The following is a 63385-nucleotide window of genomic DNA, read 5'->3' as shown; positions in this document are numbered from 1 at the left end:
TATCCAATTTGTATCTATATTTTGTAATCAGAAAAAACTTGAACTCAAATGTTAATCTAGTCAAAGTGGATTTTTTCTGTCAAATTCGGAGCTGATTCGACTGAATCCTCTATGAATACGAGATACAATATCATGCCTCAAAAACATCGACATATTGATTGAAGTGTGATTTTTTTATAAATAAATTAGACTTAATACATGTTTTAGTCCCTTAACTTGATTTAATGTTCCGCTTTAGTCCTTTAACTAAAAAACATTTTAAATTAGTCCCTTAACTTCACTTATGTTACTCTATTTCGCCCCTCCCATCAATTTCTGGCAAACAAAACATTAAATTCTACTACTGTGGATATACAACAAGATTTAAGGTTTAAATGTGACTCAGCATTTATACCTTAACGTAGGATTTCCACTTAATGTATCCTTATTGTGATCATATTTATGACAGACACATACTTAAGTGAAAATGTTACTTTATAGTACAAATACGTAGTCACATTTGGACTTTGAGCTTTGTTGCACATCCACTTCGCTAGAACTTAAGGTTTCTTTGCTAGAAATTGACGAAATAGACCAAATAAAATAATCGAAGTGAAGTTAAATGACTAACTTATAACATGTTTTTAGTTAAGAGACTAAAATAGAACATTAAATTAAATTATAAGATTTAGAGACTAAATATGTCAATAAACTGATCGCCTCAAACCATGTTATTGAAACATTGAGGATTTGTTAATTGAGTTATCCATTAAGATTTGATTAAATTTTTTATTTAAAAAAGTTTAATACTTCTATTTAATTTTGTCTTTTCAAAACATGAAGTTTAAATTTTATTTTATTTTTGTTAGATAATGAGCTTCTTTTGTTGAAATCTCCCTGCTAAAATAGTAGAACATAAAGGGTTAAAGGTATAGTGTGCTAAAAAAAAGAGATTAAAGGTATTAATATAAAAGAAAATGTAAGATAAGAACACGTACATCTCATCACCTTCACTCAATACTATTCCTTATCCATTCACCAAAAACATCTTTTTGCTTGTGTCTTTGGTCCTATTACATCAGCATATTCTTCAACATTCATAAACCAATTGCGCATGTTGCACATTTTGTTTGTCTTCTTTGGATCCTATAGTGACTCCTTTTTATTGCACCTTTCCCTTCGTTGAATTAGCTTTCCTATTAAGGCTATTTTACAGCTAAACCAACTTTTTGTGTCTGTTTTGTCCAAAAGAAGTAAATTACAAGATTATGGTATCTTATACTCCTTATCCACAAATATATATTCGAAATCCAAAGTTTTTTTTCTTTCTAGCAAACTAATATAGATATTTCGAAGAGAATAAGTAAATTGGTTTTGAAGAAATTACAAGTTAGTTTTAAAAGAAGATGTATTAAACAAAAAAAAAGTAGTTTGAAAAAACAATCTTCTTTAATTTAGTTTTAATGATCACACAATGTAAGAAATTTTTTTATCATTTAATATTTGCTACTTGTTTAGAAAGTTTTTAAATAGATTAAAAGCAATATATTATGTAGAAAGAGTAAAAAGTTCTATTGATCTTAAGATAAATCTGAAAGATATCATCAGGCACACCGATCATTAAGTATATAAGTATCGCATTTGTTAAAACATTCTCTTGGCGCGCATCATAAAGACTTTGCTCTCGTATTTTCCGGTACATGTCATCAACATTATTATCTAGTCATGACTACTCAAAATATCATCAGTTTTCTCTAGTCAACTTAAAGCTTAAAGTTAACGGTTTGATCCTCTGTTAAAAGATCAAGTTGTCATCCTCTATGAATTTGCTCCTCTGATGACCATAAATAACGTTTATTTTTCGGAAGAATAACTTAGTTGTTTTCCCTTTCGACTTTATTATATCAAATTTAAGAGAAAGCTAAGCAATAGTATATGGACTAAGATAATTTAATGGGCATAAAATAGAGAGTGGCCATTAATGGAACTAAGGGACGAACACCTCAAAGAAGCTTGATCTCCTAAAGCGCATAAAGTTAGGTGGGTGCCTAAAGAAATTTGCGGGCTCCTCAGTTAGGCTTAAACCCAAAAGACAATAGTCTTTCTTTGATATTACACGTGATTTCTGAGGTGGCTTCCGAGAAACATTTGCATGTCAGTGGAGGGGAAGATAATTGTTTATCCCACGATTGAAGGAAAATTAGGCTATCTCCGTCCCCACATTCTTGAGAGAGGGATGATGGAATTGTTTTTTGGCCTTTTAGCCCATACCATGAGGATCTTATATAAAGGTCTCAATCCCATGATCGAGAAATGAGGACGATTTTCCCTAGAAACGCATAGAGATATCTCTCACAATCCTGTGAGCAGACTCCCCGCAATTTCATTTAGTCTAAGTACGTCAAATTCCGTCAAGAGTAGGGTGGTGGGCCCCAGTAAAACTAACCTAGGTAACACGTATTTTTAACTCAATGCATCCTCTGTCATCTTCTGCACATGGTGATAGGGGAGCATTGTGACATCCACCAAAGAGGCCACGTTTGTTCACACTATAGCAAGGGGATTTACTCAAGGCAGAGAATCCAAGTCCTTTTATGGAAGATACACTCGACAAGTCTTGTCGTTGGATGGCTTGCCCGCCATGCCTACACCAAGTTCAAGAAAGACATCAGAGCCTAAAATCATTTTCTCTAGAAATGGTTGTTGGTGTAATCCCTTGAGATCAATTGTTTTATCAGAACTTGGTACTTGTATCAAATTATTGATTAACAATTAAAAGGCATTTTTTTATTATGTTGTTTTTCCAAAAATAATAAAGTCCCTAAAATAGCTAGTCTATTTAATGATACACTAAGTGTGACTTAATCATGAGATCCCATTAAACATAAGTAATATATTCTTAAAGTATCTATAGCCGAGCTTTATTTAGAAGTAGGATAACATTAAAGCATTGAGACTATTATATGGATAGACTGATGATTATATCTCATGGATCATGGATAAAGAGTTATCAAGTCTTCACATAGTATGAATATTAGGAGTAATATTGTTAATCGGTTGACCCGCTATGAGAATGCTACATAAAATGTTATGCAAAGTGTCATAAGTTATTCCCATGGTGATAGTGGTGTATACCACTCATCAACCTGAAACCACGATGAACCCTATATGTGGAGTCGAGTACTTTATTGTTGATCAAACGTTAAGCATAATTGGATGACCATAAAGACAGTTAATGGGTACTCCATAAATCATGTTGATGAACATGAGTGACCTAGATAGAATTTGCACATCCTGCATAACAAGATAAATGTTTAAGGGTCCAATATTGAATTGGACAAGGTGACACGATCTATGCCTTGTGTTCAATATAGACATAAGGGTAAAAGGAAAATTGTACATACAAGCATTATCACGGAAAGATTTTGTCAAATCACATGATATTTTCTTGACTTGGGGTAGCAGTGATATGTTGCTAGATACTGCTCACTGTTTGTTATATTAAATATGTAATTTAATATAATTGTTAACGTCACGAAAATCTACAGGACCACAAACATAAACAATTATTGGTGAGAGATAGAATAAATAAGAGAATTACTGAACACCGTAAGGTGTAGTGCATTTAAAAGAATATTTAGAACACTTTTATGAAACATCTCTATATTTTTATAATAATTCATTTAAAAAAATTATTATTAATGTTATTAAATTTTTATTTATTTTATATTTAATTCATTTTATTTCAAATTTTTATAGATAAACTTTTTATAATTTTTCAAATACACTTTCAAAAAGTAAAATATATTTAAGTTAATTACCAAGAATAAAATTATTTGCAAATAATTTTATTGAAATTAAAAAGTAAACAAAAATTGCGAGATCAAAAAACAAAATTTATAAATTTTATAAAAATGAAAACATACTTAATTTATATTCCTATTTAATATTATATTTCAATACATTAGATAAGAAACTATTAAAATTTTATTAATTATGTAGAACCAAATAATAATGTGTTATTGAATTTTTTATAATTTTTTAAAAGTTGAACATATATATATAGGGCATATCATATGAGAATGACATATTTATATGAGAATGTGAGAATGAATCTGAACCATTGGATTTTAAAAATAAATGGTGGAGATTATAAGTGAATCTTTTTTTCTCTCTCCTACTTCATTTATTTCAAGATGCATGAGAGAGAAAAAAAAGATTTATATATAATCTCCACCATTTATTTTAAAATCCAATGGTTCAGATTCATTCTCACATTCTCATATAAATATGTCATTCTCATATGATATGCCCTATATATATATATATATATATATATATATATATATATATATATATATATATATATATATATATATATATATATATATATATATATATATATATATATATATATATATATATATATATATATATATATATGAGGAGGGTTATATTGACTCCAAGAGTAAGTGTTCAACACTTACTCCTAATCATAACCATTGATTTTCATTAATCTAACCGTTTTAATTGATCATTTAATCTAGCTAATTATTTTTGGAAATATTTTTTTATCTAAAACTTTAATTAAAACCGTTGGATTAATGAAAATCAATGGTTATGATTTGGAGTAAGTGTTGAACACTTACTCTTGGAGTCAATATAACCCTCCTATATATATATATATATATATATATATATATATATATATATATATATATATATATATATATATATATATATATATATATATATATATATATATATATATATATATATATATATATATATATATATATAATTATATACGAATTTAATAACTTTATTCTTTTTGTAATATATCAAAATGCAGAGAAGTGGATAATTGGGCTCCATCTTTTTAAACATTCATGTAACATTTAATATTTGAGCTATATTTAAGAAATTGTATTGTTTCTATTGGTTAGATACTATGAATATATTTATGCATCAAGTTGTTCAGGGTTTGGATGAAGTGATGCATAAAATAAAACTCAGTTCCGACGTGGCTCGAATTTTTCATGAAGACTGCCATTGTCAAGTCAAGAAAAATAATTCAGTTCCGACGGCAGGTGACTATGAAGATTGTCTGCTAAGCTTACACGCTTCTTTGCCGCCAACCTATACCTGTCTCTTTTTAATAAACAACTTGTAATATGGAAAAATCTCGCATCAAATAATCCTAGCTTTTTTATTATGATATATGCTATTTTAAGTGGGAACGGTCCGCGACTGCGAAAACGGCCGCGATAAAACGGTTTTGGTAGATGTCGATATCAATATTATCATCACCGTTTTTTATCTTGAAGAATAAATTGTGGTTAATTCACACCGCGACGACCGCAGTCAATGTTGTGGCACCGGTACCGACGAAAATCGCGAAAACTTTTACACGATTGTAACGCGGCCGCGACCGTTTTTTACTTCATTTAATTGGAATTCTTATAACTTAAAATTTTAAAAAATCTCTTAATTCTAAAGTATTTTGGATAATTTTTCATGAAAATTCTTTTTAAATTTTTTTTTTTTTAAATTATGTGATTTTATTTATATTTGAATGTTCAATAACGAATATTTATATTACTAAATATCAAAATTAGTCTTTTGATTTATAAAAATGAGTTGAAAATAATTTTTATTGTTTTAAAAAAAATTATAAAAGTTATTATTAAAAACAGAGACAAAATAATTTTTTAAAAATGATTCCTTATGATAAAGAAAGCAAATCTCATCAATAGAAAATAATCGAATTATGAGGCGATATCCGAGAATAGTATATCATACTCTAATGATAACATATATTGGCTTAACCAATCAATATTCAGAAAATGTTGAACATGTGATGCTTTTAAACACTAAAAATTGCTTTCTATCTTTAAGACTTTTTTTAAAAGTAAACATCATTTCATTAAGTGAAAAATTAGTAGACATTACAAACATTAAGAGACATATGACATAGGTCTAGTAGTGGAGGTTTGGGTCTTGAGAGTGTGCCCCTCTCAAAGTTTTGAGTTTGAATCCAGTTAGGTGCTAACAATCCTTGTGTTGGGGCAGTCCATACAGAATTTTGTTCTGTCTTTAAATGGAGCCTTCGCTAGTGGACGGCGAGATTGGTCACAAACTACGAAGACACAACCAAAACATAAACAACCACATATCATTCATCCACCCATTTTTAAGAACAACATTATTGGCAATATAGGAATATGAATTTGTAGTCTTTTTTTCAAATTCAATTAAGGATGATTTCTTTGACTTGTATTTTTGCATTTCGATTAACTTTGGTCTCTAGATTATCCACTTTTCTCGAATGTTCAAAAATTAATTGATGGCTAGAGATAGTGTTGCTCAAAGACACAAAACTCTTTTGAGGCTTTTTATCAAACATCAAAAGTGAGAACCTAGACCCTAAAAGACAAAAGCACAAAATAGACAACTCAAAAATATAAATAGATAGATCTAATAAAGGAATGAATTGCAACAAGTAGAAAATCCATGGTTATTTTGGGGATAGCTGAAACATTACCAACATCAAAGGTGTGGGAGCAGATATAGGGAAGAGAGGTGCACACACCATTGTGAAGTTTGAGATTCTAAGAACAAACTTAACAAGCTTTCCATCTTAGTGGTGATGACTCCGGCAGCAGACGTATCAACAAAGAGGGAAAGGCGACTTGGTAGTGAAGATAAAGGGTATTTGATGAGTGACTTAGTTTCGATAGAAGTATGAGACTAAGGTTGAATGAATGAGGTATTGCCATTCAGAGATAAGGAGATGACCACCATATATGTGATAGATGAAATCCATAATGAAGGTGTGAGGCGACCACCATCAAACCCTAAAGGTTTGGGGAACAGAGAGTATCTCTCTCTAAAAAGTTATTATGCTTGAGTTAATTATTCATGTCTTTAACACTTTTACTAAAAGTGAAATTGCTAAAAAGTGTATTGGAATTTTTGAGTTGTTGTTCTTATAAGTAAAATTGTCAAGGTTAAAATCTAGAGATTTGTCATTAAGACCATCCCAAGCTATATAAAAATTAATGTTCACATCCACATACACTAATATTTTTTATCAATATATGATCTTGTAACACCTAAGACTGGATCTTGGAAGTCCCAATAGTATTCGAGGTAACCTCTAGTGTCAAGCACAAATCCAATGCCTCAACCCTAATAGGTAAAGAAGTCACCCTTCATTGAAAGTTCTCAATGAAAGAAATTATACCAACCATATTGTCTTCAACTCCTCGTTGCAGCTCTTTATCAAACAAAATAGATGTCTCATCCATTTGAATCGGTTAACACGTCCTTAGGCCAAAAAAATAGCATGGTGATACTCATGCAAGATCGATGTATAAGAAGTTCACTTTGTGGATCCCTTAATCGTGGAAGAAAATACATTAACATAACATCCCTAACAACTCTCTCCATGAATAACACGTCGATAAAACCATATCTCGAATAACATCCCCTCAACAATTTCACCCTTAACACTATTCTCCAAAATGCCTGATGGGAATAACCTGCCACAATGTTTATTGCTTTCATACAAAAGTAAAAAAAAATCGCATTCTTACAAATATTACATTCAAGACTCAATCCCGGAACCGTTTCCCAAATAATGTCAACGAATGTCATCTCTTCTAAATATCCCTTACAATGGTATCATCATCAAGACAACAAGTATGAAAAATAAGCTTCTAGTTGTCTATGATCTTATGAGTGAGAAGGTATACCACATGAAAAAAGGAGTGGTCTCAATTGGTCACCTTGTTGCTCTCCAAAGGCTAGCATAATATGTTCAACTTCAAGGTACAACCTCGTCGCTTTAACATAAAAACATTAACCCTCAATGATATAGATGGGCATCTCACCCTTACCTCACAGAATAGTTCTGATTTCTCTACACTGTCGAAAACACTCAACAAATATACTATGATCATAGTAAAAAAAACTACTTTTCATGTCTCTTACTTTATTGACATTATGTAAAATGATCGTAGCATTTGAGAAATATACTTATATTGAATATAAATTAGACAAAAATACACATGCAATATTTTAAATTCAATCATTTTTTTTGGATTAATCAATTAAGTTTTTTTAAAAATTGTCTTGAAGTTACTATTACAAGCAAAAAATTGAATTTGTTAAAGATAAATGAAGTCAATATTTTCATGAAAATTTGACAAGTTGACAAATCATAAATCTACTGAAACACATAAGAATTCATCAAAAATCAGAAGTTTAATGTAAAAATTTATAACATAAGCAAAATTATCAGATATCTCAAGCAATAACATATTTTTCCTAAAAACACAAATTGAAAACATGAACATTCAGCACATGGTGTATTAAAATACCAATTCGACATAATATTAGCCAGCAAAGACAATTTTAAGGATGTATATTTGATATTAGCGTGATCAGAAAGAGTTTGATCTGCAATGTCCGTAGGCTTGATGGAATCAACGGAGGAAGGGGTGTACTTGCAGACACTCTGATGCTTAAGTAAGTACGGGTGAGGAGGCAGTAAGTAAGGTGTGAGAGTAGAATTAGAATATTTAACCCTCCTACATAGGAGAAAATTTATAGTGAGCCCCCAGCATTGGGCCAATGGTCTTCACTATGGGCTGAAATGTCCAAGCTCATGAAGAATAACTGGGATTTCCACGTGAAAGTGGGGATGAACAACACGTGCTCATCATCCCTGGTCAACTGCTCCGTCATTCACTGATTGTGGCTGACTTGCCTGTTACGAAGGGCAAGACCGTTTCACCAGTCACGCGAAACATGGGGATGCAGTTGGCGACGTGTCCTCGGCTGAGGAACACGTGAGAAACGTGCTCTTTACTAGCCCCAACAAATTGAACCTGCATTTTAGGCTGTCCTTGACGTGGACAACTCTGGGTTGTGCTCGACGTTGTATCAGCCACAGGTCCAGTCGAAAACAAGAGTGTATATTAACTTCAAGCGCTTCTATTAAGAATATTTCAACAAGATAATTATCATGATCGTAATTTTTCATTGAAATGATGATTATTTAATTTCTTTTCTCTATAAATAGTAGGTCTCCTAAGAAAATAAATAGGTGGATATTAAAAATGTTAACCCTATTTCTAGCTTAAAAACAAACTCAAGCTTTCCAAAATACTCGATATATCTTAACCATAAGTTTTTTAGTTATTGTAATATAAATTTAAAGCCCTTTGAAAATAGACCCCACGTGATAGAATCGATTGAAATTTTACTCAATGAGTAATAAACATTAAAGAAACTTATCTTATAATTTTGTCTATAAATCCTCACATTAAAATACAATTGTACATATTTGAAAAATTTGTATTTTTTCTCTCCTCTCATTATTTTATCTAACACCCGTAACTTCAACCATATATTTGGCGCCATATTTCTTAACATTTCTGCATCTATCACTTTTCATAAAAATTTGTTTGCCATTATTCAAATCTGACCACACTAGTATATGAAATTCAATTACAATAATATCCTGACGTGTCTCTCCTCCAATATTTGACCGACTACAATTCTTCTTCACTTTTGATAGTGACTTAGTGAAGGGTATTTACATAAATAAACATAAAATAAATTCAAGGTTGGTGAGTGGAATTGGATTGTAATTTGCAAAAGACTAAAGTCACAACATGTACTTTACATTATTATAAATATAACACCAAACAAACCATTTATTAACACATTACTTACTTCTTAGGCAAACTATATCAACTCTCATTTTTCTCTTTCTCTCCCTCCAAATTTCAAACACCAAAATTAAGAGTATTGTCACAAATAAAATGTTGTCATTGATTCTTCTCGCATTTTTTCTCTCTTTAGGTTTGTTTGTTCGGCTTATTCGCTATCCATCTTAATATTATTGTCTTCTGAATATTTTTTTTTATCTAACTAACTTCATTATTGAAATCACAGATAGTGGAATTTTTGTTGCATCATTTGGAATCAATTATGGACAAGTGGCCAACAATTTGCCACCACCAACCAAAGTCCTTGAGCTTCTCAGCAATTTAAAGATCACAAAAACAAGAATCTACGACACGAATCCGGAGATTCTGAAAGCCTTTGCGAATTCGAATGTGGAAGTCATTGTGACAGTTGAGAATCAAATACTAAACCAGTTGAATGATCCACAACAAGCACTTCAATGGGTGAATACTAATATCAAACCATATGTGCCTGACACAAAGATAACTGGAATTCAAGTAGGAAATGAAGTTTTCACCGAAATCGACTCGAGCCTAATTCAGTATCTTGTTCCAGCAATGATCAACATTCATAATGGTTTAGTTCAATTAGGTTTAGACACAAACATTCATGTGTCAACACCTAGTTCATTAGAAGTTCTTGAAGAATCTTACCCTCCTTCAGCTGGTAGTTTCAGAAGTGAAATCTCAGGAATCATGTATGAATTATTGAACTTTTTGTCGAAAACGAAATCGCCCTTTTGGATCAATGCTTATCCTTATTTTGCTTATAAGAATGACCCTAATCAAATATCATTAGATTATGTATTATTTAATACTAATCAAGGAATGGTTGATCCTAATACAAATCTACATTATGATAACATGCTATATGCTATGGTAGATGCAGTTACATTTGCAATATCTAAATTAGGGTTTAATGGGATAGAAGTTAGGGTTTCTGAGACAGGTTGGCCATCTAAAGGTGACTCAGATGAAATTGGTGCATCATTGAAAAATGCTGAGATTTATAACAAGAATTTGTTGAAAAGACAAATGGCAAATGAAGGAACACCTTTGAGGCCTAGAATGAGATTGGAATCATACTTGTTTGCATTGTTTAATGAAAATCTCAAGAACGGACCGACATCGGAAAGAAATTATGGATTGTTTGAGCCTGATGAATCTATGACATACAATGTTGGATTGTCTTCTTTTGCTAAATCATCAAATCCATCTACTTCAATTTCTCTTACCTCCTCTGCCACTAGAACAAAGGTAAACAAATACTTTCAAAATAATATTGTCCTTTTTCTTTTCAATAATGCTTAAGTTATTTAGTTTATAGTATAGTTTTTGAAATTGATTTCATGCATTCGGAGTACTGATGACTGTTTAATCATATGATCAGACGGCATACAGAAAATATATTTTTAAATTTGATGGACAGGTCCACATTGTACCGAATGCGTGAATGCGTGAAATCTTATAGTATAATTTTTATGAATGTAAATCAAAATGTAATGTTAATTTGATAAACATCAATCTAATTATTATTTTTAAATCAAAATTTACTTTGAACCAGGCGGCACAAAAGGAAAACCAAAGCATGTTCTACTGGATGTTTGTCTATTTGCTGATTTCATCACTTTGTGCCTTTGTTTAAGAAGACTATTATAACACTGTGGAGTGATTCATGTGTACATACATATATTTTGAAAAAGTGTGGCTTTTTTATATCTTGCAAAATGGAGACCCTTTAAAGTATATTATCAACCATATGATATATATTATTAAAAGGTAACCCTATTTTGCAGAATCAGCCGATATGTGGTATAAGGCGGTACGAGAAACAGACGCAACAATTCAATCAAGACTAATATTTATTATCTTTATTAATACATGTTTGGTATCACGTTGAATTTATCAGAATCACAATAAGACACATGTCTTTTGATTTAGATAAATTCACTGTAATACCAAACATGCAGTTACTTCAACAGCAAGTCACTTTACCCCTACCATTAGTCACAATCCAGCAAGAAGCATGTGGTGGTGACGTTAGATTGTGCTTATTTTAGGGTAGATAAGGACCAAATGACACCTCATTCTTTTATTAGAACATGTTGTAGAAGAATGTTTCATTTTCAAATTAATTTATTGTCCAAAAGGGAATGTGTTGTTTTGTATATTGTTGATTTTGTTGTAGAATAAATTAATTAATCTCATAGTAAAAATAAAAAAAGTTGTTGGCTATGGATAAAGTATAAGGCTAGGCTTGTTTACCATATGCATCATGTAATTGGATGTAATGAAAAGCCCCTCTTTTATAGGACGTGGAATCCATTCATTATTATTTGTGTGTTTATAATATGTATTACTCTTCCTTTTCTACTTGACTATATTTTAATTTTAGTAGAAAAGTTCAATGAAAAATGTGTATATAATGAAAAATGTAATAAACCAAAGTGCATAAAGTTAAAATAAAGTTAACTCAAAAGTACTTAGATCAGATGGAGTCTCTATCAGTTTAATTAGAGGTCATGAGTTTGAATCTAATCCTAAACTTACAATTTACAGCAGTATTAAATCTTTTAGGAAGAGATTGCAGTCTATTATAATTCTACACGATTCGAAAGATGAGTTTCTGCAATTACGTGTAGAGGATACCCGATTTATAATTTATTTATTTTTGCCTAAAGTTAAGACTTTGTTTGATACTTTGTATTATCCTTAAGGAGACAATAGGACGATCTTGCTTTATTTTGTGGCCAAATAACCGTCAGCAAAGGGTCATAGCACACCCTTTCCCAAAGGTGGTGGTGCCTTTATCAATTTTTATTCAACAAAATTTCTATTTTTCTTCTGTTTTTAAGGGGACAATCACACATCAGCCTTATTAGAGCATGATGTGGACTGGCTTAACATGGTGGTGCACATGAGACCCTCAAATTCTAAAGCTGAGACCCCTCTTGAAAAATTAGTAATATAAGGGTCTTAAAATAATTATAAAGGCAATTTGCAGGCGTATCTCACCAAGAATTTGTGTCAGCAATTAGTATCTCTTAAGGAACTGAAACTTCTGATTTGAAATTGTTAATCATTTTTTATAAGTTTAATGATAATTTATTAGAGCAAATGTGTATTTTGTATTAATCAAACATTCAAGTAGAATGAGGTGTGTCCCGTTAAATTAATAATTGTTTAGGCACATTAGATGCAGGGACGTAAATTCAAACCTGCGACATCTCACTTATATGATTGAATTCCTACATTTTGACAGTTATCAATAGAAGCATACAAGACATTAAACATCATCTGAGATGTGTTGCTTCATTTTTTTTCAGTTTGATACAATGACAAAACTTAAAATGGAAGCAGAGTAAACACTGATATCCAGTCTCTAAATTTTATTCTCAGGAAAATTATTCAAAAGACATTCATCCAATTGAGATATTCTAAATTTCATCACTTGTATAGCTGGTTGAATCTTCTGCAGGCTGACCAAAAGCACGGACCCTGACAAAACCTTCACCGCCAGGTCCAAAACCACTCCCGGGAGTAGTAACCACGTGCGTCTTCTCAAGCATCTCGCCGAACACATCCCATGAGCTTTGGCCTGGGAAGTGGACCCATACATACGGTGCGTTTTTCCCTCCATACACTTTAAACCCGAGAGAATCAAATGTCTCCATTATTATGTTGGTATTTGTAGTATCCAATTACCCCGCGCAAATATTATGTCTCTAATATCAGTGTTTCTAAAACTCGTGAAAAGTAATGTAACTGGTGTAGAGACTAAGAATGCATGAGGCCTCAAGGTGTTCTCCACTCTTCTTCTGTATTAAGTATAAATAGAAGGACTTTTAGGTAGCTCAAAAGATTTCAGAATATGCCTTGAGGACAGCTTCATTCTTCAAAAAAAACACCATCTAACATTAATTAATAGCATCTCCTAGAATATGAAATGCATTTGCAAACCAAGATAAAAATGTAATTACTACTTTTATCTTCTGCACAAATGAAATTATCATAAATAACTAACAAAACATGATATATTACTTCGCAGTTAGCATTATGAGCATTTTTTAGTACTATGGAGTTTATTAGTAATATTTTATTTTGGCTTTATGCCAAATAATTAGTTTGTAGATTGTGAAGGATAATCAATCACCCAGGATTGTAAACAACACATTTGCCCTTGAATTGAATACTATAGCTAATGATGGTGTGTAAATTTATGAATTTATGAATACTTTTCATTTTTATTTGGTCTAATAACAATGTTGTAACTGTAATTCATCATGGGCAGAGATATTATCAAGTAGTAAATTCTTTCATAAGTTTAAAACCATATGTGTGCAAACTTAAATTATTACAATATTAACCATGCATATGTCTCTGCAAAACTCATCATTCACAGAAAAAAGAACAATGGAAAATAAAAGCACATAAAGGTTCAAAATGAAAATCAACTTCCAGCAGATCTCAAAGAATTCTACATGCATAGGTTCCAGCCATTCCAAATCAGTGTTCTGGTGTGTCTGAGCGAAGAGCTGAAAAATATTAGCACTTCGATTAGTAATTTATGGATTAAGCTACCAATTTATGAAACACGGACACCAGAAACACGACACAGACACCTTGACACGGGTAAAATTAGGGTATGAAAAAAAAAAGGTAAAGATGAGAGAAAAGGGAACCTACTAGGTTTTTCAGGCTTTCCGTCGATCCATTTGGAAAGAGAGAAATGAACCTTTTCGCGAGAGATAGCTTCGGTTTTGTGAGGTTCCTTGAGGCAATTTCTGACGAGATTGGCGCATATGTTGGAGTATGTTATGTATGTCATCCCTGCTGCTCGCCAAAACGGCACTGCTCCTCCGGCTGAGGCCATGGATCGGTTATCTGATATCAATTTTTCTCTCTCTCTTCTCGGTTTTTTTCTTCTTGGCTTATGAACACTTGATTCTCTACGGCTACACTATCAGAAAAAACGAAGAAGAAAGAATGAAACTATTGGGCTTGGGCTTAATAGGGAATAATAATTGTTTCCCTTTACACCCTTATTATAGAATGAGGCGTAAATGTGAAAATTTTAAAATATCTCTGAGTTTATTTGAAGATACATTGTTAAAGCATATAGACGTATCTTCCATACTTCAGGTATATAATATTTGCTAGTTTTTAACCTTTTCTAAATTCTAATCAATGAACCATGTCCAAGACCTTAAGTTCTTACATTAAATTTCACGTTGCACTTGTTAATTCCTTATTGATAAGTAATAAGTGGGCAGTAGTTTGACTTCAACTTCTAAGTAGTTCCTAAGTCAGAAAATAAATAATTGTATATGAAAAAGTAAAAGAGAGAAATTATAAAAATGAAATAGGTGTAGGTTCATAGATGCATCTCCGAATTAAATTTTGATAAAAAATGAAATTTTGTGTATTCGGAGATATATCTCCAAAAACACTTAGCATTTTTGATATTTTCGTTAGGGGTCTTGGAGAAGGTATAAGTATGCAAAGAAAAATTCCTATCAAAATAAAGAGAAATGTTCTTTCCACCTTCTGTGCATAAATCTTCCCGCAATTGAATTTGGCATTTCCACAATTTTTCATAATGATAAATAAATTTACCTTTCATATTGTTTATCATTCAATTTTTCACATTTTGTACAAAAATTCTCTTTGTAAACACTCGAAAGATGTCGAAAATATGGTACAAAAAATATGTGAAGTTGCCTTTTTATGTATTTTAACGGACATTTAAAAATCTAGTTTGAGGTTTTATCAGATTTTTCCAAATATACAAAAATCCCTTGAAGCTTTACCGGATGTTAGGTAAATAGTTGGAAATATTATGCAGTTTTATCGGATTTTTTGAAAAATCTCTTAAACTTTTATCGGATTTTTGAGAGAAATAAAGAAATCCCTTGAAATTTTATCGGATTTTTGCGAAACATTCGATTTTTTTTTTTTTGCAGATTTATCGGTTTTTTAAAAAATTCTGGAATTCGCAAAGTCTGTAACGTTGTTGTTACCAGATTTTTTAAAAAATCTGGAAAACGCTGTTATGTACCAGATTTTTCAAAAAGTATGATATACCTGATTTTTTGAAAAGTCTGATATACCTGATTTTTTTGCATAGACATAAAAATCTGGTAGTTCAGTATGCTTTAATTGTGCGACCCTGATTCTGACGGTTCCCATGTGAATTTTACTCAATTTTTCACCATTGACACGATTTGTTTTACATGAATGTTTATATTTTACATAGTTGTGTGGTACTAGTTCTTTATGCTTCATGTGGAATGTCGATTTTTGGTAAGCCTGAAACCATGTTTCCTCTTTTCAGATTTCTGAAGTCTTTGAAGTTGAGATGGCCAAAATCGCATGCTCCATCACATTGAGTTCAATCTTGAAGGTTCTGTTATGAGACATTGGTTCCTTCAAGATTAACTTTCCACCTAAGTCGAGAACTCTCATCATCTTATCTTTGATCAGCATTTTGTAATTCTTCTAGGTCAGACGCCCTATGTTGAGTAAATTGATTTTCATGTCTGATATGTACAATACATTGAAAATCACTAACATTTTGTCATCTTTCCTCATGATCAAAACATTTTCAATACCTTCAGCAACTAGGGTATTGTCATTTGTGAATTTTATCTTATTCTTCATTGAGAGAGTTATGTTGACAAACCGATATTTTCTTTCAGTCATGTGCGATGAGCAGCCTGAATCCAAGTACCATTGGTCCTCCAATATTTTCGTTGTAATCATCAACAACATCTCTTATTCTTCTTCTTCATGTCTTGCAAGCCTTGCATCATTTTCTTGATTAATTCTTTTGTTTTCAGGACAATCACTAGTGTATTGACCATACTTTTGATAGTTGAATGTGACTTTTGTCATGTTTTATTCCACCGCCTCTTCCTCTACATGCAACACCACCTTTGTGATTACTTTGATTTGAGGGTCTTCTCTAATTCGACGAATTTCCTTCTTGTGATGATTTCTGCCATTTGAATTTTTGTAACCACCTTGTTGTCATTTCAACTTTTTTGCCATTCTTTTCTTTTGCTGATTGAGCTTGCAGAGCAACATCACTTTTCGTCATGCTTGTGGATCTTTCAGTCATTCTTTTATCATGAGATTCAAGCGTTCATTGAAGCTATTCTTTTGCCACGCTTGACAAATTTTTGGATTCTTCTATAGCTACTACCACATGATCAAATTTTGGAGCCAATAACCTCAAGATATTTTCTACAACTAACGTGATGTCAACACTTCTCCTTTCATCTTCATTTGATTCACCAATTTCGTAATGCACACAAGCGTCAATTCAACAGACGCCACCGTTTAAAGTTTAAAACACCAGCGTCAATTGAATTGGCTAGACTAGATGGATTTACCAATTCAATTGACGCCTCCATTTAATTTTACAGTAGAGTTGTTAATTCATCTAACATTAGATCTGTGTTCCAATTCTTTTATTTGAGACTGAGATAGATTGACAATTTTTTGAAACCTGAATTAATTTGAAAATAAAATTAAAATGTAGGTTATTTGGGTAAAAACTTCGATTTTTTGAATCACAATTTTTTTGCGATAACAATCAAATTGTTTTTTTCGAGTTAAAATAAATAAAATTGGACAACATTCCAAATCAAAATTCACCAGTAATTAAGAAGAAAAAAACTAGGGTTAAATAATTAAAACCCCCTGCCTTTATAGCGAGTTTCGGTTTGGGCCCCCTGAAGTATTTTTTTACATAAGGCTCCTTAGAAAACTCAATTCCTGGATTTACTACACCTCATTACCACACCTGCTGACTGGGCATGCAATTATTGGCCACGTGGGAAATTTTTTTGGCTGACTGGGAAATGTGTGTTAAATAGAAGCTAGGGTTGTCTTCTTCCTCCTTTCTCCACCGTCGTTCTTCATCATCTTCTCCCTCCAAGGTCGTGTTTTTTTCTTCTTCCTCCACCGCCGTTCTTCACACTCTTCTTCTTCATCCATGGCCCAAAGCAACTCGTATGGTAGCAGTGTTAACTCAGCCACGTTTCCAGATTTACCCAGATGTGGTTGTGATAGAGCAATGAAGATGTGGGTGTCCAACACAGTCCAAAACCGCAATAGAAAGTTCTGGAAATGCCGCAATGTCGGGGTAAGTATGCTTCTGTGTTATTTTGCCAATTCAATGTCGTAAATTTGATTATTATTAAACATTTGTTTATTGTAATTTGTAGACTGGGAGTAGCTGCGATTTGTTCTTGTGGGATGATGAAATCAGAGACCCTATCAAAGGGAATAGAGCAATGATTCAATCAGATTGTAAGAAGTGTGAGATTCTAGAATTGAAGTTGGAGACAGTATCACAAAAATTAGAGAAGTTGAAGAAGAAGCTTGCAACTCAGACAAGTATTAACATGAGGCTGAAGAAGACAACAATCCTTCTTTGTTGTTTGGTTATAGCCATATTGTATTACTTAGTTTAACATGAAGTTGGTTGAATATTATGGGTAGCATTTGAATGTATAACCTTGTGTATTTCATGTCAGTGAAATGAGTTATGTTTAAGTGTAATTATTCTTGTGTATTTCATATCAATAAAATGAGTTATGTTTAAGTGTTCACATTCTGTTAACTAATGTGTTACAAGCATTTCAATTTAGCAAGATGCAATGAACTAAAATTCAGAAGTTACATAACTTGTGCACCAAAACATGGGCATAATTCAGTAGTTAATAACTTGTGCACCAAAACATGGGCATAATTCAGTAGTTACAAACTAGAGCACCAAAAGTGTCTTAAGGATTCAAAATACCTTACCAACTAAAACTGTCTTAGCAGTAGCCATTAGATAAGTGCACTAAAACAAAAGAGCCTGTGACAGAACAACACTATCAAAACAAACACTAAAACATCCAGGGCATATCAGAACAACACTAAAACAAACATTACAATGCATATCAAAACAACACATGCTAATTTTATTTCATCTTTTTTGGAGTAGCCTTCTTTGGAGTAGTCTTCTTTGGAGTATTCTTTGATGCCTTCTTAGGAGTAGTCCTGGCTGCCTTCTAAAGAGTAGTATTGGCTTCCTTCTTAGGAGTAGTCTTGGTTGCCTTCTTAGGAGTCTTCTTTGGTGCTTCTTCTTCCTCAATGTTCATGCATATTCGTTGCTCAGGGTCAGAACCAGTACCTGTGAAATGTTTAGTTTTTTTGAACCAGTTCTCCTTTATCCTCTCACTTACCTTTCTCCTTTTAATTGGTTTTGATAGCCATCTTTCCCTTGTTCATGTTAGATGTTGACGCCTGACTTGGAACATGAGAATGAATGTCTGGTAGGCTACTTATCATGTCATCAGTGATATCCCCAAACAATGTATCAGTCTTGCTTTCTTCATTGACTGTATTAGCCTGGCTTCCAACATTGTTTGTAGCAGCCTCTTGACTTGCATCACCTTCCTCACTTGCATTTGGTCTCATTCTCTTATGCATTAAAAAAACCACTTACATTATGTTCAAATAAGTTGCATTGTATACAAAACCAGTTACATGTAATTAATAGTGTCATTACCTTTCTTTTCAATGCATTTGGATCTTGTCTGTTGCTCTTGCATGACTTCACATTATGTCCCACTTTGTCACACTTAGTGCATCTATAAGATACACCAGGTAACCTTCTTCTAGCTCCTTCTTAGTGCATCACAATCACATCTGGGTAAATTTGAAAACGCGGCTGGGTTAACATTGCTACCATACGAGTTGCTTTGGGCCATGGATGAAGAAGAAGAGTGTGAAGAACGTCGGTGGAGGAAGAAGAAAAAAAACACGACCTTGGAGGGAGAAGATGATGAAGAACGACAATGGAGAAAGGAGGAAGACAACCCTAACTTCTATTTAACACACATGTCCCAGTCAGCCAAAATTTTTTTCCCACGTGGCCACTAATTGCATGCCCAATGAGTAGGTGTCGTAATGGGGTGTAGTAAATCCATGAATTGAGTTTTCTAAGTAGCCTTACGTAAAAAAAAATACTTCAAGGGGCCCAAACCGAAACTCGCTATAAAGGCCGGGGTTTTTTAATTATTTAACCCAAAAAAAACTATTACTAGGGTTTTGCATAACGTATCTCTCAGTTAGCCACAAAGAAATAGCACTGAACATTGAGCACTGAGTCTCCGGCGCCGCCACAGCAACCACCACTACAACCACCGCTGCAACCACTCAAATCGACACGAAATGGGGAAGAAGAAATTCATTGACAAAAAAAACTCTACAACATTCCAACTCATGGCTCGTGACTCAACCGATCCAGCATTCGCTCAATCCGACCGTGTTTTCGTTCGCGTCGACAACAATCCTCGTCCCGCCGACTCCGTCTTCGCCGATTCACCCGATGACCCCGACGCAGAGTTCGATAGCGACGGCGGATATGCTGAAGGCAGCGGTCCTTTGCCGGACGATGTGAGGAAGGAGATTCTGGAATTAGGGTTTCCGGATGATGGTTATAACTACTTGTTTCATTTGAGGGAAATTAAGAATACTGGTGGTGGTGCAAATTTCTTTAGTAACCCTAAGTTCAAACTTGAGCATGTTAGTGATGTTAAGGTGATGATTCTGTTTTCTCTCTGTTGAATTTGGTTTCAGTTTGTTGCACTAGTTTAGTTTTGTTAGAAGCTATGTTTCTGTATGTTAATGTAGCAAAGATTTGTTAAGTAGTTATTTTTGTGAATTTAGGCTTATGATGCTTCGAGAGTGCGAATTAAAGAGGCGGCGGAGAAAGAGCCTGAGGAAAATACTTTGTACAGTGTTGCATCCCATACTGCTAATGTAAGGGTTCAAAAAGCTGTTGATCCTGAAGTTGCTGCACTGCTTGATTATGACAGTGATGTGTCGCGGTTTGGCTCTGATGTCGAAGATTTGGAGGAAGACTTTGTTGTCCAGGCTAACCTCTGTGATGACGAAGATGATGATGAAGAGAAGGCACACACGTCCAATGGAAATAACTTCTCTGAGGAGTCTATGATGGGTAGGAGCTTAAACAATAAACAAGTATCACAAGTTTCTACTTATTCCACTCTTGATGGTGATTGTGGACCTTTGGATGGGAGTTCAAATGGTGCAACAGGTGTGCATTGTGTTGCTGAGAAGCCAAGAGGTCGTCGTCTGTTAGATGAACAATTCGATTTGGTGAGTTCTTCTAATCATAATCTATTTTATTTATACAGGGTGTGATGTTATTTTTTTTTTTTTCAAATTGATATAGTTCTATAAGTATGTTTCTCTCTGTTCTATGTCATTGATTAGCTTGTATTGCTGTGCTAAGTTTCTGTTTGTATCAAGACTATTTTTAGGTGTTACAAGTAATAATAGCCTTTATTGACTACTTCTGAAGTTCTCATTCTCAGTTTATTTTCTGTTATAGCTTGAAAGTCAAGAGTATGGAACTGATGATAACAGTGACTATGATGATTATTATGGTGACTATGAAGAAAGTTATCGAGCTGAAGACGAGTCACTTGCTGAGAAGCTCAAACTCTCGCTTAGCAACCATCAGATGGATAACCAAGAACTTGATGGTGGTGGCAAGTACAAGGTTCCCGCAGAAGGTGAGGAGGAAGAGGATTCTGCTGCTGATGTGATTCGCCGTACCAAGGAATATGGTGAGCAGTATGAAGTTGAAGATGATGGAAAGGATGCTGTAATTTTTGAAGAAAGTAGCGATGAGTCGGAAGTTTGGGATTGTGAGACTATTGTTTCGACGTACACAAATTTAGATAACCACCCTGGAAAGATTGAAACACCGGGGGCAACTAGGAAAAAGAAATTGGCTGAAACTGTGACTGCAGCCTTTAGTTCCTCTAGTCCAATAATTTCCCTAAGAGGAAAAGCTAAGATTCCTTTAGACTTCTTACCTGGTGGTAGAAAACCTTCTGCTGAAAAGGTTAAAGACTCAACAATTGAAAAAGTTGAACCGTACAAGAGAAAAAAACATGGCCTAGAGTCAAAGGAGGAGAAGAAAGAGAGAAAGGTAACTGTATTACTTATATTACGTCTTGTGTTTACAATGCTTCATATATGAATGCTATAATTATCAACTTTTTTATGAATTCACCAACTGCTGTCTCTCTAAGAATAATGGTTTTATGAGTCCTACTAATTTGACAACTGTGTTGTTTTGAAGACTGCTGTGAAGGAGGAACGGGCTGAAGCACGGCGCACTAAAAAAGAAATGAAAGAGCTTTATAAGTGTGAAGCTAACCGGGCACAAAGAGCTGCAGCTGTATCTGGCCCTTCATCCATTCATCTATTGTAAGTTTTCTAAATCTAAAATTTTGCTTCGAACTGTCTAATAGATGGGTAACATTGGTTTCTCTACATACACGACAAGGATATATATTGGTGAAAGTAAATCAATATGATCATATAACTTTGTGGTGTGTTTCTGGGTGATCCCTTCCTTTTTGCGCCTTTTGGCTGTTTTGTATTTTCGTCTTGCTTGTATATTGTTTAGCTGTACCTGTTGCCAGACATTTCTTGTCCTTTGCGGTTTTCGCTGTATGATCTTGATCTTTTTCATTAGTATAATCTATTTGCCATTACTAAAAAAAAACATTACTTCATAGCTTTAACCTGCTTGGCGAGATAAATATGTTTCAATCTAAAAGAAAATATAAATTGAGGTTAGCCATATTAATTATGGCTTGGCTTACATGATGCTCACTTCCCTATTGTATCGGCTTGATGAAATAGAAATACTCTAAAGCTATGTTAAGTAGTATCACTATTTTTGTTGGGTAAACAAAAGTATCTCTATTTAGTAACTTATTCAAAGAAACAGATCAGATCAGATCGGTTTTGGTCATAAATAAAAACGTGCTTTTAAAAAGGATGCACCAATTTTTTAAAATTAGTTCTCAGGAACTAGTTTTTTTTTTTCACACCCCTACTTTGAAATCTTTAAATGAGTATGAAAATGCTGTGGTTAATGTGATTTCTTTTCTGCCCGGTTCTCATTTTCCTCCGGTTTATCTTTGTAGGTAAGTCACATGCACCAGCTCAACTCGTCTCTTAGGCGTGGCTGCCATGGACACTACAGTGAAGCTTGTGCCTCTTCTATGATGTTTTCATGCCTCAATGCAAAGTTTTGTCTCTTTTGTCCAACCAATAATGTACACATAATTGTTTTGCTTGTTGTTATTTATTGGTTTTGGTTATGTGAGAATAAACAAATGTCATTATTATGTTTCTCACAATGAAAACTTTAGTGTAATTTTTGTTTTGTAGAACAAAGTACAACAACCATACTTTAATTATACACTAGAATAAACATATGTCATTATTATGTTTCTATTTTATGCTGTTTGGCGTTTGTCTTTTTGTATATTGGCATTATTCTTATATTTGAATAATCTTAAGCACAGACATTATTCAACAATATTTGTAACTTAAATTTAATTAGAAACTCATTGTTAAAGAATCCTCTTCCAAAAGATTCAATATGATCATATAACAACATTGCGTCATAGCTTTAACCTGCTTGGTGAGATGAGATACACATGATGGCTGGCTCACACGATGCACACTTCCCTATTGGAACGGGTTGATGAAATAGAAATACTCTAAAGCAAGAGTATCTATGTCTTCAAGAGTAAATTTAGAGATACATCTCTTAATGCACTAAATGTCATTTTTTTAATAAAAAAATTAATTCGGAGATGCATCATCTGAAGTTACCTTTGCTATGAGTTTTTTTTAATCTCCCAGTAAGATTTTCAAATATGCCTATCCGAAAATGTCCAGCAAAAATTTGAGTATATAACTATCTTGAATAATCATTTTCCTCACTCTTTCAAACTCTTCCAACACCTCTATAACAAAACAAAAAACTCTTGAAAAGAAATCTCATTATCAATCAACTTTTCGATTTAAAACCAGATTTTGTGCATTTTAACACATCATAGAGAGAATCATAAGCTGCAATTTAAGGTAAAGTTCTCTCATTTCATCCCTCATTGCTTGTTTTGTTTCTTTAGTTTGAGCTAAAAAAATGTTGGGTGAGTTCGAAAATTTAGGTGAGTTCGGAAATACATTTATGAACTCACCTATATTTTTTCGAATATGTGTATCCGAACTCAACTGTTACTGGTTTTTAAATTTTTTGTTATTTTGTTTCTTATTAGATATGGTTCACTCGAATATGTTTTCTAAATTTTTTTCTTATTTCATCTTTCACGAAGCGAAGCGAGCTGAACAAACATGTACGGATATAACAAAGTGTGGATGTACAGTTAGGAAGACTTATGGTCTTCCATGTGCTTGTCTCATTGCAAAAAAGTAAAAGATTAATTCTCCGATACGTATGAATGAAGTATACAGTCACTGGAAAAAACTTAAGTTTGATGATGATGGTTGATTATGATGGTAAAACATGTATAAGCATCCAGACCGAGTGGGAAATAATCCAAGACAGATTTACAAAGGCAGATGACACCACGGAATTGCATATCAAAGAGCAATTGAGGAAGATTGCATACCCGGAAACCATAGATTTGAAACCTCCTTTACAACCGGTTAAAACCAAAGGTGTCCCTAAAAAGGTAAAACCCACTCAAGATGACAATTCAACAAAGCGGTCGCCATCATACTTTGAACATGTTGATTCATATTTTCCAGATTCTTCGACTCCAAAATCTCAAAACAATGTTTAAAAGGGTGCTCGCATTAGCAGACCACACCTACTACCTCCTCTATTAACAATCTCCTGATTGAATTCATTGATGTAATATTGTTTTTTATGCACAAACACATTGAGCAGATTGTGAATGTTTGGGATGATGGTAATTGCGGTTATCGGGCTGTACCATATTGTTTGGTAAATTAAAGGAGGAATACCCACTTGTCTGCACCTCACTTTTGAAATAGTTGACGACACATAGGAAATTCTACACGAAGTTATACGGGCCCAAAATTTATTTGATTTAATTCAAAATGCACTTGTTCCTTGTCGAAGCGCTAAAGCACCATTTTAAAAATGGACGCGCTTCCCTGAGACGGGATACCTTATAGCAAGTGCATATGAAAAAATGTGTACCTTTCTGACAAGATATGAGTTCTATGAGACATTTTTTCCATTACACAGCGATCCACCTAAAAATTCATCCGCACACATTATGTGTATTGGGTTTCTTTCAAAGGCCTATATTTTGTTCAGGTTTATTTGAAACCTGGATGTCCAATTCCAGCTACATCGATGGAGTACACGACACATTCCACAATTGAGGCGAAAACCTGGCTGGATCAATATATGGAGAGGATGATAGAGTTCACCAAATTGATGGAGCTTGAAAGAGAATCAAATAAGGAAACATGTAAGGCGGAACCAACATTAGACTTCTGCGGTACTGGATCTTTTGGTGCATTCTATATTGTAATCGATACACCTTTTTGTATGTATTAATTTGAATGATTTAATACATATTAATTTGATGGTTTGCTTTTGCTTTACATTGCACGTGCTTGTTTACAAAGTTTTTGGTTTTTTCTGGTTCATGAAAGTTTTCAGAGATGTGACTCCGAAGTCACCCTTGTTTTTATGAAAATGGTAGTTTATTCGGATATGTGTTTCCGAAGTCACCCTTTTGGTAATTAAATTAGTGGTTTATTTGGATATGTGACTCCGAAGTCACCTTTTTATAATTAATAATGTGGTATATTCAGATATGCCATTCCAAAATTTTACCTGATACATGATAAGAAATTTGAGGTCCAAATTGACCCAATACTTGTATAAATAGGGTGTGTCTCGACCCTTATTTGCTGCACCAACACACTGAAACCAAAAAATGAGTTCATATCCCCACCTTGCATTTGTGTATTTAAATGGCAAGAAGCCACCGCTTCTGTTTAGGGTCACCGAGGAAAAATCCCTCGTATATCTAATATCCAAACTGAATACTCAATTGTGCTTTCCAGAAAATCGCAGGGTTGTCAATCCCGAGTATCAGTCACCCTCGTTTGACAACAAAGGGAAGGTCCATTTTACCAACCTTGAACTGAAGACGGATGTAGATCTTAAGGTTATGTGGAGTATTTTCCCCGTTACGAATCAAATGGTTCGATTGAAGTGGGTGCGAAGATTCAAAGATTCGTCGAGGATATAATCACTATGTTGCAGCGTCCCGATGAAATGGTTATGTAATGTTGAATTTATTTTCGTGATTATTCATGTAATGAATGCTTTTATTTAATGAAATGTTGATGTTGATATAACTTTGATTATGTTGTCATGTTTCCATTCATGTTTCCTGAGTTCTGGAATTAGGTATAGTTTGAAAGCACGTCTCGGAACACACCCTTTTAAGACTTTAGAGATGTATCTCCATTTTTTTGTGATAAAAATGACTTTTGGTGCGTCCAGAGTTGCAACTCCAAAAACAGGGGACATTTTAAGAATTTTTCGCATAATATGGGAGATTGTATAAAAATGGGATGAGATGCCAATATTTATGCATGTAAACAAACATGTAATGTGATAAGTGCCCACAAAACAAACAGATTGGATCAGTTTTGGTCCAAAATAAAAATGGGCTTTTGAAAAGGATGCACCAAAATTTTTAAAGGGAATTTCTTATTACACCCATATTACTTCTTAGAGGTCTCTGGCGAAAAATCTAAAATACCTCTAAACTTCGAATGTGCACATCCGAAGTCACTTTTTTTCATAAAAAGGTGACTTCGCATGTGCACATCCTAACACACCTTTTTTTTTCAAGAAAATGTGGCTTCACATGTGCACATCTGAAGACACCTTTTTTTCAAGAAAAGGTGATTTCGCATTGCACATCCAAAGTCACATTTTCTTGGAAATAAGGTGACTTCAGATATGCACATCCGAAGTCATTTAAACATATAACTCAGTGCAAAAAGAACATAACCCACGCGTAATTTACATTTTCACCAAAAAACCAAAACCAAAATGATCCATTTCTACTCAAACTTGTAATTTCTACTCATTTCAACTCATACTACATTGAGTTTGAAGATTCAAAATCTCCATTGAAGCATTTCCTACTCATTTCAACTCATCTTCAAAGCTCCAAAATTGTGTACGTTTTCTCTATTTCCATTTGCAATGTTATAATAGGTTATTAGGTTAGTTAGAATCAAGGATAATGTGTAGGTTGATGTTAGAGTAGTTAAATGTTGGTGTTTGGATGTTACAAAAAGTTTTTGGACGAGTTAGGGCAATAAGTAGAAGCTCTGCGAAAATGACAGTTCGCATGTGGTTTCAAAAGTGCATATCTGAAACCCCCTTTGACCAATTTCGGATATGCACATCTGAATTCTTCCCTGAGTTGATTATTTTGTTTAATTTTCAAAGTTGTTTCCTTCCCCTTCCTCTTATTAACTTGTCACATTTTCAAGAAAATGGATGACAACCAGGGCCCGAACAACCGTTTAAGACAAGGCAGACCAAGCCAGATAGCCTCTGCTCGGCGTGAGAGAGCTAGGCACCAAAACATGACTCGGGGATGGGGTAGGGTACGGCAGGAGGAAGCGTCTGGAAGATCCACATCTGCACCGAGGAGTCGCCTGTCTCAGGTGTCATCCTCTCGTGCGCATGAGCAGGTGCATGATGAGGAGAAAGTACCAGAGCAGGTTGAGGTACTAGAAGAGGAGGTTCAGGATACACCGGGTGCCCATTAAGAATGTGAACCACTCATAGAAAATCTTAGATCTATTTAAACCTAGGGCGGATTGGTTCATTGAGGCTGTTGTCGGATCCAGACTTGGCGGATTATAATGTACTGGTTATGTGACTATAAGCCACGACATGCAGGGGGCACTTGCCGAGAGATGGCACAAGGAGACATCGTCTTTCTACTTTCCTGTTGGGGAGTTGATGATCACTCTTGATGATGTGGCTTTTCTACTCCACCTACCAATCAAAGAGAGGCTACTCAACAATTCTCGGGTACTACGAGTTGATGCGATTGAGTGGATGGTAGAGTATCTGGGTATGAATCCATTTACGGCAGCAAAATAGTGCAAAACAATTAATGGGTCGCATGCCAAATTCTCCACCCTGGAAGAGCTATATGTGTTTGTGCTTTGCAGTGTTACTTCAGGAATTCTTCAAGGACTATGATTTTGGTTTGAATTACCATCCTGGAAAAGCTAATGTTGTAGCCGATGCATTGAGTAGGAAATCTTTGCATATGTCGATGTTGATGATGCGAGAGTTGAAATTTTTGGAACAATTTCGAGATTTGAGTTTGGTTTGTGAAGAGACTTCTTCTGGTGTTAAGCTTGGTATATTAAAGCTTACTTGTGGTATTTTTGATGAGATTCGAGGTCAGAAATCTGATTTATCTTTGGTTGATAGATTGACGTTGATCAATCAAGGAAAAGGTGGTGATTTTTGGATTGATGAGAACGGTGCTATGGGATGTCATGATCAAGTCTGAGTTGGGCGCGCGTAGCGCGAGGACGGGTGCGTAGTGCGGCCTGTTCCACTATTTTGTGAATTTTGATTCTTTGCTTTGGGATCCTGTGTGCTTATATTTTAGTAGGGATTTTCATGGATTTTAATAATTTACTCAATGATGTTTGGATAGGTTTTGAATCAAAATTGTATGTATACATGTTACTTGAATTTTTGTATATGTATATGGTGAATTGGTGAATTGTGAGGATAACATTGATTGGCTTGTATGCTATATGTTATGTATGATTAATAAATTCTAAGTGAATGCTTTATTGATGATGTATATGTGTTGTGCAACGTTTTGGTGAATAATTTGAAGTGTGCGAATTATTGTGATATGTTTTGTTACGTTTTTGTGTAAATGTGTACCGTTTGATAGTTTTGTTGTCTTTTGTAGGTATTTGTGCGTGTTCGAAGCTTTGAGGAATAAATTGTCGAAGACACGGCGGCGAATGCGTTTTTGAAGAAATAAAAGTTGCTGTTCTGTTGAGCCCGCTTAGCGCGCTTTTTTGGCGCTAAGCGCGGTTTGGAAAATTTGAAGACCAAGTCTGGCAGAAAGTAGGATGCTTAGCGCGGGTATTTGGCGCTAAGCACGCTCAGGTGGTTTAAGAAAAATAAAGGACAGCGCGCTTAGCACGGTGGGCGTGCTTAGCGCGGTCTGCGATTTTCAGTTTTAGTATATATGTTGTAAAATCATATTTTTTTAGGTTTTTATCATCCATTTCCCCCATGGAGTGGCTCTGATCCAATTTTGATAGTTTAGAGGCTTAGGAAACACCATTGGGTGCTGCATCATGTGGATTGGCTATGGATTTGTCTCGATTGCCTTGACACAGTGAGAGTTTCCGGTTCATCTTCTTTCTTCCCTATGTTTCATTCCAATAGTGGGTTTTGTATGTATGTTTTTCTACTCTTATTGTATGTACATTTGTTGATCTTGGGATCGTTTATATATTCACTTTACAAATCATCATTGTTGTTGATTCTTGATCTTTTTGCTTAAATGCTCTGGATTTGTGTTGTTGCAGAAATGAACACCATAAATCTTGATTAGGAATGATAGCTATTAGTTTCTGAATTGTAGAAATAGATTTGGGGCTAATAACCGTAATGGGTATCGAGTTTAATGCCTCTGTGTTGTTTGTGTCGGTTGAGACATCGCTGATGTGAATAGCACGGTTGAGCTTTCGTCGGTGTTTCAGACATGGAAACTGATGTGGCATCTCGAATGATGCCTGGTGATTTTGATGTGTATTGTGAGTGTGTTGCGATAAGATCTCCAGATTTAAGTATTCGACGGGTAGAACGAAATGCAATTCCATAACTATTTCTCTTAGACTATTAAGATTGTTTAATTGCTTTTATTTATTTTTCCCGCATTTACTTTCTGCACCCAATCATGAAACTTAGAACGCGAGATAGTCGAATAACAGTTTTTCTCTACCAATATCTGTGGACTACGATACGATATAACCTATATCACCAGGTAATAAATAATACCTAAATCTTTTGTTGCTTGCCGCTTTACCGCTCCAGCAGTGACGTAACACTTAAACAAAGACAACAAAGAAAACACACTGAAGACACTCTTCAAAGACCTAAGATCACCACTCTCTTAAAAGCTTATGGATGATCAACAATGAACAATTAACAATCCTCCGACTCTTGTATCAAAACCGATACATGAGCGGATTACAATAAGGAACTCAAATACCTAACACTAGGCACACACACAGCCAGAGTCCTTAACAAAAGCTATTGAACAATTAGGATTATGCAATCCTTAAATAGAAACACCAACAGCAGAAGACTTGGGCTTGGGCCAAGAATAGGGTTCTGAGAAAACCCTTACACCAAGATAAAATATTCCACATCAGATTGGAAAGCTCGAGCCAATCAATCCTGAAAATATGCAATCAACTTTGACAGCACACCAAATAACACCGAAAGCGAAATCCTGCATTTAAAACACAAAACAGAAAAATAATCATGATGTCAAGACATCTTCCACGACATCTTGACAAACAGCTAAGACACAAGTTTTACCGAAATTACTGCCAACACACATAACCAACATGTGGCTTTGATACTAGTGTGGAAACGAAATCGGTAAACTATAATTTCATATTGTTGGCTTGGATCCTAGTCCGGATCGGGAGCGTGGCTTTGATTCAAAATGAATCGGAAGTGAGGTGAGCATGAAGTTCATGATGGTACCACATGTATAATTTGCATTAAATTGAATTGGAGTCACATTGGTTGCTTTGTGATGTGTTTGAATTTGATGTGTGCTTGTGTGATAAATGGTAATTGACATCTTAGTGGAATATTTATGATAATTTGTGATATGTGCGATAATTGTTGAACTCATTGGATTATGAAGTGTGATGAATTGTTGGATGATTTTATGCTATATTCATTATTCATATTATATATATTTATAATGTTTTAAATTCTCACCCTTCTGTTTGAAAGACGTTCTATGCGACATTATGCAAGTTCCGAAGAGTAATTGTACTTGCACGAGGATTAGTCGAGGAGCTTATTAGGTTATTTCACTTTTATTAGATAGTGAGTCAATGCTCTGGTCATGTACCAAGGGAGGTATTTGAACTCATGTTGTTTGCTTAAGATATTGTTATATTTTCTCGTATTTAACATTGTATTTGGATATGTTATGTTAAGTGGCCTTGAGTCGTATGTTTGAATTCATATGCCATATTTATGATATGATATGTTCATTATGTTGGTAGATGATTATAGTATGACATATGATCATTGAAATTATTTTGAGGAGTTAATATTCCGTTGCGATATGCATATGAAAGAAACTTGAAGTTTTAAATATGTGTTATAAATATGATCAGATGTATGTGATTGTATGATTTGTTTGGTTTTCATTGTTGTGGAAACGAGATGTGGCACCTTTTGATGTATGCATGTTATCTTACTCTGTAATTATATTAAAATATTTGGGGTTTAGAAAAGAGGTGTTACAGCGGACATGCCTGTTTGCCACCCCTATATCTTTGTGTTCATAATATCTTAGTGTATAGTTGAGTGTACATAAATATATTTTCTCTTTAATGCATAGACTAATTATAACTCAATCTCATATCTAATAATGATTGTAATATTTGGTACCCAGATTATGACACTTATCTCACATAGGCTTACAAAATGTTGCTACATTTTTTCCTTCTGTTTCATGAAAAAAGACATGCTCTCTTAGTGATGCTTGTCAATTTGAAAAACAAAGAAAGCTTCATTTTTCAATAGTATTACTTGTTCTACTGTTGTGTTTGAAATTCTATTTTCTTAATGAACATACAATATGATGAGATTCATTTGCAGACTATGCATGATGTTCCCATTTATGGTCGAGTTGCAACACTACAACTAGTCCACCTTCATGTGAGTTTTTATTTCAAGTTTTAGTTTTATATTTAACTTAAAATATTGTTTTCTTTTGTTTATTTTTTCTTTGTTTCCATCAAACAAGGTGAAACTCAAGCTTTGTTGTTCATTTCTACTGAAGAATACAAAATTTATGTACTCCAATGGAATCATTTAAATACAAAGCTTATTACTAGGTACTGAAATGCAATCACTTATAGTAATATTTCCTACAATTTAAGTGAGATTGAATTTTAAACTGGTTAGAAATCGCCCTAAGTATTTTTATTATCGTTATTCAGAGATATGAAAGATGTTGCTGAGATTAGTAGAAAATCTTGTACAACTCATATAGTTATCATCCATCCAGAGTATGAGATTATTGGCCTTCACAAGTATAATGAATTTTTCAAGGTCATTTCTTTTGATGGTGGTCACATTCAAGAAGCAGTTGATATTAGGTAATTATTTTATTCATTCAATATTGTATTTTTTTCAAAATTAATTACTCTTTTAATGAGACTGATTCATTTGCTGGCTTAACGTACCAAATGTTTTGGACATCAAATTACTCTTTGGTTGTTCAAAACCAACAATTGTGGTTCTTTACCAGGTTTCTAACTTTACTCTACTTTTTTTCGGTGATATTACGTACAATGACTTGACTGTTGTTATTGTATTTTGTTTACTTTTTCTTTCCCTTAACTTTCTTGTTTCTCTATTAGTGTCTCTTGTTTGTGGAGTTTTGTTGTTGGCTTAGTTAATAGTTATGTGGTGACTTTCTTTTGGATCTTGTGCTCCTCCTTGAAATTCTCGCCTTTTGTTCTTTGTTGGGTACCTTCATTCAATTATAGATCTTCTCAACTTCTTAAAAGAAATGGACATCTCCAAAATTATGGTTTTGGTATAGAATTGTTTAGTTAATGCCACCAATTTTAGAAATACTTGTCTTTTTTATTGTTTAAACTCATAAAGTACTAGTATCTTTGTGCTATTTATCTACTCATTATTTCTAGTATTCTTGTGTAGCTTACCCATTCATGTTTTTCTAAAATTCTTAATCTTATGTAGCTTATCTACTGCATTTTTCTATCATCTGTGGCAGGATACAAAGTATCATCCTCATGTTAAGACTTACATGATTTCTTATGTAGGTTATCCTGCAATGTTGATGTGCATAAAACCATCTCGATTGAAGATGTATGTTGTAGGATAGTAAATTCTATTCAACTAAACTATGAAGAGTAATTTATAAATAGACTTAGAGTAGTAAAATGTGTAAGTGAAGTTTAACTAAAAATATTTATAAAAAAAGAAAATAAAATAGTGTTCATGTCTTACAATTAGATGAGATTATTTTCCGAGGCTATACATTAGAAAAATAACAATCATATTAACTATAAATAGTTGTAGTTTCATTTAATGTATTTTAGTGTTCTTATTTCATCTTTGAATAATTTAAGTTGAAAAGAAACAAATGACCACCACAAAGATGGCATAAATTTTAAAATTAATAGTGTTCTTAAGCATTTTAGTGTTCTTTGCATTTTAGTGTTCTTATGTTATTGTTAAAAATAATGTCATCTTTAAATAGTTCTAATACTTTATCAATTTTATAGGAGAAAAAAAGAAAGAAAAAAGTTTAGAGTTTGTTACATAAAAAAAGGTTCAACTTTCTCAACCGTTTTGAGACTGTGATTTGGTACAATCACATAGTCTCTGCATAAGGCTTCTAAACCGTATGATCGAAATTGTTGATTTTGATTTATAATTAATATTTTATGAGTAGTATTCCTATTTATCTTAACTGTGTGATTCAAATCAGAAGTTATGAATACAACTACTCGTGAGTGTGTTGACAACAGACGACTTATTTCCTTCACCTTAACATAACGAGAGTAACTTGTGATATTTGTCACTCTCTTCGTTGTCTCTTCAGTTTTAGCTCTCTCACCTCTTTTTGTGCAACAACACGTGTAGTACGTTTCTCTATGTTTTCTCTCGTTACAACAATGCCTTTATTTCTTGTTCATTTTCACTGACGTGTTTTACTCTCTCCTCCGTGTTTTCAGTCTGCGCTCTCCGTCGTGTCTTCGGTTTGCTCTCTCCTTGGTGTCTTCTTGCAACATAGGTAATATGTTTCTCTCTTCATATTCTCTCCCTCATATGTTGCAATACTAACTTCGTTTCTTGTTCATTTTCACTTCCGTCGTGTCTTCGATTTGTGCTAGTAAGTTTTGTTGGGTTAAATAGTATATTCATCCAAGTCACACATCGGATAGTAGGAAGAAAATATAATTTGAGTAATAATATAAATAGAGATAGGTAGTTTGATTTTTCTACACCGTAGTCTTTTGGGTTTATTGGGGATCTGGCTAATTGTGTGTCTAAAGAGGGTTTTCTATTTTTTTCGTTTAAAAATAGTTTGTTGAGAGGGTTTTCTATTTTTCCGATAAAAAATAGTTTGTTGAGAGTGTTTGCAATTTTCCGTCCAAAAATTGCAGTTGAGAGAGGGTTTGCAGTTTTTTCATTCAACAATTGCAGTTGCAAGAGTTTGCAATTTTTCGTTCCAAAATTGCACTTGAGAGAGGGTTTGCAATTTTTCCGTTCAAAAATTGCAATTGAAAGAGGATTTTTAATTTTCCGTTCAAAAATTGCAATTAAAAGAGGGTTTGCAATTTTTCCGTTTAAAAATTGCAATTGAAAGAGCGTGTGCAATTTTCTCCTTAAAATTGTAGTTAGGAGTGTTTGCAACTTTCTCCTTAAAAATTGCAATTATACGAGAGATATTCTAATTTTGTCATTGTAAAATTAAAAGTTGAATTAAATTTTGAGTTTCAGTATCAAATTTTTTTCTTTATTTCCTCTTTTATGGGTATGCTTCCGCAAGCGTAGATATTTACTTTTTTGTTATTTTTCCAACACGTTTCTCTCTTCTTCGTTTACTATCCCTCAACACTAACTTCATATCTTGTTCATTTTTGCTGATTTTCTTTAATGTCGTCTCTTATGTTTGCTAGGTTTAGTTCACTTTCCGGCGGCTGCATTTGTGATCTTTTTGATTATCTCCTCCGTCTATTCGGTTTGCAATAGGTAGTACGTTTCTCTCTCTTCCGTGTGTTTCCTCTCCCTCCGTTGCAACACAAACTTTATCTCTTGTTCAATTTCATTTTTCTGTCGATTGCGTTTGTGATTTTTCTTCTTGGTTTGCAATAGGTAGTACGTTTCTGTCTCTTCAGCGTTTACGGTCTTTTCTCTCTTGCAAGACTAACGTCATCTCTTATTCATATTCACATACCTGCTTTACTCTCTCTGTCCTCCAAGGTTTTACCTTTACCAGGTCAACTTCTGTTTCCTTGTTTCTTTTTCTTTCTTTTTAATCAATCGAATTAAGTTGTTAATATACAAATCTAAATAGCATCATAATGTTATTAAGTTTGAATGTTGTATTCATCACGCTGAGATGTTTGTTTTATGTTGTATTCATTAAGGTGAAATGTTTCTTTTATTATGAAATGTTTCTTTTACAAATCTAATTATTAAATTCATTCAATAAGTTTCTTTTATATTTGTTTAATTATGAGATGTTTCTTTTTCTTTTCGTCGAAGAAAAGAACATGGGTATATGGAACTGCGTGACCGCAACTCATTGGTCCACCGAAGTCACTCATGCTTGTGTCGAAAATTTCACCGGAGGACAAGAAACTAATCTCCTCTTAGGGTAAGATTTATGCTAATTATTTGTTTGTTTATTCATTCGTTATACTATCGACAGTAAACTTATTTTTTACTTTCCATTTAGGACATGCAATTGCATACAGATTCTCCTGTATGCAATTGGAAATTTGGAGGTATCGTGTTTTTATTAGAACATTTTTTTTCATACTTTAATCTTATTAACTATATCTTAGTGTGCATAATATCTTAGTGTATAGTTGAGTCTACATTAATATATTTTCTCTTTACTGCATAAATACAGGTAAAATATGAATAGGCTATTGTATGTATTATTGACAATTTAATGAAACAGTAAAAGCTTTTTATTTACTGTATAATTCAAGGACATAGGCTATTTATAGCTCAATCTCATTTCTAATAATGATTGTAATATTTGACCCCCAGATTAGGACACTTATCTCACATAGGCTTACAAAATGTTGCTAAATTTTTTCCTTTTCTTTCATGTAAAAATACATGCTCTCCTTGTGATGCTTGTCATTTTGCAAGACAAAGAACACTTCGTTCTCTCAATAGTATTACTTGTTATATTGCTGTGTTAGAAAATCTGTTTCTTTTAATGTACATGCAATATGATGAGATTCATTTGCAAACTGTGCATGATGTTTCCATTTTTGGCCGAATTGTAACACTACAACTATTCCACCTACATGTGAGTTTTTATTTCGGGTTTTAGTTTTATATTTACCCTAAAAAGTTTTTTCTTTTTATTTGTTTATTTTTTCTTTCTTTCCATCACACAGGGTGAAACTCAAGCTTTGTTGTTCATTTCTACTGAGGAATACAAAATGTTCATTTCTATTGAGGAATACAAAATTTATGTTCTACAATGGGAACATTTAAATGCAAAGCTTATTACTAGGTAATGAAATGTAATGAGATATAGTATTATTTCCTACAATTGAAGTGAGATTGAATTTTACACTGGTTAGAAATGGCCCTAAGTATTTTTGTTATCATTATTCAGACATACGAAAGATGTTGCCGAGGCTAGTAGAAAATCTTGTACAACTTAGATAGTTATCATCGATCCAGTGTATGAGATTATTGGCCTTCACATGTATAATGGAGTTTTTAAGGTCATTTCTTTTTATAGTGGTTTCATTCAGGAAGCAGTTGATATTAGGTAATTATTTTATTCATTCAATATTGTATTTCTTTTCAAATTAATTTTTCATTGATTCATTTACAAGCTTAAGGTACCTAATGTTTTGGACATCAAAATTCTCTTTGGTTGTTCGAAACCAACGATTGCGTTTCTTTACCAGGTTTCTAACTCCACTCTACTTTTTTAGCTGATATTAAGTACAATGACTAGACTGTTGTTATTGTATTTTGTTTCCTTTTTCTTTACCTTAACCTTTTTGTTTCTCCATTACTAGCTCTTGTTTGTGGAATTTTGTTGCTGGCTTAGTTAAGTGGTGACTTTATTTTGGATCTTATGCTCCTTCTTTAAATTCCCACCTTTTGTTTATTTGTTGGATACCTTCATTCAATTATGGATCTCTAAACTTCTTAAAAGAAATGGACATCTCCAAAACTATGGTGTTGGTGGAGAATTGTTTAGTTAATGCCACCAATTTTAGAAATACGTGTCTTTTTTATTGTTTATACTCCCAAAGTACGAGTATTCTTGTGCTATTTATCTACTCATTTTTTCTAGTATTCTTGTGTAGTTTACCTATTCAAGTTTTCTAGCATTCTTACTCTTATGTATCTTATCTATTCCATTTTTCTATCATCTGTGTCGGGATACAAAGTATCATCCTTATGTTAAAACTTACAAGATTTCTTTAAAAGACAGATGTTTTGTTGAATGTTCTTTGTCGCATACCGACTTTGATTATGAAGCTCACTCATTGATCTCAGTCCCTCCACCTCTTTGTGGTTTACTTATCATTGGAGGAAAAGAGGTCACATATTGCAATAATGATGTGCATGAAACCATCTCGATTGAAGATGTATGTTGTAGAATAGTAAATTCTATTCAATTAAACTGTGAAGAGTAACTTGTAAATAGACTTAGAGTAGTAAAATGTTAAAATGAAATTTAACTAAAGATATTTATAAAAAATAAAAGAAAAGAGTGTATGTGTCCTACAATTAAGAAAAGAGTGTATGTGTCCTAAAATAAAAGAAAAGAGTGTATTTTTCGTTTAAAAATAGTTTGTTGAGAGGATTTTCTATTTTTCCGTTCAAAAATAGTTTGTTGAAAGTGTTTGCAATTTTCCGTCCAAAAATTGCAGTTGAGAGAGTTTGCAATTTTTCGTTCCAAAATTGCAATTGAAAGAGGATTTTTAGTTTTCCGTTCAAAAACTACAATTAAAAGAGGGTTTGCAATTTTTCCGTTTAAAAATTGGAAATGCAAGAGTGTGTGCAATTTTCTCCTTAAAATTGCAGTTAGGAGTGTTTGCAACTTTCTCCTTAAAAATTGCAATTATATGAGAGAGTTTCTAATTTTGTCATTGTAAAATTAAAAGTTGAATTAAATTTGAGTTTTAGTATCGAAATTTTTTCTTTATTTTTTCTTTTATGGGTATGCATCCGCAAGCGTAGAAATTTATTTTTTGTTATTTTTCCAACACGTTTCTCTCTTCTTCGTTTACTATCCCTCAACACTAGCTTCATATCTTGTTCATTTTTTCTGATTTGCTTTAATGTAGTCTCTTATGTTTGCTAGATTTAGTTCACTATCTGGCGGCCACGTTTGTGATCTTTTTCATTATCTCTGTCGTCTTTTCGATTTGCAACAGGTATTACGTTTCTCTCTCTTACGTTTCATTTTTCTGTCGACTGAGTTTGTGATTTTTCTTCTTCGGTTTGTAACAGGTAGTACGTTTCTCTCTCTTCAGCGTTTACGGTCTCTGCTCTCTTGCAACACTAACGCCATCTCTTATTCATATTTACATACTTGCTTAACTGTCTCCGTCCTCTAAGGCTTTACCTTTACCAGGTTAACTGCTGTTTCCTTGTTTCTTTTTCTTTCTTTTTAATCAATCAAATTAAGTTGTTAAAAATCTAAATAGCATCATAATGTTATTAAGTTTGAATGTTGTATTCATCACGCTGAGATGTTTGTTTTATGTTGCATTCGTTAAGTTGAAATGTTTCTTTTATTATGAAATGTATCTTTAACAAATCTAAATATTAAATTCATTCATTAAGTTTCTTTTATATTTGTTTAATTATGAGATGTTTCTTTTTCTTGCCGTCGAAGAAAAGAACATTGATATATGGAACTATGTGACCGCAGCTCATTGGTCCACCGAAGTCATCATGCTTGTGTCGACAATTTCACCGGAGGACAAGAAAATAATCTCATCTTAGGGTAATATTTATGCTAATTATTTGCTTATTTATTCATTCGTTATAGTATCGACAGTAAACTTATTTTTTACTTTCCATTTAGGAAATGCAATTGCATACAGATTCTATTGTATTCTGTTGGAAATTTGGAGGTATTATTTTTATTGGAACATTTCTTTTCATTTTTTTAATGTTATTACCTATATCTTAGTGTGCATAATATCTTAGTGTATAGTTGAGTCTACATTAATATATTTTCTCTTTACTCCATAAATACAAGTAAAATATAAATATGTTATTGTATGTATTATTGATAATTCAATGAAACAGTAAAAGATTTTTCTTTACTGTATAATTGAAGGACATAGGCTATTTATAACTCAAGCTCATTTCTAATAATGATTTTAATATTTGACCCCCTGATTAGGACACTTATCTCGCATAGGCTTACAAAATGTTGCAAAATTTTTTCCTTTTGTTTCATGTAAAAATACATGCTCTCCTTGTGTTGCTTGTCATTTTGCGAGACAAAGAACGCTTCGTTCTCTCAATAGTATTACTTGTTATATTGTTGTGTTAGAAAATCTGTTTCTTTTAATGTACATGCAATATGATGAGATTCATTTGCAAACTGTGCATGACGTTTCCATTTTTGGCCGAATTGTAACACTACAACTATTCCACCTACATGTGAGTTTTTATTTCGGGTTTTAGTTTTATATTTACCCTAAAAAGTTTTTTCTTTTTATTTGTTTATTTTTTCTTTCTTTCCATCACACAGGGTGAAACTCAAGCTTTGTTGTTCATTTCTACTGAGGAATACAAAATGTTCATTTCTATTGAGGAATACAAAATTTATGTTCTTCAATGGGATCATTTAAATGCAAAGTTTATTACTAGGTAATGAAATGTAATGAGATATAGTATTATTTCCTACAATTGAAGTGAGATTGAATTTTACACTGGTTAGAAATGGCCCTAAGTATTTTTGTTATCATTATTCAGAGATACGAAAGATGTTGCCGAGGCTAGTAGAAAATCTCGTACAACTTAGTTAGCTATCATCGATCCAGTGTATGAGATTATTCGCCTTCACATGTATAATGGAGTTTTTAATGTCATTTCTTTTTATAGTGGTTACATTCATAAAGCAATTGATATTAGGTAATTATTTTATTCATTCAATATTGTATTTCTTTTCAAATTAATTATTCATTGATTTATTTACAGGCTTAAGGTACGTAATGTTTTGGAAATCAAATTTCTCTTTGGTTGTTCAAAACCAACAATTGTGTTTCTTTACTAGGTTTCTAACTCCACTTTTTTAGGTGATATTAGGTACAAATGACTAGAATCATGTTAAAACTTACCTGATTTCTTTAAAAGACAGCTGTTTTGTTGAATGTTCTTTGTCGCATACTGACTTTGATTATGGAGCTCACTCATTGATATCAGTTCCTCCACCTCTTTGTGGTTTACTTATCATTGGAGGAAAAGAGGTCACATACTGCAATACTGATTTGCATGAAACCATCTCGATTGAAGATGTATGTTGTAGAATAATAAATTCTATTCAACTAAATTGTGAAGAGTAATTATAAATAGACTTAGAGTAGTAAAATGTGTAAATGAAATTTAACTAAAAATATTTGTAAATAATAAAAGAAAATAGTGTATGTGTCCTACATTTAGATGAGGTTTATTTCCAAAGCTATACATTAGAAATATAAGAACCATATTAACTATAAATTATTGTAGTTTCAATTAATGCATTTTAGTGTTCTTTGCATTTTAGTATTCTTATGTATTTGTTAAAAACAGTGTCATCTTTAAATAGTACTAATACTTTATCAAGTTTATAAGAGAAAAAAAGAAAGAAAAAAGTTGAGAGTTTGTTACAAAACAAGGTTCAAGCTTTCCCAGTAGTTTTGAGACTGAAATGTTACAATCACACAATTTATGCGTATGGCTTCTGAACCGTATGATCGAAATTGTTAATTCTGTTAAAATTAATATTTATTGAGTAGTATTTAAGAGTGTGTAGACAACGGACAATTTATTTTCTTCACCTTGACATAACGAGAGTAACGCGTGATCTTTGTCACTCTCCCCGTTGTCTCTTCAGTTTGAGATCTCGCACATCTCTTTGTGCAACAACACATGTAGTATGTTTCTTTGCGTTTTCTCTCGTTGTAACACTGCCTTCATTTCTTGTTCATTTTCACTTACGTGTTTTACTATCTCTGTCGTGTTTTCAATTTACGCTCTCCGTCGTGTCTTTGGTTTGCGCTCTCCGCCGTGTCTTCTTGCAACACAGGTAATAAGTTTCTCTCTTTGTTTTCTTTCCCTCATTCGTTGCAACACTAACTTCGTTTCTAGTTTGTTTTCACTTTCGTTGTGTCTTGGGTTTGCGCTAGTACGTTTTGTTGGGTTAAATATTATATTCATCCAAGTCCTACATCGGGTAGTAGGAAGAAAGTAGAATTTGAGTAATAATATAAAAAGAGATGGGTAGTTTGAGTTTTCTACACAACAACAAAATATAGTCTTTTTTTGGTATATTGGGGATTTAAGTAGTTGTGTGTCTAAAGAGGGTTTTCTATTTTTCCGTTCAAAAATAGTTTGTAGAGAGGGTTTTATATATTTTCGTTCAAAAATAGTTTGTGGAGAGGGTTTGTAATTTTTCCGTCCAAAATTTGTAGTTGAGGGAGGGCTTGCAATTTTTTGTTCAAAAATTGCAGTTGAGAGAAGGTTTGCAATTTTTCTATTCAAAAGTTTAGAGAGGGTTTGCAATTTTTCCGTTCAAAAATTGCACTTGATAGAGGGTTTGCAATTTTTGGTTCAAAAATTGCAGTTGAGAGATGGTTTGTAATTTTTTCGTTCAAAAATTGCAATTGAAGGAGGGTTTGCAATTTTTTCGTTCAAAAATTAAAATTGAGACAGGGTTTGCAATTTTCTCCTTAAAATTGCAATTTGGAGGGTTTGCAATTTTTTGTTTCCTTTCTTCTTTTATGGGTATGCTTCTGCAAAGAAATTTAATTTATGTTATTTTGCCAACAAGTTTCTCTCTTTTTTTTTTCGTTTACTCTCCCCTCAACACTAACTTAATATCTTGTTCATTTTTGCTGATTTGCTTTAATGTCGTCACATATGTTTGCTATGTTTAGTTTAGTTTCTGGCAGTTGCGTTTATGACATTTTTCATTATCTCCGTTTTCTCTTAGGTTTGCAACAGGAAGTACGTTTCTCTCTCTCTTTCGTCCATTTACTCTCCATCAGTTGCAACACAAACTTTATCTCTTGTTCATTTTCCTTTTTTTGTTGGTTGCGTTTGTGATTTTTCTTCCTCAATTTGCAACAGATAGTACGTTTCTCTCTTTTCTGCGTTTATGGTCCCTCCTCTCTTGCAACACTAACGTGATCTCTTATTCATATTCACACACCTGATTTACTCTCTCCGTCCTCCATGGATTTATCTTTACTATGTTAACTTCTGTTTCCTTATTTCTTTTTCTTTCCTTTTAACCAATCGAATAAAGTTGTTAATATACAAATCTTAATAGTATCATGATGTTGTTAAGTTTGAATGTTGTATTCATTAAGCTGAAATGTTTGCTTTATGTTTTATTCATTAAGCTGAAATGTTTCTTTTATAAATCTAAATATTAAATTCATTCATTATGTTTCTTTTATGTTTGTTTAGTTATGAAAATTTCTTTTTCTTGCCGCCGAAGAAAATACCATTGGTATATGGAACTACGTGACCACAGGTCATCGATCCACCAAAGTCACTCATGCTTGTGTCAGCAATTTCTACGGGTTCAAAGGAACTAACCTCTTCTTAGTGTAAGATTTATGCTAATTATTTGTTTTTTTATTCATCCGTTAAACTACCGACATTCAAATTATCTTTTACTTTGCATTTAAGGAAATGCAATCACATACAGATTCTCCTGTATTCTGCTGGAAATTTGGAGGTATCGTGTTTTTATTGGAACTTTTCTTTTCTTTTTTTAATGTTATTAGCTATATCTTAGTGTGCATATTATCTTAGTGTATAGTTGAGTTTACATAAATATATTTTCTCTTTACTGCATATATATACAGGTAAAATATAAATAGGCTATTGTATGTATTATTGATAATTCAAAGAAACAATAAAAACTTTTTCTTTATTGTATAGTTCAAGGAAATAGGCTATTTATAACTCAATCTCATTTCTAATAATGATTGTAATATTTCGCACCCAGATTAGGACACTTATCTCACATAGACTTACAAAATATTGTTAATTTTTTTCCTTTTGTTTCATGTAAAAATTACATGCTCTCCCTGTGATGGTTTTCATTTTGCAAGACACAGAAAGCTTCATTTTTCCAACAGTATTACTTGTTATATTGTTGTGTTCGAAAATCTGTTTTTTTAATGTACATGCAATATGATGAGATTCATTTGCAGACTGTGCATGATGTTCCCATTTATGGCCGAATTGCAACAATACAACTATTCCACCTTCATGTGAGTTTTTATTTCGGGATTTAGTTTTATATTTATCTTAAAATCTTGTTTTCTTTTTATTTGTTTATTTTTTCATTCTTTCCATCAAACAGGGTGAAACTCAAGCTTTGTTGTTCATTTCTACTAAGGAATACCAAACTTATGTTCTCCAATGGGATCATTTAAATGCAAAGCTTATTACTAGGTAATGAAATGCAATCACATACAGTAATATTTGCTACAATTGAAGTGAGATTGAATTTTAAACTGGTTAAAAATGGCCCTAAGTATTTTTGTTTTTGTTATTATGAGATACGAAATATGTTGCCGAGGATAGTAGAAAATCTCGTACAACTTAGACAGTTATCATCGGTCAAGAGTATGCGATTATTGGCCTTCACATGTATACTGGATTTTTTAAGGTCATTTCTTTTTATGGTGGTCACATTCAAGAAGCAGTTAATATTAGGTAATTATTTTATTCATTCAATATTGTATTTTTTTTTCAAAATTAATTATTCTTTTAATGAGACTGATTCATTTACAGGCTTAAGGTACCTAATGTTTTGGACATCAAATTTCTCTTTGGTTGTTCAAAACCAACGATTGCGTTTCTTTACCAGGTTTCTAACTCCACTCTAATTTTTAGGTGATATTGGGTACAATGACTATAATGTTGTTATTGTATTTTGTTTAATTTTTCTTTCCCTTAACATTCTTGTTTCTCTATTACTAGCTATTGTTTGTGGAATTTTGTTGCTGACTTAGTTATTAGTTATGTGGTGAATTTCTTTTGGATCTTATGCTCCTCCTTGAAATTTTCACCTTTTGTTATTGGTTGGATAAATTTATTCAATTATAGATCTTCTCAACTTCTTAAAAGAAATGGACTTCTCCAAAACTATGGTTTTGGTGTAGAATTGTTTAGTTAATGCCCCCAATTTTAGAAATGCATGTCTTTTTTATTGTTTATACTCCCAAAGTACTAATATCCTTGTGCTACTTATCTACTCATTTTTTCTAGTATTCTTGTGTAGCTTACCTTTAAAGGACGGATGTTTTGTTGAAGGTTCTTTGTCGCATACCGACTTTGATTATGGAGCTCACTCATTGATCTTAGTTCCTCCACCTCTTTGTGGTTTACATATCATTGGAGTAAAAGAGGTCACATACTACAATGTTGATGTGCATGAAACCATCTCGATTGAAGATGTATGTTGTAGAATAGTAAATTCTATTCAATTAAACTGTGAAGAGTAACTTGTAAATACACTTAGAGTAGTAAAATAGTAAAATGTGTAAACGAAACTTAACTAAAAATATTTATAAAAAAGAAAAGAAAAGAGTGTATGTGTCCTACAATTACATGAGGTTATTTTCCGAAACTATACATTAGAAATATAACAACCATATTAACTATAAATATTTGTAGTTTCAATTAATGCATTTTAGTGTTCTTTTGCCATCTTTGAATAATTTAAGATGAAAAAAAACAAAAGACCACCACAAAGATGGCATAAATTTTAAAATTAATAGTGTTCTTATGCATTTTAGTGTTCTTTGCATTTTAGTGTTCTTATTTCTTTGTTAAAAACAGTTCCATCTTTAAATAGTACTAATACTTTATCAAGTTTATAATAGGAAAAAAGAAACAAAAAAAATTGAGAGTTTGTTACAAGAAAAAAGGTTCAAGCTTTCCCAATCGTTTTGAGAATGTGATTTGGTACAATCGCACTGTCTCTACATATGGCTTTTGAACTCTATAATCGAAATTGTTGATTCTATTATAATTAATATTTTATTTGTAGTATTCCTATTTATCTTAACCATGTGATTCAAATCAAAAGTTATGAATACAACTACTTGTGAGTGTGTAGACAACAGACCATTTATTTCCTTCACCTTGACATAACGAGAGTAACGCGTGATCTTTGTCACTTTCTCCGTTGTCTCTTCGGCTTGAGCTCCCCCACCTCTCTTCGTGCAACAAAACATGTAGTACGTTTCTTCTCATTTTCTCTCGTTGCAACACTGCTTTCATTTCTTGTTCATTTTCACTTACGTGTTTTACTATCTCTGTCGTGTTTTCAGTTTACGCTCTCCGTCGTGTCTTTGGTTTGCGCTCTCCATCGCATCTTCTTGCAACACAGGTAATACATTTCTCTCTTTGTTTTCTTTCCGTCATTCGTTGCAACACTAACTTTGTTTCTTGTTTGTTTTCACTTTCGTTGTGTCTTCGGTTTGCGCTAGTACGTTTTGTTGGGTTAAATAGTATATTCATCCGAGTCCCACATTGGGTAGTAGGTAGAAAATAGAATTTGAGTAATAATATAAATAAAGATAGTTAGTTTGAGTTTTCTACCCAACAACAAAATGTAGTCTTTTTGGTATATTGGGGATTTGTGTAGTTGTGTGTCTAAAGAGGGTTTTCTATTTTTCTGTTTAAAATTTACACTTGAGAGAGGGTTTGCAATTTTTCATTCAAAAATTGCAATTGAGAGAGGGTTTGTAATTTTTCGTTCAAAAATTGCAATTGAAATAGGGTTTGCAATTTTTTCATTTAAAATTTGAAATTGAGAGAGGGTTTGTAATTTTCTCCTTAAAATTGAAGTTTGGAGGGTTTGCAATTTTCTCTATAAAACTTGCAATTATATGAGAGGGTTTGTAATTTTGTCATTGTAAAATTAGAAGTTGAATTATAATTTTGAGTTTTAGTTTTGAATTTTTTGTTTCCTTTCTTCTTTTATGGGTATGCTTCTGCAAACGTAGAAATTTATGTTTTGTTATTTTCCAAATATGTTTCTCTCTTCTTCGTTTACTCTCCCTCAACACTAACTTCATATCTTGTTCATTTTCACTGATTTGCTTTAATGTTGTCTCTTATGTTTGCTAGGTTTAGTTCACTTTCTAGCGGCTGCATTTGCGATCTTTTTCATTATCCCCGTCATCTATCCGGTTTGCAATAGGTAGTACGTTTCTCTCTCTTCCGTGCGTTTACTCTCCCTCTGTTGCAAAACAAACTTTATCTCTTGTTCATTTTCCTTTGTCTATGGGCTGCATTTGTGATTTTTCTTCTTCGGTTTGCAACAGGTAATATGTTTCTCTCTCTTTTACGTTTACATGCCCTCCTCTCTTGCAACAATAACATGATATCTTATTCATATTCACAGACATGTTTTACTCTCTCCGTCCTCCATATCTTTACCTTTACCAGGTTAACTTCTGTCATTTCTTTTTCTTTCCTTTTAATTAATCGAATAAAGTTGTTAATATACAAATTTAAATAGTATCGTGATGTTGTTAACTTTGAATGTTGTATTCATTAAGCTGAAATGTTTATTTACTCATTCGTTATACTACCGACATAAACTTATTTTTTACTTTGCATTTTAGGAAATGCAATCGGATACAGATTCTCCTGTATTCTGCTTGAAATTTGGAGGTATTGTGTTTTTATTGGAACATTTTTTTTCATTTTTTAATGTTATTAGCTATATCTTAGTGTGCATATTATCTTAGTGTATAGTTGAGTGTACATAAATATATTTCCTCTTTACTGCATAGGTACAGGTAAAATATAAATAGGCTATTGTATGTATTATTGATAATTCAATGAAACAGTAAAAGCTTTTTCTTTATTGTATAATTTAAGGACATAGGCTATTTATAACTCAATCTCATTTCTCATAATAATTGTAATATTTCGCACCCAGATTAGGACGCTTTTCTCACATAGGCTTACAAAATGTTGTTAAATTTTTTTCCTTTTGTTTAATTTAAGAATACATGCTCTCCTTGTGATGCTTGTCATTTTGCAAGACAAAGAAAGCTTCATTTTCCAATAGTATTACTTGTTATATTGTTGTGTTTGAAAATCTATTTTTTTTATGTACATGCAATATGATGAGATTCATTTGCAGACTATGCATGATGTTTCCATTTATGGCCGAATTGCAACAATACAACTATTCCACCTTCATGTGAGTTTTTATTTCGGGTTTTTGTTTTATATTTACCTTAATATCTTGTTTTCTTTTTATTTGTTTATTTTTTCTTTCTTTCCATCAAACAGGGTGAAACGCAAGCTTTCTTGTTCATTTCTACTGAGGAATACAAAATTTATGTTCTCCAATGGGATATTTAAATGCAAAGCTTATTATTAGGTAATGAAATACAATCACATACAGTAATATTTCCCAAAATTGAAGTGAGATTGAATTTTAAACTGGTTAGAAATGGCCCTAATTATTTTTGTTATCATTATTCAGAGACATGAAAGATTTTGCTGAGGCTAGTAGAAAAACTCGTACAACTCAGACAGTCATCATCGATCAAGAGTATGAGATTATTGGCTTCACATATATAATGGTTTTTTTAAGGTCATTTATTTTTATGGTGGTCACATTCAAGATGCAGTTGATATTCAAGATGCAGTTGATATTAGATAATTATTTTATTCATTCAATAATGTATTTTTCCCCAAATTAATTATTATTTTAATGAGACTGATTCATTTACAGGCTTAAGGTATCTAATGTACATCAAATTTCTCTTTGGTTGTTCAAAAGCAACGATTGCGATTCTTTACCAGGTTTCTAACTCCACTATACTTTTTTAGGTGATATTAGGTACAATGACTATAATGTTGTTATTGTATTTTGTTTACTTTTTCTTTCCCTTAACTTTCTTGTTTCTCTATTACTGGATCTTGTTTGTGGAGTTTTGTTGCTAACTTAGTTATTTGTTATGTGGTGATTTTCTTTTGGATCTTATGCTCCTCCTTGAATTTTTCACCTTTTGTTATTTGTTGGATAACTTTATTCAATTATGGATCTTCTCAAGTTCTTAAAAGAAATGGTCATCACCAAAACTATGGTTTTGGTGTAGAATTGTTTAGTTAATGCCATCAATTTTAGAAATGCGTGTCTTTTTTTATTGTTTATACTCCCAAAGTACTAATATCCTTGTGTTATTTATCTATCCTTTTTTTCTAGTATTCTTGTGTAGCTTACCTATTCAAGTTTTCTGGCATTCTTATTCTTATATAGCTTATCTATTCCATTTTTCTATCATATGTGGCAGGATACAAAGTATCATCCTCATGTTAAAACTTACATGATATGTTTTGTTGAAGGTTCTTTGTCGTATACCGACTTTGATTATGGAACTCATTCATTGATCTCAGTTCCTCCACCTCTTTGTGGTTTACATATCATTGGAGTAAAATAGGTCACATACTGCAATGCTGATGTGCATGAAACCATATCGATTGAAGATGTATGTTGTAGAATAGTAAATTCTATTCAATTAAACTGTGAAGAGTAACTTGTAAATAAACTTAGAGTAGTAAAATAGTAAAATGTGTAAACGAAATTTAACTAAAAATATTTATAAAAAAGAAAAGAGTGTATGTGTCCTACAATTAGATAAGGTTATTTCTCGAAGCTATACATTATAAATATAACAACCATATTAACTGTAGATAATTGTAGTTTCAATTAATGCATTTTAGTGTTCTTATGCCATCTTTGAATAAGTGAAGATGAAAAAAAACAAATGACCACCACAAAGATGGCATAAATTTTAAAATTAATAGTGTTCTTATGCATTTTAGTGTTCTTTACATTTTAGTGTTCTTTGCATTTTAGTGCTCTTATGTATTTGTTAAAAACAATGTCATCTTTAAATAGTACTAATACTTAGGTAAAATATAAATAGGGTACTGTATGTATTATTGATAATTCAATGAAATAGTAAAAACTTTTTCTTTACTGTATAATTCAAGGGCATAGGCTATTCATAACTCAATCTCATTTCTAATAATGATTGTAATATTTCGCACCCAGATTAGGACACTTATCTCACATAGGCTTACAAAATGTTGCTAAATTTTTTCTTTTGTTTCATGTAAAAAGACATGCTCTCCTTGTGATGCTTGTCATTTTGCAAAACAAAGGAACCTTCATTTTCTCAATAGTATTACTTGTTTTATTGTTTATTTTCACTTTCGTTGTGTCTTCGATTTGCGCTAGTACATTTTGTTGGGTTAAATATTATATTCATCCAAGTCCTAAATCGGGTAGTGGGAAGAAAATAGAATTTGAGTAATAATATAAAAAGAGATGGGTAGTTTGAGTTTTCTACACAACAACAAAATATTTTTTTTTTGGTACATTGGGGATTTGGGTAGTTGTGTGTCTAAAGAGGGTTTTCTATTTTTCCGTTCAAAAATAGTTTGTTGAGAGGGTTTTATAATTTTTCGTTCAAAAATAGTTTGTGGAGAGGGTTTGCAATTTTTCCGTCCAAAATTTGCAGTTGAGGGAGGGTTTGCAATTTTTCGTTCAAAATTGCAGTTGAGAGAAGGTTTGCAATTTTTCTATTCAAAAGTTTAGAGAGGGTTTGCAATTTTTCCGTTCAAAAATTGCACTTGATATTGTAATTTTTCCGTTCAAAAATTGCAATTGAAAGAGGGTTTGCAATTTTTCCGTTCAAAAATTAAAATTGAGAGAGGGTTTGTGTAACACCCTTTTTTATTAGATTTAATTAATTAGGATTATTTGATATTTGATAATTGTTTGTGTGTTTTATTTAATTATTGTTTGAGTGATAATTATTTAATTGGGTGGTAATATATTATTTATCTAATTAATAAATGGTAGAATTTTATTAGAAATTAGTTAAATGGGCTTAGTTGAGTGAGAAAAATTATTGGGTGGGTTAAGCCCAATGAAATAATGAGAATTAGGAGAGAATGTTATGTCATAACCTAGTTAGAAAGAAAAGAGGAAAAAAAGATAGAAAGAAGAGAAGAAGAACATAGAAGAGAAGGAGAAGGAATTTGTAGATTCTTGAAGAGGGTGGATTAAGAGTTAGAGGTAAGGGTTTGAATACAAATTCTTGTAGAATCTATGATTGGGTAATGTATGTGTTGTGTGAATCTCTTCATTCTTTGCTATTTCATGAGAAATGTATGAACTCTAATTTCTATGCTATTTCTATGGATTTACATGATTAAACATGATTTTAATGATATATGTTGTTCAATAATGATGAATACTTGTTGTATTTGATGTTTGTTGATGTTTGGAAGTGATTTGGAGTGGTAGGATGTGATTTTCGCAGTTCTGAGTTTTGCTGAATTTTTCTAAAAATCGCAGGCCCCGCTGAGCGGAGCTGGTCCTCTGAGCGGCGCTGCGAAAGTTGAAAATCTCTGACTGGTCTCGCTAGCACTCCGCTAAACGCAACTTGTTTGGAGTTCGCTTCTGGACCCCTTCGCTGAGCGGACCCTGTTTTACAAAACATTTTCTAAACTTTGAAATATCATAACTTTTGATCCGTAACTCCTTTTTAGGTGCCGTTTGAAGCATATTGAAGCTTAAATAATTATCTATATGATATAATAGAATGGATTGGCACTTTTTTGATTAATTATGATGATAATTGGGAATAACATTTACCTATATGTGTATGTTAAGGATGAATTGTGCATGATCAATATTCATGAATGTATTATGTAATATGATAATCGTGGATTATGTGATTGATTGCTAAATGCTAATTGATGTTTGATATTGGTGGAATGTCATGTTTTATAATGTTGTGCAAAGTTGGAAAGATGTTATTGTGTAGTTTAAGAGATAGAGAGAGATCGTCTTAAATGCATGAGTCTTGTTTTGTTGCACACGTACACAAGCATGAGTCTTTGAAAGTGGCAATGTTGGGTAATCTCGTGAAGGTTATTTACTTGTCCCAAACCTAACGAGTATGGGGTTTGAAAGCTTAACGAGTATGGGGCTTTGAGGTGGTTATCTAGTCTAGAGAGAATGACAATCGGCATAACCGGAAATGAAAACGAAGGGATCCACATGCATATCGCATAGAGCCACACTTGAGTCGCACGTGTCGGTGGGAAATGTTGTTATGTGTGATTATGTGGTATAAATGTGTGGATGTGAATTTGATTGATATGCATATATGTGGAATGATGAATCATTTGATATGAATTAGAGAATGTGATGAGAATGAGATATATGTGATTAATATATATTTGATGTGAAATGTGAAGTATATATATATATATATATATATATATATATATATATATATATATATATATATGTATGAGTGATATATGTGTATATATGTAAATCATCAATATATGAGGTTGTGAATTAATTGTGATGCTTAATTGTATTGAACATGTTAACGTTATATTGGAGATAAATGCATGTTTCGAGAAGAGTAAAGAATTGTTAAATGTATGCTTATTTGTGTTGCATTTTCCATTATTATATTTTCTATTGAGAATTTGAGTTCTCACCCTTCTGTTTGAATGTTACCCTTGGTTGGTAACGTGCAGGTTCAGAAGAGTAGTTGCTTGATTCGTGGTTTAGCCGAAGAGCTCCGAGGTTTCGTTTTGATTAGGTAGAGAGTCATATGCTCTGATCATGTAACACTTGGGGGTTTTCTTAGACTTATGTTCATGTTTGAATATTGCTATTTTCTTTTTTTTATTGAAATATTGGATGTATGTGATAACTTTTGGATATGTTAATTAAAGGCCGTTGTAGCCTAGAATTGTAATATGATATTTGCGTATTATGGATGTTGTATGTATGTTATTTTGGGATTTTCATTTGGTGAAAATCAACACGTGGCGCCCTTTTTCCTTTATGCATGCTTACTCTGTTTGATTGTATGATATATTTGGGGTTAGAAAAGGGGTGTTACAGTTTGCAATTTTCTCCTTAAAATTGCAGTTTTGAGGGTTTGCAATTTTTTGTTTCCTTTCTTCTTTTATGGGTATGCTTCTGCAAAGAAATTTATTTTTTGTTATTTTCCCAACATGTTTCTCCCTTTTTTTCGTTTACTCTCCCCTCAACACTAACTTAATATCTTGTTCATTTTTGATGATTTGCTTTAATGTCGTCTCATATGTTTGCTAGGTTTTGTTTAGTTTCTATCAGTTGCGTTTATGACATTTTTCATTATCTCCGTTGTCTCTTAGGTTTGCAACAGGAAGTACGTTTCTCTCTCTCTTTCGTCCATTTACTCTCCATCCGTTGCAACACAAACTTTATCTCTTGTTCATTTTCCTTTTTCTGTCGGTTGCGTTTGTGATTTTTATTCTTCAATTTGCAACAGATAGTACGTTTCTCTCTTTTCTGCGTTTATGGTCTCTCCTCTCTTGCAACACTAACGTGATCTCTTATTCATATTCACACACCTGATTTACTCTCTCCGTCCTCCATGGATTTATCTTTACTATGTTAACTTCTGTTTCCTCGTTTCTTTTTCTTTCCTTTTAACCAATCGAATAAAGTTGTTAATATACAAATCTTAATACTATCATGATGTTGTTAAGTTTGAATGTTGTATTCATTAAGCTGAAATGTTTGTTTTATGTTTTATTCATTAAGCTGAAATGTTTCTTTTACAAATCTTAATATTAAATTCATTCATTAAGTTTCTTTTATGTTTGTTTAATTATGAAAATTTCTTTTCCTTACCGCCGAAGAAAATACCATGGGTATATGGAACTACGTGACCACAGGTCATCGATCCACCAAAGTCACTCATGCTTGTGTCAGCGATTTCAAAGGGGTCGAAGAAACTAATCTATTCTTAGTGTAAGATTTATGCTAATTATTTGTTTTTTTATTCATCCGTTAAACTACCGACATTAAAACTATCTTTTACTTTGCATTTTAAGAAATGCAAACACATACAGATTCTCCTGTATTCTGTTGGAAATTTGGAGGTATCGTGTTTTTATTGGAACTTTTCTTTTCTTTTTTTAATGTTATTAGCTATATCTTAGTGTGCATATTATCTTAGTGTATAGTTGAGTGTACATAAATATATTTTCTCTTTACTGCATATATACAGGTACAACTTTTTCTTTACTGTATAGTTCAAGGAAATAGGCTATTTATAAATCAATATCATTTCTAATAATGATTATAATATTTCGCACCCAGATTAGGACACTTATCTCACATAGACTTACAAAATGTTGTTAAATTTTTTCCTTTTGTTTCAAGTAAAAATTACATGCTTTTTCCAATAGTATTACTTGTTATATTGTTGTGCTCGAAAATCTGTTTTTTTTAATGTACATGCAATATGATGAGATTTATTTGTAGACTATACATGATGTTCCCATTTTTGGCCGAATTGCAACACTACAACTATTCCACCTTCATGTGATTTTTTATTTTAGGTTTTAGTTTTATATTTGCTAGTGCACAATATTTTATGAAGGACAAAAGGAATGAGAGAATAAATGCTCTGCAATGACGGCTACAGTGATTTCATTATGATGCAAATACTACTAGTATATTTATACACATAAATTAGGGTTGCCACGTAGGTCCTAACAAAAGAGTAAACTTAATAACTAAGTAAACAAAACAAACTAAAAAAATACTAAATTACCCTTCAACAACATCCCTTAATTTAGAATTTCATAATAAAAATTAAACTTAAACTCCAGAAGCTAAACACACTTCTGGAAAAGCCACCTCATAAGACTTCTGACTTCTGAGACCTACCATGTTTTTTCTGCTTCTGGTCCTTCTTGACAAAAGAAGCTTTCAGAGCCTGCTCAACCTCCCTCTCAGAGGTTCTTTCAGTCAAACGCCAATTTTGTTCCTCTAGACTGCTTTGCAACTCTTCTATTCTCATGGTGTCCAAATCTTTAGAATGTTCAATTGCTACAACAATGTAATCAAATTTAGGAGTAAGAGACCTTAATACATTCTCTATGATTACTTGTTCAGAAAGGATTTCTCCACAAGCTTTCATCTTATTAGTGAGTAGAATCACTCTGGAAATGTACTCAGATACCTTCTCGTTGTCCTTTATATTGAGATTCTCATACTGCTTTCATAGGGACTGAAGCTTCACCTTCTTCACTGATGCGTCACCATCATAATACCTAACCATTGTGTCCAATGCAGCCTTCGCCGTCGTCCAATCAACAATCTTATCAAACACGTTCACATCTAGAGTAAACTTAATCATCATTGACTTAGTTCACAACGCCTTCTGATCTTTCTTCCTAGTATCTCTCTGGGCGTTTCTCTGTTCCTCTATCGCATCTGCAGCAACTAGAACATAACCATTATTGACGAGATCAAGAACATCTTGAGTGCCAAATAACACACGCATCTGAATCATCCTATGATTCCTGATCTTACCATCGAACACTGGAAGTTTGGTACTCATACTACTATTTTCGTTCATCCTCAACCTTGTGCAAGTTACTCTTATCTCACCAAACACAGTGTGCGTTTCACTCGTGTTTCCCATGTATCCCTGTGGATCTGAACCGGAGCTCTAGGTACCAATTGTTAGTGCACAAGGTTTTATGAAGAACAAAAGAATGAAAGAATAAATGCTCTGCAATGACAGCTACAATGATTACATTATAATGACAACTACTACTAGTCTATTTATACACACAAATTAGGGTTGCCACGTAAGCCCTAACAAAAGAGTAAACTTAATAACTAAGTAAACAAAACAAACTAAAAAAAATACTAAATTATCCTTCAACAATATTTACCTTAGAATCATGTTTTCTCTTTATTTTTTATTTTTTCTTTCTTTCCATCAAACAGGTTGAAATTCAAGCTTTGTTGTTCATTTCTACTGTGAAATAACAATTTTGTGTTCTCTAATGAGATCATTTAAATGAAAAGCTTATTAGTAATGAAATGCAATCGCATATAGTAATATTTCATACAATTGAAGTGAGATTGAATTTTAAACTGGTTAGAAATGGCCCTACGTATTTTTGTTATCATTATTCAGAGATATGAAAGATGTTGTCGAGGCTAATAGCAAACCTCGTACAACTCAGATAGCTTTCATCGACCTAGAGTATGAGATTATTGGCATTCACATGTATAATGGACTTTTTAAGGTCATTTGTTTTGATGGTGGTCACATTCAAGAAGTAGTCGATATTAAACCAACGATTGCGGTTCTTTACCATGTTTGTTTACTTTTTCTTTTCCTTAACTTTATGGTTTCTTTATTAGTGGCTCTAGTTTGTGGAGTTTTGTTGTTGGCTTAGTTATTCAACTGTGTACACCAGTTTTTACACTTAATACATAAACTGTATATATTGTTCACTGTATTTATTCGATGAACAATGTTTTTTATTTAAATAATATTAATTTTAATATTTTAAAAAAAAACTTTAAAAAAAAAATTTAAAACATAAATATAAGGTTGTGCAACTTCACAATTGTATTAACCACAAAAAAATGTACGTTATTAACCAATTATTTTTTTTATAATTCATTAACCACTTACACTATTTTATTAACCAATAAAATACATACTATTAACCATGTTCTGACACTAAATTATAAATGTATTAACCAACTTTTATACTCTATTAATCAATTTTATTTTACTATTTAATTTTTTTTATGTTTGAGAACTCATTAACTAAGTTATGAACTTTATTAACTAACTTTTATATAATGTTAACCAAAGTATGAATTATATATACACTAATTTTTTTATGTTAAAATACATATTATTCAAATTTTAAACTGTATTAATCAGTTTTAATATTTCATTAATCAAAATAATTTTAGAGAAAAATATATTAAAAATTCAAAATAATATAAAAATAATATCTATGAACAGTGTATATAGTGTGGTGTATAGATTTGGTGAAAGAATAACATTTTTTTGAAATTAAATAATAATAATTGACAATAGATTGACAATAATTATTTATCATGGTTTTGCTATTTATTGACAATAGAAACAATTTTATTAACAATAATCCATTATTCATGGTTCAACTACAACTAAGTTATCATGGAAATTTTATGGACAATAATCCATTCATGACTCAACTACAACAAAGGCATCATGAAAAATATGTATGTACGTTTACGATAGTTGAAACAAGAACAAAAAAAATATGACATTGATGCTCACCTTAAACGTGTTTTTCTAGAGAGAAAGAAGAATAAAATAGAAGCAGTGGTTGAAAGATCGAATAGAATGACCGCAAAATATAGTGATAGATACGTTGTAGATGAAAGAAATCTAGTTTTGAAAGGATGTAAAAAAATAACAATCAATTTTTCACCAATAGAAAAATTTAGTGAATTAGCCTCCTCAATAGATTGTCCAATTTTTATTATAAACAAAAAGAAAATTTAATAAAAAGTCTGTGGGTAAAACTCGCTCGGCCCTATTTTTAAGCGGGTTAGGTGGTAGCGGGTTAACTTAAAGTATCGAGTCAAAAACTTCGATCCAACCTGCTAAAAATAGCGGTTCAAACATGAGAGATTTGACTATTTTGTCATCCGTAATTCGCCGAATGTATAGAACACTAGTAAACATTTACATCATGAATAGTGTTTTTATTATAGACAGACTAGCTAACAAGTTGGAAGCATCCACACACAAAAATATAGAGTAAGCATTGAGGTGTAATAATGTGAATGAGTATTATATTTATATATTCTAACAGGCCTGGATACCAGAGATACTACACCTACACCTAGAGACAGAGCTGTCAAAATGAGCTAGCTCATATGGGCCGGCCCACCAGACCTGAAAAATCATAGGGAGGATTTTTTAGCCCAGTTCTGAAAAGCTCGCTATCCATTAGGGTTAGCCTATATAAACTGTGGGTAGCCGATCAGGGTCACATAATTATAAATTTTTAAAAAATATATTAATATTTATATTATCTTACTTCAAGATAGCATATTGATTTTCTCACTTCACTAAATTTTATCTGTACTTTATTTAATCTTTCTCTTTTAAATATTATACATTAATATAATCAATATTTTTTCATCGTATTATATTAGTTTTTCTTTTATAATAAATATTCAAGTATTATTTTATACAATTTAGACATATATTACATTTAAAAACACATTATAGTATTTATAAGGGATAATATAATACTTAAAAATATATTATGTTTAAAATAACATAATTTTTAATTTTAAGGAGTTTTTATTTTAATTTTTTTAAATAAAAAAGCTCATTTAGGGTAGCCCGAAGCCCATCTAGGACCGGACTCGGATAGTAAATCTCAAATCCATATTATACCGGGCTTTTTTGGCCCATTCCTAAAAAGCCCATGACCCACTAGGACCGGTCCGTTTAGGACCGGATAGTCCATATTAACAGCTCTACACCTGCATTGTAAATGTAATTTCATAAATAACGACAAATTTCAAACATTAGCTGTATGGGAGAAACAAAAAGGTCCCATCCTACAAACTAAATCGAAATGTTCCTTCATGAAATTGAGCACCAAACTCTCAAATCTGTCTTTTCTAAATTAATAAAATCATTATCATCCATCATTAAAATCATGAAACTCCCATGCCAGTTATTCCAACACAACTCACAAGTGGGAGGGTAAACTTTCAAGTCTCTGTTTGAAGACATGTAACTAAGTAAAGATAGATGACGTAATTTGGTACTTCATCGTAGTCTTTCTTCAAAAATAAATTTGTTGTGAAAGAACAAAATATTCCACATTATCAAGTTTGCCAAGATTTTTGAAACATTATACTTCCATGGATTCGAATCTAAATTCATATTTTTAGGCACAACTAATAAAAAGTGAGAAAATTGATATTTGTTAAAAATTTAATTTCCTTTTTAATTGCTATCATGGGGTGGTTGGTTTAAAAGAGGAGAGAGAAAATTTTATTTTAATTTTTTAATTAATAAAAAAATATGATTGATTGTGTGTGTAAATCTATATGTTATGGTTGTGTCCATATAAGAATTTTTCCATTGTCTAACTCAGCTTTACGACACGTATGAACATTATTAAACCCATAATCACTCCAAAATCTAAATACACGAGGACATATCATTAGACAATGAAAAATACATTCACATTCATCGAAAAAGAGAGCAGTCATGTGTTAAGAAAACTCTCTTGTCACACAATATTAGAATTGAAAGAGTGCGGAGAAAGAATAAGATTTATTCTGCATAATATTTTTAACACTGAACCACTGTTACATTGAGTACAACTATTTATAGAATACAAAAAACTATGTATCCTAACTATATTTACATGAAGTATATCATTTACATAGTTTTAGCTAGCTCACTTAATATAGATATTAGCATATCTCTAACACTTCCCCTCAAGATCAAGGAAGAACCACTTTGAGCTTGCACATGATATCCTAAAAGGCGGATGTACCAAGAGACTTTGTGAGGGTGTCTGCCAATTATGCAAACGCAGGAACATGTTGAATCACCAACTGCTTTGCCACCACGCGTTCTCAGAAGAAATGAATATCGAGTTTGACATGCTTTGTGCGAGCATGGAGAACAGGGTTGTGAGATAACATGACAACACTCAAGTTATCACACAACAACGTGGGAGGATGAAAGGGAAACTGTAGCTCCGTTAATAACGAATCTATCCAAATTAGTCCAGTCATTGTGTGAGCAAGGGCCTTGTATTCCGCTTCTGTGCTCGATCTAGCAACAAGGGACTGCTTCTTGGAGCTCCAAGCAATCAAGTTAGAGCTAAAGAAAATACACGAGCCAGATGTAGACCGTCGATCATCCAGATCACTTGCCCAATCTGAATCATTATATGCCCTTAGGGAGAACTTCTGATTCGAGACAGAGGGAGAAAACAAAATACCATGAGATATGGTGTCACTTAGATACCTGAGAATCCTACGAACATCAGCCCAATGAGTGTCAAGGGGAGCTGACATAAACTGGGAAGCTTTGTTAACACTGTAGGAGATATCTGGCTTGGTAAGAGTTACATATTGTAGTGCTCCAACAACTGACCTGTACAAATGAGGGTCAGAGAAGGCCTAAGAACCATATTTACTGAGTTTGCAGGTACTGAGCATGGGGGTTGGTACACCATTTGCTTGAGGCATTTTTGCTCGACCAAGTAAATCTCTAATGTACTTCCTTGAGTTAGAAGAAAATAACCATTTTTCCGAGGGACAAATTTAATGCCCAAGAAATATTCTGGTGTGCCAAGTCTTTTTAGAGCAAAGGCTTTGTGGAGCTTATTGATGAGGTCTTGAACCAGTGTTGCTGAAGAGCCAGTTATAAGAATATCATCAACATAAACCAAGGCATAAAGTATAGTACCTTGTTTGGAGTACACAAATAAAGAGTGATGACATTTTGAATTCCTGAAGCCAAACTTCATGAGAGCTTGAGTCAGTTTATCATACCAAGCCCCAGGGGCTTGTTTGAGCTCATAGAGAGCTTTATGAAGCTTGCATACCAGATCTTTGTTCTAATGAGTACACTCTAGGGGGTTGCACCATGTAGACTTCCTCTTGGACAGTGCCATTCGAGAAAGGCATTATTGATGTCAATTTGTTGTATGTCTCATCTGTATGTGAGAGCCAAACTCAGGATAACTCTGATTGTGATAGGCTTCACCACTGGAGAGAATGTTTCATTGAAGTCAAAACCTGATTGTTGATGAAAGCCTTTGGCTACTAACCTGGATTTGTACTTGTTAATGGTGCCATCTGAGTTCTCTTTTACTTTGAATACCCATTTACACCTCACATCCTGTCTATGAGGAGGAAGTTTGGTGAGACTCCATGTTTGATTAACCATGAGCGCATCATATTCTAGTTTCATAGCATGTACCCATTATGGTTTTAACGGGGCCTGTTTGACACTTGCAGGTTCTGTATGTCCTGTGAAGGCTTTAGGTTTAGAGTGCCTTATTTTTGCTATAGTCTGCATTGAGTGATTATTTTGTGGAAGAGGGATATTTGGTTGGAGACTGTGAAAATAAGGAGAAAGGGACTGTTCTGAGTCTGTTGGAAGTGGATTAAGTAAGGATGTTGCTGGGGAGTTGATAGTAGTAATGGGTGATGTATTTAAAGGAGCATTCAATGATGAAGCAATATTTTGTTGATGGGGGAAAGGCTCAGTAGGTGCAGAGCCAACATGAATTTGTGAGGGAGTCACATCAGGGGCAATGTTTTCATTACTGAGGGAGATAGAGGGTATGTGGGAAGCTGGCTGATGCACTAACTGAGGTAGTGCATGCTCTGCACCAGCGGGGCCTGCACTGGTTGTACTTGTTGAACCATGACCTTGAGTGTTGGGACAAGTTGAGGAAGGGCATGACAAGGAGAGATTCATATCATCCTGAGCAGATTTTTATTTTTCACCAAATAAAGATGGAAAGGGAAAGTATTGTTCATTAAATGTCACATCTTTAAACATAAAATTTCTCCCAGTAGGACTTAAGCATTTATAACCTTTGTGTTGTGGTGATGGTCCTAAGTAGACACACTCTGTACTTCTGGGCTCTAATTTATGTTTATTATAAGGTCTCAACAAGGGAAAACATGAACACCCAAAGATTCTCATAGACCCGTAATTAGGATTTTTATCATACAATGCTTAAAAAGGGGATATAGTGGCAAGTAAGGTAGTTGTAGGGAGCCTATTCATTCGGTATATGCTTGTCATAAAACTATGATCCCAATATTGAAGGGGAATGCCAACATGAGCTAATAGTGTGAGACCCATCTCAACTATAAACCTATGTTTTCTCTCAACAGACTCGTTTTGATGAGAGGTGTGAGGACATGTTAGTCTGTGACTGATACCTAGGTTATTTAGGTATTTTGTGAAAGGTCTAAACTCACCCCCATAGTCAGATTGGACAAATTTTATAGTAGTATGAAAATGTGTGTGCACATATTGTGAAGAGAGTTTGAAAGTATTCATGGCATCAAATTTTTGCTTAAGCAAGTAAAACCAAGTATATATAGTTTTGGCATCAACAAAAGCTACATAGTAGTTAAAGCCAGATACACATGGAAAGAGGGAAGGTCCCCAAAGATTAGTGTATACTAACTCAAAAGGCTTGTTGTAAGTATTCAATGACATATGAGAGTGCAACCTATGGGACTTCCCTAAACAACAAGGTTTGCAAAAACCGTGAGACTTTTTATTTTGTATAAGTATATTCCACAATTTGAGAATGTTTTTGACAGTATTAAAGTTGGCATGTCCAAGTCTACAATGCCAAAGTACATCAGAATTAGCTATAGTACTTGAATTTGAAACAACAGAGGACAAAGTATGACTAATTGATTGATCAGCAGACCTGTCTTTATTCAAGGTGAGATTGGGGAAGCAGTAAAGTCCACTGGATTCTAGAAAACCTTCAAGAAGGACTTCCTTAGAACCCTAGGATTTGACAAAGCATTTATTAGAATGAAATTCAAATAGGACATGATTATCAATGGAAAACTTAGAGACTGACAACAAATTTTTTGGTAATAGCAGGGACATGTAATATATCATCAAGGATCAATTTATTTTTTAGATATGAGGTGCCTATGGTTTTTATAAGTAAGCTTTAGCGATTGCCTACATGAACCTGGCATTTTCCGGTATAAGGCTTACTATTGTGTAAATAGGTTTCAAACGGAGTAAGATGATGGGAAGCACCTAAGTTAGCAAATCATGCTTGAGAGTCAAGATCAGATGGTAGAGAGTACTCTTGAGTGTATGCAGATGGCTGCTATGCAGTCACTAACATAGCCATTGCTGCAAATCCCGAGTGGGAAGCTCCTTCTTCTTTGGATTCTTTGCCATTATGAGTTTCACTTGCTTGTGACTGAGAGTTATGAGGGCTGAATGTTTCATCATACCTGTGCCAGCAGTTCATCACAACATGACCAAGTTTACCACATAGATGACATATAGGCCCGTTTCCTTGAGTGTAGCGTCCTCTGCCACACCCTCGACCCCTGAAGCCACGACCTCTGCCCTTAGACTGGCTGAAACTTCCATGAGACTCACCAGTATGTGCCACATTTGTAGACACTTGTGTCATAGCTAGTTATTGGCAAAATTTATCGAGTCGTGCTTCTTACACATATAGTAGGGCTTCCACATCACATCGTGAAAGAGCTTCAATACTTCCATACATTTGCATCACAAAGGGATTGTATTCTTCTGGTAATCCATTTAGTATAGAGTCAATTTTATCCTGCTCTAAAATTGAATCATCTACTGCAACAAGCGAGCTTGCAATTGCCTTGATTTGGAGCACGAATTCAGTGATTGAATGATTATCTTTCTTGATGATTCGAGCTGCACTCTTAGCTAAGGAACCCTAGCTCGCATTTGAGCATTGAAAAATTTGTGAATCTTGTCCCAGACTTCATAGGAATGCTTGCAAGAAAGCACTCGAAGTAGCACAGATTCAGAGATTATCGAGAGAAGCCAGAAGAACAAGGCTTGATCTTGAACAATCCAAGATTCATACTCAGCTGAGACATTGCTCTGGAGACGATCTTGATCAGTCTTGAATTTTGCCGGGATTTGAGGATTCACGGCGAATTTGTGCATTTTTTGAGTCAGTATCACGACTTCAACATGTTGATTCCATAGCAGGCAGTTGTTATCCTTGAGTTGAATCGAGAGTTTCGGCCCATAGGTATTGTTGGAGTTCGGATTGAAGAAGCTTGACTGAGAATTGCGCGACGATTCTTGAGTTCTGGTGTTGATTTTAGAGGTTGCCATGGTTGAGGCTGAGAGAGCTTAGGGTTTCGTTCGACACGGAAGAAGATGATGAAGGAAAGCGTGGTTTAGATCTGAACTAGACTCTAATACCATATTAGAATTGAAAGAGTGCAGAGAAAGAATAAGATTTATTCTGCATAATATTTTCAACATTGAACCACTATTACATTGAGTACAACTATTTATACAATACACATGTATCTTAACTATATTTACATGAAGTATATCCTTACATAGTTTTGGCTAGCTCACTTAATAGAAAGATATTAGCATATCTCTAACACACAACATACTTCTAATATTAATAAAATTTATATGGACGAACCAAACGCTACAAATGAATATTTGGTTTAATTGCAACTTTATTTCTCCTAATTTATTTTTTTATTCCTCTATTTCAAAGAATCACTACTATTATAGTCCTTTTTTAAGTTTTTCGTGCAATTTTGTCCTCCTATTTTGTTTTTATTTTTGCAAAATTAATCCGTATTTTTTTAACAGAAAACTTAAAAAGGAACCAAAATCATAATTTTATAAATGGGAGGACCACAATTAAAAAAAAAACAAAATAGAGATAAATATACAATTAAACCTAAATATTTTATTGCCTATTTTTTTTAAAAATAACATAAAATAATATAACGATAACATAAACTTATTTTCAC

General features: G+C 32.9%; 3 protein-coding genes across 3 annotated transcripts; 2 read left to right on the top strand and 1 right to left on the bottom strand.

Moving 5' to 3' along the window:
* Positions 1-9719: 9719 nt before the first annotated feature.
* Positions 9720-12051, top strand: LOC131601063 (glucan endo-1,3-beta-glucosidase 14-like). Its single transcript, XM_058872784.1, has 3 exons — positions 9720-9852; positions 9946-10994; positions 11302-12051. Exons 1-3 carry the CDS (start codon positions 9813-9815, stop codon positions 11380-11382), a joined length of 1170 nt encoding a protein of 389 aa, XP_058728767.1. The 5' UTR covers positions 9720-9812; the 3' UTR covers positions 11383-12051.
* A 1982-nt stretch (positions 12052-14033) lies between these two features.
* Positions 14034-14713, bottom strand: LOC131601064 (ATP synthase subunit epsilon, mitochondrial-like). The gene is made up of 2 exons (XM_058872786.1): positions 14424-14713; positions 14034-14272 (listed from the first exon to the last, which is right to left on the bottom strand). The coding sequence occupies exons 1-2, from the start codon at positions 14608-14610 to the stop codon at positions 14244-14246; spliced, it is 216 nt and encodes a 71-aa protein (XP_058728769.1). The 5' UTR covers positions 14611-14713; the 3' UTR covers positions 14034-14243.
* A 5127-nt stretch (positions 14714-19840) lies between these two features.
* Positions 19841-23081, top strand: LOC131601062 (uncharacterized). The gene is made up of 5 exons (XM_058872783.1): positions 19841-20336; positions 20466-20918; positions 21154-21759; positions 21913-22040; positions 22769-23081. Exons 1-5 carry the CDS (start codon positions 19968-19970, stop codon positions 22770-22772), a joined length of 1560 nt encoding a protein of 519 aa, XP_058728766.1. The 5' UTR covers positions 19841-19967; the 3' UTR covers positions 22773-23081.
* Positions 23082-63385: the final 40304 nt, after the last annotated feature.

This window comes from Vicia villosa, linkage group LG5 (assembly GCF_029867415.1).
Source record: "Vicia villosa cultivar HV-30 ecotype Madison, WI linkage group LG5, Vvil1.0, whole genome shotgun sequence".
NCBI lineage: Eukaryota > Viridiplantae > Streptophyta > Magnoliopsida > Fabales > Fabaceae > Vicia > Vicia villosa.
The sequence above is the reverse complement of the archived record's forward strand: the minus strand, read 5'-3'. Positions and strand labels throughout refer to the sequence as shown.

Coding starts and splice junctions, on each gene's coding strand:
- LOC131601063 (XM_058872784.1), top strand. CDS start 9,813: ATGTTGTCATTGATTCTTCTCGCATTTTTTCTCTCTTTAG. Junction 9,853..9,945: donor CGCATTTTTTCTCTCTTTAG/GTTTGTTTGTTC, acceptor TTGAAATCACAG/ATAGTGGAATTTTTGTTGCA. Junction 10,995..11,301: donor CCTCTGCCACTAGAACAAAG/GTAAACAAATAC, acceptor ACTTTGAACCAG/GCGGCACAAAAGGAAAACCA.
- LOC131601064 (XM_058872786.1), bottom strand. CDS start 14,610: ATGGCCTCAGCCGGAGGAGCAGTGCCGTTTTGGCGAGCAGCAGGGATG. Junction 14,273..14,423: donor CGGAAAGCCTGAAAAACCTA/GTAGGTTCCCTT, acceptor AATATTTTTCAG/CTCTTCGCTCAGACACACCA.
- LOC131601062 (XM_058872783.1), top strand. CDS start 19,968: ATGGGGAAGAAGAAATTCATTGACAAAAAAAACTCTACAACATTCCAA. Junction 20,919..21,153: donor TAGATGAACAATTCGATTTG/GTGAGTTCTTCT, acceptor TTTCTGTTATAG/CTTGAAAGTCAAGAGTATGG. Junction 21,760..21,912: donor AGGAGAAGAAAGAGAGAAAG/GTAACTGTATTA, acceptor GTTGTTTTGAAG/ACTGCTGTGAAGGAGGAACG.